Below are 72,089 nucleotides of genomic sequence, written 5' to 3'. Positions count from 1 at the left end.
ATTGATTTTACAATATCCTCGTCCAACTGGAGATACGTCATCTACAGATCCATTCACTTTCATCAAAATTGCAAAATTATCGGAAAACGGCACGGGAATAGTCATAAAATCAAGTATCTTTTGTAATTCGAAGTGGTGCAAAAACGATCTGATCTTGATGAGCTGTTATTTCTAATAAACGTAAACGTATTTTTTTTTAATTATATTCCTACATCTTTAAGATGAAACATTTCAGTAAGTTGCTTCAAACCCGTGCTAAAGTTTTCAACGGAGCTATTTGAGTCACAATTGTTTAAAATGCAGTTAAAATCGCCACCAATAACATCGATCTTCTTTCCCCCTTTACTAAGATGTACGGATAAATCATTAACGAACATCTGATCTCTTTCTTTCTTCCTATTACTTCCCGAAAATGCATAGATGTTGATGTAATTCCCACCATTTACAACAACAGATGATATTCTCCCATTTGGATCCAATAAGGGTTGAGAAAACTCAAATGAATTACGTATCAATATGGCGGTACCTGAACCATTCTCACCAATATTAACTAGAGGAGAGTGAGACCGAATAAAAGAAAAGTTTGCATAACAAACTTCTTGCAAAAAAAGTATATCTATATCAAGATTCACCATGAATTCTCTCAACAAACTTTTGTTGATAGCAGTTGACGAACTATTTAGATTCACTGATCCAACCTTGAACACAAAATTCATTATAATACAGAATGATATTACAGTTAACTCTCCCTTACTCGATATTCCGTATCTCGATATCGAGTAAGAGAACCATAGTAAAAGTTGGTTTTCATGGCTAACTCGATGGTCCCTTGGATCGCAGTTGCATTGGTTTTGTGTTTTGTAACTCAATACCTCCCTAACTCGATGGTCCCTTCAATATCGAGTAAAGGAGAGATGACTGTATCACTAATACAATTAAAAATACAAATTCGATACTCACAAAAGCCTAGTTTAACGTACCGGCGGCTTGTCGCCGATCTACTTCTTCTCGCCTTCTGAGTAAGCTTCATCTGTTTGGTCCGGGCACCTGTCGACACTTTCTGCCATCCGCTTATGGTGGCACACTCTGCATTTTTCACCTTCTCCGCCATCGATGTGTCCGATAGTGAGCTATCGTCCGTCTCCACACTACCATCATTTTGAACAATATCTCTCACTCGCTTCAACGAACAACCTTCCTTCTCTATGGAGTCTCCGTCTCCAGCATCATCACACGTAGACGTCGTTGTGTGCGGTACACTAAGACCGTCTGTCTCGCCTGTGTGTGAAACACCATTCGTCTCCACCGCGTTGGTATGAATAAACTCCACAGGCGCAACTGGTACTGTTGACTGTGTTGTCTCGCTCGAATCCGTTGATAGAATTTCTCCATCGGTTTGCGTCGGCTGAGCGCCACATTCCGCAGTTTGCTCATGCGATGCACGGCCTTTAAACGTTGTTGAACTGGAACTTGCTGCAAATAACGATCCATCGATGTCATGACGGCTCGGGCCTGCTGTTGCTTTGACGTTATCCATACTCCTTTCAGAGCATCACTATATGAGTCGGTTCGGTCCGCTCTCAATCTCTCATTTACGGAACGCCTTTGTGGGCAATCCACCTTAATCTGCTCCGTACTACCACATTGGTAACATTTATTAGTCATGCCTTCGTAATACACTCTTCAACACATGTTTCGAACATTGACCGATGCTGGTATCTCTTCCCCCTCCTTAAGCTCCACGTAGAGGCCTCGAACAGAGTTCCATATAGGGTAACCGGTTTCAGGAACCATCCGCTGAATGTTCCCATACTTGGACATAAAGGCCCAAATCTCTTTGTCTTCAATTTCTGGAAGCAAATTGAAGATATACCGAACCACAGAATTGGCTGCCGATAACGTCACCTTGCTGCTTCAATACTTATCAATCACGAAATCCATCGATCCGGGTAGTCGTTCTAGTGTTTTCACCATTTCTTATTCCTTTTTGAACTTTATGATAACTGAAAACGATGGTTGTCCTTGTACATAGACAGCAGGTCGTCAGACCGCAGCATCATTTTATCACGCATGAACGCAAAAATGTCCGCATATGTGGGCTCCGCACTTACACGTTCGAAACGCACACGCAAAGAGTTGACCTTGAGCTCAGCCATCTGAGTTACTTTCTGTCCTATTGTTTCGAGGACTCCGTTCGAAAAATAAAATGGAACAAGGAGACTTATAGAAAAATAGAGATCTGCTTGCTTGCTCTCGGAAAAAAACGTCTGCACTGCACAAGGGTAGACACGAACTGCGTGAGTTCAGACTGACGACTTGAAAGCTCAGTGGCTACCGGTTGACGAACGGGAACGGCCTACGACTGATTGATTTCGCCGCCTCAAAGCATGCGGCCATTCGTAACACCTATTTTTATCATAGCATCTCATACCAATACGCATGGAGATCACCACAGCAAACAGAATCGCAAATCGACCACGTTTCGATTGATGGACGGCACTTCTTCGACATTATCGATGTCAGGACCTATCGTGGCTCTAACATCGACTCCGACCACTATCTGGTAATGATAAAACTGCGCCCAAAGCTCTCCGCGGCTATCAACGTTGCAAACGATAACATTGTTGGGTACGCTGAACGGAGTCGACGGAATGACTGGTTCGACGAGAAGTGTAGATTGATTCTGGCGGAGAAGAACGCAGTGCGGGCAGTAATGCTGCAGCAAGGTATTCGACAAAACGTGGAACGTTATAGACAGAAGTGGAAGCAGCAGACCCGTCGGTTCTCCCGCGCTGCCTGAAGGAGACGCAATGCGAAGATGCTGTTGCACCGCACCCGAAGAAGCTTCGTGCCATGAGCTAAAATATGCAGGGATAAAGATGGTAGCATTTTGTCGCACGGACGCGAGGAAGTACAAAGGTGGACATGGCACTACGACGAACACTTGAATGACGCTGAGAGCACAGGCACGGAGGTTCAAGGCAGCTGGAGAAATGACTACGTCGGAATGTGGACAACAGAAACCAACCAGCTTCTACCTTGAGGGTAGTTAAGGATGCCGTTCAACAGCTCAAGAATAACAAGGTAGCTGGGAAGGATGATATCGATGCGGGACTTATTTAAATGGGCTGGGAGAAGTTTGTTGCTTGTCAACATCGGCTGATAGTCAGTATTGCTGTGTGCGTTTGAAATGCAAATATCAAATGCGGGAACACCAAACGCGGTAAGATTTTTCACAAGGAAGGCGATGTAAAAGATAGCTTTTCTATGCTAGTTTGGCGATGATATGGATCACGGTTGCTAGGTGTCCTTTGATCAGTTTGTATAACCGCATTTGGAACGCATTTGACCAAGATTTGCACGTCAAACGCAAACAGCAACATCTTTGAGACAAAACATCTACCGGAGGTGTGGAAGCAAGGCGTTATATGCCCCATCTACAAAAACGGTGACAAACTGGAGTGTGGGAGCTATTGTGCAATCACTTCCTAAACGCCGCATACAAAATGCTATCCCGATTATCTTCCGTCGTCTGTCACCACGAGGCTAGTCCCTTATAACATTGTTTAAGTCGGAAAGGAGAAGCATTTTGGATAGGAAACACAAATTTCATAACGATGGAGGTGGTGGGTGGGTGCTCTTGGAATGTTACAGCACATACAACATTTGTATAAGACGGATTTCACGCCAACTCGACAAAGGGATTGGCAGCACCCCTTCAGAATTCAATGAAACTTTCTGGGTGTGAAGACTATGTGAAACTAAGATACTTACATACTTATTTTTTTCAGAATCGATATAGACTACCATTTGGAAAGGGTCAAAGTTTTTTTTACTTTTTTTATAAACCCGTATAACTAAGACCTAAAAAAAGTGTTGTATGGGGGACTGTCGTGAAATTTCCTGAAGTTTTAGAGAAAAAATATTGAAAAAATAAAATACATATTCTACACTGAAAAACAAAAACGATTCAAAACTTTAAAGTCGATTTAAAAAAAACGGTCACTTCAGATTTTGATCATCCTTAAGCAAAAAGTTTCGTTACTAAATTTACTAAAAGTCGTCCATACATTGCAAATTGGGCATATTTTAGAGAAAAAAGTTTTTCTAACATCGAATTTTTTAAGTCCAAAATGAACTTTTTGTTTTATTTTTATTTCGCTTTTAATAGTCTAGTATGATCATATTTTGAAGTAATAAATGAGTTTTAATCACAAAATAGATTATATCCGTTTTATTGTGAGTAGTTAAAAGAAATAAAACGGAATTATACAGAGATTTTTTTTTATTAAATTCAAATGATCTCGCACCATACCGCTTATGAAAAAATCAACTCCGTATAGCAATCCAACAGATTTTTATGGTTTGAAAGATATCACAACAGTATTGCAAACATTGAAAAGTTACAACCTTATCCATACCCCATTAAATTCTCTTCTAGAAAAAGTTTTGCGAAAAAAAAACTTACGAAACGTACCTGCGTTGCACGCCAGATGAATAAGAAATAATGAATATGTTCGTATTGTTATCTACCTTAAATGTACGTAAACGACCTGAGTTACTCAACAACCACCGCGTGAGGTATAGAAAGATAGGTATTTAACTTACAATTGTCGTTCTACCTATGCAGATAACTATTTAAGCTTGATGTCAATGAAACTCTTTTCATTTTATCTAAGTCATTTGTGAAAAGAAGTTGAAGATGGATCAACAAGATTAATCGATAGATTAGTTTAGAAACGATAATAAAGCCTGTTGAAAAATGTGTTACTTATTTCGTGGAGAAAGTTGATAAGCTCATGATTTTATTTGCAAAGAACTGTCTTCTTTTCTACGAAACGAAAAAGACTCCTTAAAACAAGGTAAAATACTGGTAATTAGCGACTTTTCTGAAAATTATAGTTTTATCATATAAAACGCAGCTCAAGGGTATCACTGGAATAAATGGGAAAACGTTAGTTTTATTATAATATCAGAAGTATTGACACAGTAGCAGTTCAGCTATCTATTTTAAAATTGAAATTAAATTTGTTAAACAAAATATAAATTTCTCAAAAGTTATTTTATGTCAGATGGAGCTGCAGTTCATTATTAAAATAAAAAAAAATATCTTATGCCATAAATCCATAGCCATACCATAAACGCCATCTTATGTAATTTCAAGCAAACACATGGATTGGAAGCGGAGTGGCACTTTTTTGCCACATCCCACAGCAAAGGCCCCTGTGACGCTATTGGTGGCACTCTCAAGCGAATGTCAAAAAGAGCAAGTCTTGCAAAAGACTATGGAAACACAATCGCAACTCCGCGAGAACTTTTCGACTGGGCAGTGAAACAAACTGATACATGTATCACCAAATTAAATTTCTGTTATATTTCTAATGCACAATATGTTAAAATGTCAGAGGAATTGGTGGAATTGTTTGATAAGGTTAAAACTATCCCTGGTACCCAAAAATATCATTGTTTTATGCCTATTAGTGATACACAAATTGCAGCCAAACGGTATACCAATTCAGAGGATGAACCAAAAATACTCAATTTATTCAGTAAAGCCCAAAAACAATGTAAATATTCATGTGCAGATACTACGTTTTAGGATATATAGCAATAATAAAAATAAAAACAAACCACGACTTTTTTTTTTCATAAGCATAATATTGACCCTTTCCAGACACCTGTTAAGATTGGCTTTGACCAAATAAGAAATGAGATATTATTGTGATATCTTTTCAACCATAAAACCCATCGGATTGTTAGACGGAGTTGATTTTCTCATAAGCGGTATGGTGTGAGATCAATTGAATTAGATTAAAAAAAAAAGTGTATAATTCCGTTTTATTTTTTTTAACTACTCCCAATAAAACAAATATAATATATTTTTGATTAAAACTCATTTATCACTTGAAAATATGATCATACTAGACTACCGTTTTGATTCATATTACGGACACTTAAGGCTTCAGTGAACTTCAACTAACAGAAACATATATAAATTGAATCGTTCCCTATACAACTTTAGCGTAATCATGCCTTGCAAACACTTAAATTTCGAATGCTGGGTGAAGATTTGGATTCCACAGCTTTAATTCACTTTAATCAACAAAAATGTTTGGCCTCTTCATGATTTTTATTCCGGACACAACCACACTTTTGCTTCATATTCCGGACACATTGATTCGAATTCCGGACAGCTCATTAAAAACACAATTAGAATAGTCGAATCATTAACTAAATTCACTAATCCGTTAGAAAGACGTCAAAACTAGTTGAACATTGTAAATTTTCATGGATTGCTATGTAAAATGTTTATAAAAATCATCTTTCAAATTGAGAACTTTTTGACGGCCCATTATGAAACATTTCGAGTGAAATCTTTCCCATACAAAGTAGAGTGTCCGGAATTTGAGGCTGTCCGGGATTCGAATCAAAACGGTACTAGAGCGAAATAAAAATAAAATAAAAAGTTCATTTTGGACTTAAAAATTCGATGTTAGAAAAACTTTTTTCTTTTTTTTTCTATCTTTATTAACGAGATTTTTAGCCCTGGGCTAGTTCATCTCAGGACCAATGGCTTTACTTCCCTTCCGAAGGAAATCGTCACTACTGAAATTTTTAGTGACAATCTCGGGGATGGGATTCGATCCCAGGTCCTCGGCGTGAGAGGCGTGTGTTCTAACCCCTACACCAAGTCCGTCCCCGGAATTTCCTTTAAAATATGCCCAATTTGCAATGTATGGACGACTTTTAGTAAATGTAATTACGATACTTTTTGCTTAAGGATGATCAAACTCTAGGCCGTTTTTTTGAACCGACTTTAAAGTTTTGAATCATTTTTTTCCAGTGTAGAGAATGTTTTTTATGTTTTCAATATTTTTTTTCTAAAACTTCAGGAAATTTCATGACAGTCCCCCATACAACACTTTTTGTAGATCTTACCGTTTTTGAGTTATACGGGTTTATAAAAAAAGTAAAAAAAAACTTTGACCCTTTCCAAATGTTAGTCTAGATCGATTTTGAAAAAAAAAATATGCAAAGTATCTTAGTTTCACATACTTGTGACATGCAGAAAGCTTCATTGAATTCTGAAGGGATGCTGCAAATCGCGTATCGAGTTGGCGTGAAATCCGTCATAATATTCATACAAAATGCGTTACGAGGAGGTGGGTGCGTGTCAAAAATGGCCATTTTCAGCGTTATGAAATGTGTGAATTAACCCTGACACGCGAAGCAACAAAAGTTGAACTAGTGCTGAATGCGTTGAAAACAAAGTATATGTTGGTGGGCGGAGCCGAACGCGACTGGGTTCGCCTAGGAGCCAGTGTAACGATTGACGGGGTACCTTCGAGGTGGTAGATGAATTCACTTACCTCGGATCCATGCAAAAAAGTAAGCTGTGAAATACGGAGACGCATCATCTGTGAAAATTGTGCCTACTGGGCTCCAGAAGAACCTGCGGTCAAAAAAGTGTAACATGGGCGATGCTCATTCGGAGTCTTTGAACGTCGGGTGTTTAGGACGATCTTTAGCGGTGAATATTTCAACGAAGGATGAACCACAAGTTCACTGTACTCTACTGCGAACCTAGCATCCTGAAAATAGCAAAAGCTGGAAAAATGAGTTGGGCGGGGCATGTTGTAAGAATGCCGAACCACCCTGCAAAAATGATGTTCGCTTCCGATCCGGCAGGTACAAGAAGGCGAGGAGCACAGCGGGCACGATGGGCTGACCAGATACTCTTGATAACTATTTTTCAGGATATTTCAAAAATCTTCTTGTGCAACTCCATAACAAACTCAAAGAAACGCAACAAAGTGTGGAAAAATTTATTAATGACTTATATAAAAGTTACAGCCTTTCAAAGTGCTTTATGGTCATATTGACCCCAGAACATAGGCAAAGGGTTAACCATTTAATGCAACGTTTTTTTTTACTAATATTGAAATATTGAAATAACAGAACAATTCAAATTATAAAATAATTTCACTAAAATTCCGATTTACTTACAATTATTGCATTGCTTCACTAGCTAGATTCAAAGGTGACTCAAATAGACTCAACTCAGAGTAAGATGAGACTTAAGTTCTAACTAAGTGGAATAATACAAATTTTGAAATAGTCAACAGTACGGGAGTTTGTAGGTAAACACTGATATGATAGCTCCAACAATCGTACAATTATAATGTCGAAGCAGTATTATTTCTCAGATGGGATGTAATGCCATAAACAGGGAGAGAAACAATAACAAGTGCCGAAGCTCAATACGTGTGCGGAGTCTATTGAAGTGTGCTGGCTCAGATCGATTAATTAATGCATTAGACTGACGATCAAAGACGACATTGCGATTCGTTTGCTAGTTTATTGAGATTTTAATAACACATGATTGATATCCGTTAAAGTGGAATGATTAGTGAACTGAAACAACACTCACGCTTTGTGGCCAATATATTTTATGTCGGACTACGTGGAATCGACGTAAAAATGAAATCAAGAATTCACTGAAATATATAATTTGTTCATCAGTTACAGAAACGAACATTTGGTCATGTAGCTGCTGTTCAAATGAAGCCACTGGAAAAATGAGTAAATAGTACGGCTCATGAATTATTAATCGTAAAAGATGAAATAATTTTTCGATGGTGTGATTTTCATTGTGCGTAATTTCATATTCAATTATTCTTTTTCTGTTGGGCGGAAAATGCGATTACTGGATTTATGACTTTTATTGACTAAAATTTACGTCCAATTTAAGGAAACTAATTAAATTCCACGACAGGGGCAGATACCGGCAGCCTGGCATGCAATCAGAAAGGTCAGATAAGGTGGAAGCAAATTTTGTAAATTGAGTTCAAATGGAAAGCACATAATCTGTTATGCAATCAGAATTTTATTACAGAATGGTCGTTCGGAATTGATAACTTTATAGCTATCAATTGCTTACTGATCAATATTCGTAATAATCTTACATTTGCTTGATAATGTTAAACCATAATGGTAGGTAATCATATTTATTGTTTATTTCAATGACTCTCGGATCAGAGAAATTTCAGCGGCCCACATTGATACTTTAAGGTGAAACATCTCGGTGGTCAAAGATGGCCGTCACAATGGCCGACTTGTGACCCTACTCGCGTTTTCAAAGGCACAAAACTGGAGAAATAGTGAGCAAACGTTCCTGATCTTCTTATTTTAAGCTTTCTGCTAGTGCACAAAGCCAAAATAAAAAGTACGCTGTTGTTGGATGCTTCTTTCGCGAGATTAGTGCTCTCGAAGTTTCAGTGCAATCTTTGCAGTTAGATTCCAAACTGTTTCACCTTAAAAGCAATCCCCATTGAAAGAAGATTTTTTTTAGTTTTTGTAGTTTTTCGTAGCATAGAAAACAAAATGAATTTAAAATCGATTGACTTTCCTGGGTATATTGTATCGTTGTATTACTTGCCATACGATATACGAATGCAAAAATGGCAACTTTGACAAAGAAAGCTCTCAGTTGATAACTATGAATTGCTCATAGAACACTAAGCTGGCAAGCAGGCTCTGTCTCAGTAGGAAGGTATTGTGAAGAAGTAAAAAAAAACAACATTTCTCAACAGGCAGTTTTTGATTCACCTAACGATTATTCTAATGGTTTGTCCTAGTAAATGATTTATAAAAAGATTTATAAATCTTTATAAAATAAAAAAAAATAAAACTGAACTGCTAAAATAATATCAATTAAAGTAATGTTTTATATCTCTAATCTTCCTCAAAATTAATCATTGACAAAATATGAACATAACGTGATTTAGAGAAAGCATCTCTCTGTTTTTCATAGAATTTTTAACTGATTGACAATTCGTTTAGCTTCATTCCCTTTTTATCTGAGCAGGTTTATGGGATCTACAGCGTTTATAGTTTTCGCACCTGGCTATACATAAGAGGCCCTGACGCATCGTCGTAACTTGTTTATGCCCGGCACATAAAAATTTATACTCAAGAAAATGATTTACGCTCTGCAGAAAATTTCACTTTTACTCGTTTCGATCATGTTCGGTACCGTTTTAGGTAATGTTTGTATTTTACGTGCGTTGTTTTATTTCATGTATATGGTAGGCGTAATAAGTTCTCGTTATCTTAGAAGGAGGGGAAGATATTGCTATCGCTATATCTTTTGATGTAGGTTTTTACACAGTTTAGAATTAAATCAACCACATTATGATGTCAATGCTAAAGAATAGCAGTTCTCAAAACCAATCATTTTGGTGTATTGGAGAAAAAATCCCAACAATTGAGACAGGCAATTTCATGTGAATAAAAAATAAGGTGCCACCAACTGTGGACAGTATTTCCGAATGTGCTGAATTTAGGCAGGAGATCTTGAACTTCTTTAAGAAAATCAAGGCTGCCTTTCAAATGGCAAGACTGACACGTTTTGCCGGAGTCTTTTAAAGTTTGTGGACTATTTCTCAAACAAATTGAAGAGAAAAGACACATGGTTTAGACAATCAAACTGAGAGTTAAACTACCGTGAATCGCAAGTCAGTCCCATCTACATTTTCGACAAAATTGAGTTGAGTTCAGTTTTCAACAATGTTCTTTCAGCTGCACTAATGAGATAAAATATTAGTGCAGCTGAAAGAACATTGTTGAAAACTGAACTCAACTCAATTTTGTCGAAAATGTAGATGGGACTGACTTGTGATTCACGGTCACGGTCACGGGGGCCCAGATAGCCGTAGCGGTAAACGCGCAGCTATTCAGCAAAACCAAGCTGAGGGTCGTGGGTTCGAATCCCACCGGTCGAGGATCTTTTCGGATTGGAAATTTTCTGTACTTCCCAGGGCATAGAGTATCTTCGTACCTGCCACACGATGCCCCAATTGTGCTGGTGTAGAGGAAACAGCGGAGCATGTCGTGTTCGATTGCCCCCGTTTCATTGTTGTGAGAGGTCGCATGCTCACTACATGCGGAGGGGACACCTCCCCCGACAATATTGTAGAGAGAATGTGTGCGGATGCCGAGTGCTGGAATGCAGTAACTACGGCTGTCACTCACATTATGTTAGAATTGCAGCGTCTATGGCGCGCCGACCAAGAGTTGGCTGCAGAGGATTAGCCCTGCCGAGGCTGGTCCCTTGTAACATTGTTTAAGTCGGCTAGGAGAAGCAGTTTGCCTAGGCTACTTCTGCTACACGTGTTGTGCTATATGCACTGGTCCCTTCCCGAAGAAATACCGTAAGGTGGTTCCGGGGAGATGAGGGTCTGAGTCCAAGGGTCATGTCGATGCACTGTTCACCACGTGAGCAATTCTAAATGAATTGCTCATGCACAGTGCATAGGCTGGTTTTAGCGGGTCGTCGTTGGTGCGTCATCCCCGCATTCCCTGAGTTATCTTCTCAGGGGATCTGTTTGCAGATTTCCCCCTTGTAAAAAACAAAAAAAAAACACGATGCCTACGCATGCAAAAATGGTCATTGGCATAGTAAGCTCTCAGTTAATAACTGTGGAAGTGCTCATAAGAACACTAAGCTGAGAAGCAGGCTCTGTCCCAGTGGGGACGTATAACGCCAGAAAGAAGAAGAAGAAGAATGAGATAAAATGATTTGTTTGGAAAATTAAGAAAAAAGAGCAAGCCAAATTGCCCCATATTGAAAAGTAACCGCAAATCAATCCAACTTCAGATTTCCGCAAAGTGTAACACAAAAATGAACCGTGTTTTGATGATCTTTAAATTTTTCTCGGAAAGATATGGTAGTGAAAAGAAAATTGCGAAAATTCCAACCAGATTTGAACATGTTCCAATCCTATGGAAATTTTTGAATACTCGTAAGAAAAGCGATTTTGGAAACTTCACAGTCCATTTTCTCAATGCATACTATCTCAAGATGGGACTGACTGATTCACGGCAGTAAAGGTTTCTCAAGTGACGATAAATCTTTGATAGAGGTTTTAAACGAAATCGTTCGAAGAAATCTTTTCAAAGATTTTTATTTAGCGACTGGTAATCAGTCCAGTGACCAGTGAGTTTAATTTTCAGCATAAACGGTTGTCGGGTTCTCTAGATCTGTGCTATTGAAAGTTCAAAGTTTCGCTTCGATGCATCTTCACCTTAAACAAAAATTCTAAATCTAATAGATATGAAAGCTTTGAAAAGGGCAAAAGTGGGCTTCGTGGCCGTGCGGTTAGTGTTACCAAGCATTTAGCCGCATCGTGTCAAGGAGTGTGGGTTCGATTCTCGTCTCAGTCGGAAAATCTTTTCGACAGAAAACGTATTCCGACTGTGCCACTGGGCGTTGCATGCTAGTCCATTGTCTAGTGTGGTGATCCCTTCAAAGGTCCAATCGTCCACTGGAAGCATTAACTAATCTTTCCCGTGAAAATTTTGGGGACAACTATAAGTCCTACTCAGTGAGTACAAATGAGCGGGAAGGCTTCTATAGGGCTCTGCACTAAACTCATTCTCTCTCTTTCACTTTTCCGTAAATTGTGAAAACAACAAGGCCAGTAAACATCAAAATCCAATACAACATGAAAACAGTGCTATCACCCGGCAAAATTGGTGATGCCTACCGTGATGCTTTTTTGGACAAAAATCAAATTTATGGGAAATCTAATATTTTAAAACTCTCACAATTATCGTAAAATTTTTCATGTTTATAACCGCGGCGTGTCTAGTAGAACAATATTATCACAAAAAAGGCATAGTTAAATCTTTCACCATTCGAAAGTATAGGTTTTAAGCTTTTTAATGTACTCTAAGCAACAAAAATTAAAAAAAAAAAGTTCGTGATCCCTCGATGGATGTTTTTTGGGAAATACGTGAAATGAAAGTTTAAAACTTTTATTTTTAAATGCTGAAAGATTTGGAGATGCTTATTTTTTTGTGATAATCTTTTCCCGTATATATGCCGTGTAACCTCATAAACCTTTTTTGCGTTATAGCTAATCATAATAAATAGATACGGTACAAATCTGATAAGCCATTCTGAAGTTATATAATCACAAACGTTTGGCGTATATATATAAATGTGGGTCATTCCATACCAAGTGTCCACAAAATGTGGTAAAATATTCATTAACTTGAAACACAAAAGCCAATTTTTTATGCAAATTGGACCATTTCTCAGCCTACCACTGCTCGTAATAGCAATTTTCATTAACACATGGCTTTGCATATATTCTTCAATTTATATCAGGCCAGTCCAAATTGTTTGAACAGCGGGCCAAATCGCAAAAGCATAAGCATAAGCATAGATGACCGTACAATTCGTAGTTGCTACTCCGTGATTGACCAGAACAATCGAAGTTGCACAGGGAATTAATGAATGGGGCTTGGGATTAGCTTACCATTCATCAATGTGCGCAAATCGAGAGCTCAAATTTTAAAAGTCAATAACGGCGCCGGCCACGTCCTTACGGTCATCGGGGAAGGGAAGGAATGTTAGTGTGACTACCGTTGTTACTAGAGACCGAGATCACCTCTGCATCTCCACGGTTGTCATGGAAAGGATATTGGGTTAGTGGGTAAGGTATAGATCTGGGAGTCACCAATGGTAGGTGATGCGATCCATGATATAATTACGCCTAACCGAATTCGCGAAATAATTCGATAATCGCATTGTACGCCGGACAAGTGTTCATCGCTCGCCCTCGCAAGAGCAAGCGATGCGATCAATAGATCAAACACAACTAACGGATCACGCCACTTTTCACTTCACCCGACCGACGCGCGACATGTTTGATCCTGCCCTCATCACCCGCCCCCGCAGGAGCAAGCGTCAAGGTCGAAGGATCAAACACAACTAACGGATCACGCCACTTTTCACTTCACCCGACCGACGCGCGACATGTTTGATCCTGCTCTCATCACCCGCCCCCGCAGGAGCAAGCGTCAAGGTCGAAGGATCAAACACAACTAACGGATCACGCCACTTTTCACTTCACCCGACCGACGCGCGACATGTTTGATCCTGCTCTCATCACCCGCCCCCGCAGGAGCAAGCGTCAAGGTCGAAGGATCAAACACAACTAACGGATCACGTTACTTTTCACTTCACCCGACCGATGCGCGACATGTTTGATCCTGCCCTCATCACCCGCCCCCGCAGGAGCAAGCGTCAAGGTCGAAGGATCAAACACAACTCAACAGCGGGCCAAATCGCAAAACTAAGACTAAATCTTAAACAGAAAACGAAACACAGAACATCCTGCTGGATTTTGGGATAGTCCTTTTCGAAATCATGCAATAATCTTGCCATGGAAATTTTACACAATCTTCCCTATTTTTCAGATTCTGTGCGAATATTGCCTAGGATTTTATAAAAACCATACTCGGAATTCCTCCGGAATATCATCATTCCTATTATTCGAAATCCTACATAGTTTACTTTGAAATTCATGACCCAGAATGTGTGAAAATCCTGATCAAGAATATACAGAAATCTTGGTTAGAATCAAGTTAGATTTCTGTCCAGGGTTTTACCAGATTTGTGCCTAGAATTTCTTCAGAATGTTATCCAATATACATTTAAAAATCCTACCTTGAAATGTTTGAAAATGCTGTCCGAGATTTCAATAGAACCCTGCTCATAATACTATTATAACTTCAACTAAAATTTTATCAAAATCTTACCTATGGGTTGTATTGTAATTTCGCTCAGAATTTTTGAAAAATTTAACTTTGAATTAAATAAAAATCCTGGCTAGAAATGTATAGAATCCTAATGAAGATTCTGTTAGAATCCTGACAATATAAGTCGTGTCCACAATTCTTTGAGAATCCTGTCCAAGATTTCGTGACAAGTCTTTTTTTATAATCCTGCCGAAAAATCTGCATGATCACTCCTTTAAGTTGAAAAGTCCGAACATTCCATATTCAACTCAAATCAATCTTGGTTTTGGACGAAGAATTTGTTGCTCTATGCAAAGTTAAGCTATTTTAGGATGATTCTGGAAGAAATAAACAATATAAATTGAAAAAAAGGTTCACAACAGTGTTGCCAGATCATCACTTTTTACAATTATTTTTTTCTTATGTTGTTTTTTTTTTTCAAATCAGTCGTTTTATTGATGAGCGAAACATCCCTGCATACCTAGCATGTCGTCACAGTGTTGTCAGATTTGATTATTTTTCATTAATAAACAGGCGTGTTATCTTGTTGGTCCACAATTGAATTAGACATTCAAATAATGACAAAATTTCGTTTTGTATGATATATTTCACAGTTTTAGCAACTCTGAAATTTAAAGCTGATCTTCATATATTTAAATATATTTTGAAATCACAAAATCTTCAATTTATTTCATACTACCTTGGTTTAATATTATACTTAACAATTCATATTGAAATAGCGAATCTGGTAACATTGTTGCGGAATTTTATTTGTATTATTGTCTATCATTTGCCTTGTTCTGAATCAGCCCAAAATACTATTTTTGCACTGAGCAATAACTTTTCCGTCGAAATCCAAAATTGCTTGAAATTATATATAAAAAATTTGGACTTTTTAACTTAAAAACGCAAGTTTTCAAGATTGGTTTTGAGAATATCGGGGAGTTAAGTGTTTCCGACTGTTAAATGTCTGATTAACACGATGATATCTTTATTTTTAAAATAAAAATTATTCATTGGAGTGTATCCGAAAAAAGTTTTTTTTTAGACTTCTTAGAAAATTTCCTAAAAATATGCTGAAGGTCATTTTTTTTAATGATAAAACCTATAAACACATCTTTTATATCCAACATGTTTACCAAAATTCTTGATATTGAACGCGAAACGTGTTCTCTCAAAGAATGTTGCATGCAAAACGGCTCGGTTTACGCTGAAAATTCAATAATAAATAATGCACATGACATGACAAGCCGTCGATCCATCCATGTGCATTATTTTTGACAGAATATTCAGCGTAGAATCATGTAAACCGAGCATTCTTGTATGCAATTTTACTTTCAAGATGCAAGAAAGCATGCAATATTGGCGAATGATGGATGTAAGATCATGAAATGTTTCAGTTTCACTCAAGATTGCAAGCATTTTCGAATGCAATGAGACAGTTTACATTAATTGTCGTTGAATGTTCAGTTGCAAGTCCTTCTACATGATTATCATAAAAAATACGTGCCATGTGCATTTGAGATTTGTTTGCTGTGTAGTTTCGAAGATATAAATTGAAGAAGATAAGCAAAATTATGAGTTTTTGTCAAATTTATAATCGCGGAAGATGGTACCATGGACCAAGGGGTAGTCTGACAGTATGAAAAGTTGGGTTTTTGCATGTTTTAAGTTAATGGACATTTTGGCAAATTTTTGTTGAAATTGCACACCATAAAAATCTTAGATTTACACGTCATGTAGTTAATAGAATCTCCGTTCTAAAGTTATTCAATTATAAAACCTATAAACACATCTATTATATCCAACATTTCTAGCAAAATCTTTAATATTGAACACGAAACGTCTTCTCTTTAAGAATGTTGAATGCAAAACGGCTCGGTTTACATGATTTTCACACTGAAAATTCAATAATAAATAATGCACATCAAATGACAAGCCGTCGTTTCATCCATGTGCATTATATATTACAGAATATTCAGCGTAGAACCATGTAAACCGAGCATTCTTGTATGCAATTTTACTTTCTAGATGCAAGAAAGCATGCAATATTGGCGAATGATGAATAGAAGATCAGAAATGTTTCAGGTTCACTCAAGATTGAAAGCATTTTCGAATGCAATGAGACAGTTTACATTATTTATCGTTGAATATTCTGTTATAACTAGTTTTTCATGATTATCATAAAATTTTACGTAACACGTAAATATAAGATATCTTTTGCTGTGCGGTGACGGTCGAGTATACGTGCTATGGACACTTGGTATGAAATGGCTCATATATATAGGAAATTTCGTTCTTTACACTTTTATTTGATAATATTAAAGTTCCACAAAATAATACAAAGTATTGTTTTTTGATTATGTTTATTCATGAGTGCTTTATTATTCGTTGCTCAATATATCTCGCGAAAAAATATTTCTTAACGTTCATAGACGCCGGAGTTACTATGACCTGTGATGATATTCTCTTCGCAATTATGAACTTTAACAATACAGTCAACTCTCCATAACTCGATATTCTATAACTCGATATATAACTCGATGGATTTTTCAATCCCTTCACACAGCAAAAAATTCTCAAATTTACATGCCACTTATTTTTTTATGATAATCATGAAAAACGAGTTGCAACTGAACATTCAACGATAATTAAAGTAAACTGTCTCATTGCATTCAAAAATGCTTGCAATCTTGAGTGAAACTGAAACATTTCATGATCTTTCATCCAACATTCTCCAATATTGCATGCTTTCTTGCATCTTGAAAGTGAAATTGCAAACAAGATCGCTCAGTTTACATGATTCTACGCTGAATATTCTGTCAAAAATAATGCACATGGATGGATCGACGGCTTGTCATTTCATGTGCATTATTTATGATTGAATTTTCAGCGTGGAAATCATGTAAACCGAGCCGTTTTGCATGCAACATTCTTCGAGAGAAGACGTTTCGCGTTCAATATTAAGGATTTTGGTAACAATGTTGTATATAATAGATGTGTTTATAGGTTTTATCATTGAATAATACATGAGAAATGGCTTTGCATGATTGAGGCAAAAATTACGTTACGTGTAAATCTAATATATTTTTGGTGTGCATATATTCATATGTACATCGTGCTCTCCATAAGTCGATATTTCTATAACTCGATATCTCCACTAGTCGATGTCATGGAAGAGGTAAATTTCTCTCCATAACTCGATGTTTGTCTTGAAATCTATCTTTTTCGGGAAAACTTGAACTTACTCTTGTTTGGAGGTAAATAAATACTAGCAAGTAGTAATGGTAGTTGAAAAGCATGAAAATAAAAAGGAATATTTTGTGTTAAAATAACGTGATTTTTCTAGCATTTAAAAAAAAGTTTTCAAATATTAGTTTGTTAACATCAACAAAATAAAATTGCTTTTTTACAGAAGTGATCATATATGTATTGGAAGTATAGGAATTTGTTTGGGTGTTGGTATATTCTATAACTCGATAATTGAATTGAATTGAATATCGAAATATGGAGAGTCCTCTTTAATTACTTTCAAGACTCCACAATGATCCATCATAACTGCAACAACAGTTTTTTTTTTTTTAATAGAAATGGTTTTGCACTTTCAGATCACAAACAAAACATCTCTATACGTTGGAATATTCATTTGAATAATTATTTCATTGTTTTCAATATTTTTGCTGCATTTTTTTTTTGAATTTAGTAAACTGTCAATGAGATAAAAATCTCGACTTGTCTTTAGCAAGACATGTTTGATTTTTTATTTGATACTAATTGTCCCGGCAAACTTTGTCTTTCCATCAAGTAGGCTGTTGAGTAGGGGCCCAGATAGCCGTAGCGGTAAACGCGCAGCTATTCAGCAAGACCATGCTGAGGGTCGTGGATTCGAATCCCACCGGTCGAGGATCTTTTCGGGTTGGAAATTTTCTCGACTTCCCAGGGCATAAAGTATCTTCGTACCTGCCACACGATATACGCATGCAAAAATGGTCATTGGCAAAGTAAGCTCTCAGTTAATAACTGTGGAAGTGCTCATAAGAACACTAAGCTGAGAAGCAGGCGCTGTCCCAGTGGGGACGTAACGCCAGAAAGAAGAAGAAGGCTGTTGAAAAATGGCATGCACTCTTCCATATAAAATGACATTTCAGATATCTCCCTTTTTCGACTATTCCGGAGATTTTTCTAATTTTTTTCACATCAACACGGTGGAACCCTAGATGAATACAACAGTGAAATAATTGTGTAAATTCGTTGATCCGTTCTGAAGTTTTTTTGTGACATACATACACCATCCCCTTTTTATTTATATAGATAGATTTACCCAACGAAAACTTCGATTAGTAATGGGAGTATATTAAAATATATGTCAATAAAAAAATTACGATATGTTCAGTGGAATACCTATAAGTAAATTAAAAACCGAATTAAGTACTGTACCATTTAATTCCACTAGAATTTGTATCCTTTGACAGATACGCGTATTTTGACCTAAAGTGAGGTCGTCTTCAGTCTCGTGTACTAGAGTCGACTTTAAGAAATCCATCGTATTCACACATTTTATACTTGACATGGCATGAAATCATAATCTGCTGCCCCCTTTTGAACCAAATTAAAATAAAAACAGCTCTTAAATTTTAATTTCTTACCATACAAGGCAGGTAATTATGACCAAAATTTATTGAAGGGAGGTTCAGCAATCTGAGCAGTCAGTGGGGGCGAAGTGAGGTCAGCAGCAGGGAAAGTGGAAGTGACAGCTGACGGGTTTGTGTACTCTGTTCTTCAATCTACCATTTCTATGGAATTGTTAGGGGTTGTTTACCAGTTCAGTGAAAACTTTCTCGCGTCCGTGAGCCTTTTTGTCACGGCTTGAACTTCAATTTGAAAATATGGGTAGGTATAAAATACAAACTTTACGGCCTCTGAAAATATGTGAAATATGAATCGAATTGGTGAAATGAAATATCAAACATCTTTTTGCCTGAAAAATGAACCGTTTCGTATATAGTGAATGCTTCTGGGGCGGCGATTTTTATGTATCGTGTAATCTCTTCAACCGAAACAAAGTCGCCAGCTGTCACTTGTTGTTTCAAAATGGCGGAATGAAGAATCTGGCAGATTAGATTACCTCCCTTCTAGGCACCTTGATTATGACATCATACCTAGTTAAAGTATAAAATTTGTGAATACGATGGATTTCTCACATTCGATTTAAGTATATGACACTGAAGATGGTCCTACAGTTGAGAGCGAAATACACGTATTTGTCAAATGATACAAACTCTAATGGAATTAAAATGTATAGAACTAATATTAGTTTCCATTTACTCATTATATATAGTTTAAAACTATCAAATCAGTCCAGCTGGTTGAATCGTATTGGGGAAGTGAACAAAAAAATGTATCAGAATATTGGATACGTTTCGATAGCAGATTTAGGTTTGTACTGAAAGATTTAGAGACAATAATAAAACGTTACCGCACGAATTTTTGCAATTTACTAAAAGCCGGAAGTGCTGAAGTGAGAATTCGCTATACCACTTATTATATGGCGCCGAGAAATTTATTACGCTGTTCCCAACCAAACCCAGTAAAAAATGGTTGAATTGCCTTATGGTCGGTCATGCCGCGCTGTAAGCCTCCTATGGGTGAATTTAGGTGCTCTTCCCAAAACGTTCTGCCAAAGCACTCACAAAATGTCTCTATATGACGCCTTTTCCCACCTGGCTTTGGTACTTTATGTGTATGTTATCCTTCCACATCGCTCGTTCGTCCTCGTCAACACCAGTGGGGAAGATGCTACAGAATGCGCTTTTGTGTTAACAAATTTTTGGTCTCTATCGAAGTACGATTATCTAATCGTACAGTTACTAGGACCTCTTCTTATGCGCTTAAAATCAGTACTTTGAAAGATCTTTAGCTTTTTATGTAAACAATTTTGCTCTTCACTTTTAAATTTTCACCTAGTTCTTCTATTTTACGCAATACAATGCGGAATTTCAGTAAAAATGGAATTTTAACTTTATCGATATCGAAAAGATTTCACAAAACTGAAATTATAAAACTTAAAATGTGATGGATTTTGTTAAAAAATGTAATAGTCTCACATCAAATTTACATTTTAGAAACAATAAAAATGATTCAACAATCATTTGCGCATTGTGATAAAAACTTAAAGTTAAACTTTTGAATTAAGTTAGATACTCCTCTTTTACGCTTTTATGTTAAAAAATGGTGTTAATTATATTGTGCTTTTTGCACTGCTATCCCCACATGCCTCCCACAACACAACCAGTGATGATGCGACCGGTGAACGATGAGTTAAATTCTTTCCTCTCCCCGTTTTTGGACCGTGTGGAAAAGGTGAGTGGATAACTCTGCGAAAGAAAATGAAGAAGCAAATTTCCGGCATCACATATATCCGCTGATGAGAATGGCGGTGGGTCTCTTACTTCGCGTGAACGTTGGAGTAGTACGTGGATGGAATTTTTAATGGCGCTGAAATAAAAGCTTAAGGTTGTTTAAACAGCGAGAAATAAAATGTAAACGAGCATTTTTCGTTTGCATTACTCATGAGCAGTGCGGAAGGCGTAGCAAGTACTCGTTGCATGCAGCCTGGTTGCACCACCAGGCGTGATAACAATGCCTTGAAGTCGCCATTACATATGCATTTTTTCTCGAACCTTGAGAAATCCTTAGTGGCTTTGCGAATAATATTGATCACATTAAATTCGAATGCAATCTATTACAGATGATTGGTAATAGCTTTTATATTTACTGATAATGTAGCCTTTAACAACCTAATTATAATCTATTGGACCATTGAACACCCCTTTGGTTGCAAACATAGCACAGAAAATAAAAAATATTCGCCTCTGTTTCTTAATCAAAATGAGTGTGGATCAGCGAATGTTACAAGTGTTGATACACAGTGATCGGCGTCAAACAGTGGGTGGTGTGTGTCTGTTGGTTTGGTTTGACTTTATTAACGAGATTTTTAGCCCTAGGCTAGTTCATCTCGGGACCAACGGCTTTACTTCCCTTCCGAAGGAAGTCGTCACTATAACTTTTTACGTCATAAGTGACTATGTCAGGGGATGGGATTCGATCCCAGGTCCTCGGCGTGAGAGGCAAGTGTTCTAACCACTACACAAGGTCCGTCTTGTTTTCGTTCATGATTCGTTATCTTCCACGAACGATAAATGTCATGCGTGTGGTATGAATGCAGGCGGATAAATTGGCTGGAATGATGGCTCGTGTGTCAATGATCGTTAAATTTTCCAAAGCCTGAAATCAGGACTAGTAAGTCCTAAATAAAAATTGAGCACGCTTTCAAACTGCATAGCCGGTTTTTGAGCTTTTTCGCAATTAGTTAATTAGGGCTCATTCATTTATTTCATAACGCTGAAAATGACCATTTTTGACACCAACCCTCCCCTTCGTAACGCTTTTTGTATGAATATTCTACAAATTTTGTATGAGCCGTAACATCGTGAGGACACCCACCCACCCCCTTCGGCGTTATGAAATTTGTGAATGGCTAAAATATTATCGTCCCATAAAAAATATAAAATTTCCATAAAAAATGCAAAATTTGCCAGTAAATAAACAAGGGTAAAATCAACAGAAAAGTTAAAAATTTACATACAAATATAAAGAAGTGCATAGAAAAAAAAATCCATAAATAAAAAAAATTTGAGCAATAAATAGATTTAAAAGAGCAGTAGAATCGACAATAATCTCACTAAAAATTATCGAATTATACATTTAAAAACCTCAAAATGTCCCTATTTTCTTCACAAAAAGCAAGAAATAATTATAATTTTTCCAAAAAAAAAAAAGCCAAAATTTGCAATAAATAAATAATAACTCGCCCACAATAATAATTCAAAGTTGCAATAAACAAACCCAACTGAGAAATTCAAAATGACAATTAATACATGAAAATGTTGTAGAAAATTCCAATGTTTAAGTAAAATTTTCCATAAAAATAACGTAACTTTCCAATAATGAGTGATAATGTATGTAATGGATTTCATAAATTTTCAGTCAAACTGAAGCATTGTTTTCACAATTGGAGCTAATTGGTCGTCGTATGTAGATGTAGTAATTGCATTTTAGAGTTCGATAATTAATTACGTAAGAATTTAGGGGAGGGAGAGCGGGGAGATTGGCCGGGTTTGAAAAAATATTTCTTGCCATTTAGAAAAAAATAATGTTTCATACAAAAAATCATGGAGGGGAGACGAGGTTTCGAAAAATCATAAAAAAATGTTTTTTAATACACCCCATCGTTAGGCGCTACAATTTTAATTATTTCGGCAAAGTTGAAATGAAACATGGAACATGGGATATCTAATCTTCCAATATTAGGAACACTTATGTCACTGCTTGGGTTATGTCCAACTACATTGATGGTAGAAGCTTATGCTCTCATGCCCCACCAGCCAGGGAACTGGTGTTTACAAACTAAGCATCATTTGTTGCAACACTTTATGCGGCATGATGGAACTTTGCCGAGCGCGCTGTGTTGTGTTGTTAGACCACTGACGTAGTTGCATGAAGTGGGTGATGAGGTACAAAAGTAGCGTTACAGCATGCTTAACCATATTTGTAGTACTGAGACAACCCATTAAATCTAAAAATGAACCTACTAGAAGATACTTTAAAAAGCGTTATGTTCGTATGCAAATAAAAAAAATATTTAGGAAAAAACTCATCTATCGAAGTATACACATTTCTGCAACTGCTGTGGGCAGTTACCTTCGATAGGTTTCTCTACTGAGCTAGTGGAGAGTGATTTTAAACATAATACGGACTCATAAAACGGAAATTCACTTTCATCTTTGGTGTTTCTTTACTGGCAAATTTTGCTTTTTTTATGGAAATTTTATATTTTTTTATGGAACGATTAATTGTCTGCCATTTGTAAATAAGCCCATTATAAATCGAAAAGTCATGTCTAGTACACGACATCAATTGTTCAGTTAAAAAAATCCAAATGATGACGAAGATAAAGTTGATTTTTACACGCAGCTACGACAGCTGCTCAATCCACGACGTCTAAATCATCATAGGAGATCCCAACGCTCAGGTTGGCAGAAGGAAGAGGTCAGACCGACGATTGGAAAGTTCAGTGCCCACTGCACTATGGTCCAGAAAGCAGTTTTACGCGGAAAGATGCATTTTGAGCTTTAGAACGAAACAATAGACAAAAACGGTCTTCTACAAAGTTGTTAGTATTAGTAAGGCCCTTTGTTTGGTGTTATTGAAAATTAGGGTGGACCACGTTTTCATAGAAATGGTGTAACTAACTTTCTTATTTGTAGAAATTATATTATACATGCTTCAGCAAAGTTGTAGACCATTCTATTTCAAGAAACTTTGCCAAAAAAAGTTTTTTTGTATCTCTTAAATTGGCCGATTTAGAGCTTTTTTCCTACGGTGACATAGGGTGGTCCGAATAAAACTGGTTTTCTGGCTCTAGCGTTTTCAATTCAAATATTTCATCAAAGCAGTATATGAAACACTTTTAGAGCTTTGAAAAATGCGTAACTTGATGACTGAAGAAACTCGCTATCTCCTTCCGTTTGGGAGATATTGTCGTTTATCTCACAAAAACATGACTACTTTGATTGTGAATATCTCTGATTGGGGCAAACATAAAACATATCTTTTGACGGCATTCAAAAGACAAAATGAAATTGTATTATTATATTATATCAAAAAATTACAGATGTGATATTTTTGAAACTCTAATAAAATGCATTGAAAAACAAATACTTTTTATCACAAAAACTTTAATAACTTTCAAACTAAAATAGATAACAATATTTTTGCATGTAAATTTGCTTTTTCCTTAGTGCACTGGCTGACGAACGAAAACGGCTTACGACTAATTGATTTTGCCGCCTCAAAGAATATGACCATTCGTAGCACTTATTTCCAGCACAGCCTCCCATATCGATACACCTGGATATCACCACAGCAGACAAAATCACAAATCGACCACGTTCTAATTGATGGACGGCACTTCTCCGAATTTATCGATGTCTGGACCTATCGTGGCGCAAACATGGACTCTGACCACTATCTGGCAATGGTTAACGGCGCCGAAAACTCTCCGTAGATAACAACGTACGGTACCGACGGTCGCCCTGGTGTGACCTAGAACGGCTTAAGCAACCGGATGTCGCAACTACGTACGCACAGCACCTCGAGGCTGCATAACCGGAAGAGGGTGAACTGGATCAAGCCCCTTTGAGGACTGATGGAGAACAGTGAAAGCAGCCATATCGTGGACGTTATAGGCGGAAACGACAACAGCAGATTCGCCTCTTTAGGGAGAAAAAACTCCGCCTGGAGGATACGGAGTGCGAGGAGATGGAACAGCTGTACTTCTTCTTTCTGGTGTTACGTCCCAACTGGGACAAAGACTGCTTCTCAGATTAGTGTTCTTTAAAGCACTTCCACAGTTATTAACTGAAAGCTTTCTTTGCCGATTGACCATTTTTGCATGTATATATCGTGTGGCAGGTACGAAAACAGCTGTGTTGGTCTCAAGAAACACGTAAGTTCTATCAGAAGCTCAACGCACCTCGCAGCGGATTCGTGCCGCGAGACGAGATGTGCAGGGATAAGGATAAGAGCATTTTGACGGACGAGCGTGAGGTGATCGAAAGGTGGAAGCAGAATTTCGACGCACACCTGAATGGCGCTGAGTGCACAGGTAATGAAGGACGGGACAACGGAGGAAATGCCTTCGTCATTACTGCGGGCGATGGAAACCAACCAGTCGCCACATTGAGGGAGGTTAAGGATGCCATTCACCAGCTCAAGAACAATAAAGCTTTTGGTAAGGATGGTATCGGAGCTGAACTCATACATAAGGGCCCGGAGAAGCTGGCAATTTGTCTGCACCGGATGATAGGCACAATCTGGGAAACAGAGCAGGTACCGGAGGAGTGGAGGGATGGGGTAATATGCCCCATCTACAAGAAAGGCAAGTTATATTGTGAGAACTTTCGAGCGATCACTATTCTAAATATGGCCTACAAAGTGTTATCCCAGATCATCTTCCGTCGTCTGTCACCTGTAGTAAACGAGTTCGTAGAAAGTTATCAAACCGGCTGCGTTGATGGCCGTTCGACAACGGACCAGATCTACAGTAAGGCAAATCCTTCAAACGTGTCGTAAAAACCAGGTTCCCGGAAAAACAGCTTTCCCGGAAAGCTCACGAGACTGAAAAGAGCAACGATGGAAAGTGTGCACAATTGTGTAAAGGTTTCAGGCGAACACTCAAGTTCGTTTGGATGCCGCCGGGGACTACGGCAAGGTGATGGACTTTCATGCCTGTTGTTCAATAGTGCGCTAGATGGTGTTAACCGGAGATTTTTACGAGATCTAGTCAATTTGTTTGCTTCGCGGATGATACGGACATTGTCGGCCGAACATTTGAAAAGGTGGCAGACCTGTACACTCGCCTGAAACGCAGGGCAGCAAAAGTTGGACTGGTGGTGAATGCGACCAAGACAAAGTACATGCTAGTTGGAAGTAGCAGTGTTACGATCAGAGTCGGATAATGTCAAATAAGAAAATTGATTTTTACATTTTCTATTGGAGTTTCAACTTCGAAAAGCATTGCCAACTACAGTAATTTACACAGTACGAACGAAACCTGTAAAATTATAGCGAGTCGAATGTAACAAAAGGACTCCATCATATATGATAGATATTAATGTGCGATCTTAAAATTACATTGCTGCTGGTTTGAAAATGAGCTATAATTAGCCACGAAACTAGATGAATATATAAAAAAAGTTCTAAACCGGAATTGAACTCGTGGCCTCTGGAGTGACAGTTACACGCCCGAGCTCTCTCGGCTGTCTCACCACCTTAGTAAGCGGTTGGCGAAAGTTGAACATGCTCTGCGTAAAATAAGTGTATCACAGAATTGCTTCGACGGTTGGCGGTTTCATCGAGAAGTGATTGTAAGAGCAGTAAACAATGCGGAGCGTTCTCTCGGTCGCGTGATTGATGAGCGTGGCTGGGTTTGTTTTGTGGCAGATTCATGTAAATTTCTAGCGGATTTAACCGAAATATAATTGGAAGGGCCCTGATTGGTTGACAGATGGTCTTTTTTGCTTCAGCTGTTGGCTAACGCTTGTAATTTTCAAATGCCTACCATAATTTTCCGTCGATGTTCAAATCGCGTGCTGCTTAATATTCACAAATTTTTGCTGTGTGGAAAAAAAACGAATGCAAACCTGATTCCCATAATGGCGATTCAATGGAAAATTTAAGTTCGAACATTGTTCACTAAAAATCTATTGTGGGCGGGCTTGGTGTAGTGGCGCCTTTCACGACTAGGACCTGGGATCGAATTCTATCTCCTAGATAGTAACTTATGATCTAAATGTTATAGTCACGAATATCTGCGGAAGAGATGTGTCGGAAAGTGCTTTCTCAAGAATATTATTTAGCTCAGTTTGACATAAGTCATCTAAATAATATTGAAGCTTTAGAATAAGCTAGACTTATGTTTGATGTCCGTGACATGGGAACATTTCTGAAAACCTGGAGGAAATTGCCAAAACCCCACTCAGTGCCGTCGGTGCAAAAATAGATCATGGTACTAAGCATTACCGCATGCATGGGTTTTCGGATGCTCTACTCATGCTAAGGACGTCTATCATGTGAAGGAAGATAGCAGTTAGTATGCGCAAATTGCGGGGGCAACCATAAATCTGTCTTTCGGGAATGCCCACCGCGCAATCGAATCTTCGAGATTCGTACCAGGCAGATGAAAGGTAACGTTTTTCGTTCCCGGAATTCCCCGGGCATATTGAAACATCCAACAATGCTCATTTTTCAGTTAATGATATTCATTCACAAGCTAATTTACTCCCGTAGCCGTTCGAATCTTTTATTTTCCGATTGGATTTACCGAAGAAAACTCCAATGCCAATATTGTAACAGACAGTTTCTGTTCCTCCCCTTCAAATTGTCTTCCTACGGATAACCGTTCTAATTGTTTCAAATCATATGGAAACACCCCTGCATGCAGCTCCTAATTTGCCTCTTCATTAACGGATAATCCCAACAAAAAATGATCACAAAATGAACCTACTTATAGTAAAATGTCCATTGATTCATTTATTTAGTTATTGTCTAAATAAATAACACTGAATCAACAATATCACGCCACAATACTCGGTTCGTGGCCGCATCGGTCCATCCTCGGTTCTGCTCAACGCTTGCCAAATCGATGCGCACTTGATCCGCTCACCTAGCTCGCTGCGCTCCACTCCACGCGATCATCATCTTTGTGGGATTACTGTCCGGCATTCTTGCAACATGCCCTGCTCATCGTATTCTTCCAGCTTTGGCCCCCTTCTGGATACTGGGTTCACCGTAGAGTTGGACGAGCTAGTGGTTCATCGTTCGCCGCCACACGCCGTTATCCTGCACACCACCAAAGATCGTGATAAGCACTCGACGTTCGAAGACTTGCAAGTCCTCCTCGAGCATCGTCCACGTTTCATACCCGTAGAGGACTTCCAACCTAATAAGCGTTTTGTACATGGTACATTTGGTGCGGATGTGAACCTTTTTGGACAGCAGCTTCTTGTGGAGCCCATAGAAGGCCTGACTTTAACTGATGATGTGCCTTCGTATATCACGGCGAACGTTATTATCAGCCGTCAGCAAGGATTCAAGGTAGACGAGCTCGTCGACCACCTCGAACGTATCCCCGTCTATCGTAACCAGAGCCTTAAAATGCCAGTGAATTTGAAATTTGTTGAATTTCATAGCCTCTGAAAAAAAAAAATTGGTGAGCCTGACTTTCTCATATTAAACTTTCTGATGTTATCACAGCAAAAATTTGTGAATATTAAGCAGCACGCGATTTGAACATCGACGGAAAATTATGGTAGGCATTTGAAAATTACAAGCGTTAGCCAACAGCTGAAGCAAAAAAGACCATCTGTCAACCAATCAGGGCCCTTCCAATTATATTTCGGTTAAATCCGCTAGAAATTTACATGAATCTGCCACAAAACAAACCCAGCCACGCTCATCAATCACGCGACCGAGAGAACGCTCCGCATTGTTTACTGCTCTTACAATCACTTCTCGATGAAACCGCCAACCGTCGAAGCAATTCTGTGATACACTTATTTTACGCAGAGCATGTTCAACTTTCGCCAACCGCTTACTAAGGTGGTGAGACAGCCGAGAGAGCTCGGGCGTGTAACTGTCACTCCAGAGGCCACGAGTTCAATTCCGGTTTAGAACTTTTTTTATATATTCATCTAGTTTCGTGGCTAATTATAGCTCATTTTCAAACCAGCAGCAATGTAATTTTAAGATCGCACATTAATATCTATCATATATGATGGAGTCCTTTTGTTACATTCGACTCGCTATAATTTTAAAGGTTTCGTTCGTACTGTGGCAGTACTTGAGCATGTGTAATAAAACAAACGATTTCGCAGAATCCTTTGATCATCGAGACCGGCTATACCCTCACTTTCACCCACAATCAGAGGGAATTAGCATTTCATCATTTCGTAATGACTGGCTAATGCGTAGGATGAGCGCCACTTTGATGTATGAAACATTGTTGGTGTACGACAGACTGCCTTCCATTGCACCACACAGTCACATTGCAGCGTGGTTGTATTGCAGCATATTCGTCATGGAAATGTCGGCTGTTTCGAGTAGATACTGCTAAACGATCACAGAGCTTTGCTTTGCAATCAGGGCAAAGTGATATTAATCATCACAGAGCATGGGAAAACAACATAATTAATTATCCTACAAAACATGCACGATTACAAATTCCTACTTAGTCAGGAGAATATGTAGCGACCATTCTGCTGATTTGCTGGCAGCCGTTTTACTGATACCATCGTATCGCTTCGTATTCTGAGAGAATCTACAATTGTGATGCCAATGAATACGTAGGTCGCAATTCCTATGGTGTCTCAGTGTCGCTTTCCGGCATCAACTCAAACCAAACGGTACATCACGCGGAATATGTCGTGAGGCGTATACATATAATAGTGTACATCGTCTAATGATTTTCAAAAGCGAGCAGAATTTACATACAAATGCTTAGGTAGCAATTCATCACTGATGAGATGAGAGGCATGCAATTTAACTTTTATGACATATCATTGATTATTTAGAATGCACGAACACTATTCATAGTCAGCAGACGAGAATAATGAAGGCAAGTACATAGAAAGCGAAGAGATTTCCAGCGCGTTGAAATATTAGGACAGCTATCAGCAAGTTTTACGAGACCAGTTAAAAGTTTATTGTACACGCTAAAATTTGGAAAACAGTGGCCGTATTTGTTTTACACAGAGCAGAGCTTTTCACAAAATGCAAAAAAATGGACATAGTAACTTATAAACTTTCCAATGATTTTTTACATTTATTTGGTTTGTAATTGCATCAGAATCGAATATTTAACTCAATTTATTTCATTAATTCTTTAATGTGACATACACGCGTATCTTTCAGCTCGGTACTTGCACTTTAGAACAAAAATTATACCTAAATGTTCTGTATTAGGTGACATTATTATCTTAATCCGTATAAAGCTGGATAATTTTGTCAGTTTTCTCGTTTTTTTTGTATCTTAAAGTAACCGAAGCATCTCTGAATGTGAACGGAGTTTTTCCGGTGGTTCACTGGGTCAAGTCGGGTGAAAAAGATGCTGTGCTTTTGTGCCCCTGGAGGTGGGCAAATTTCAAGTCACATAATTTTCGAAACCGGTTATAATGTGGCTAATATATCCAAGAATTTTAAGAAAAACGCATCAGTGCCAACCTTTTGAGATACGATTAAATTGGATAACCATGTTTCCTGCAATGAATATTTTTAGGTCCCCAGGATGCCACAAATTTATTATAAAGTGGCCAAATTGTATCTAAACTATCATGAACTATCATGTTTGATTTTAGACTATTGAAACGGTTAAGTATCCAATATATTGCTGTTTGCGTTTGACGTGCAAATCCAGTCTAATAGAGCTGCAAATGCGGTAACACAAAGTAACCATGGACGGATGCACGAGTTCACTATTTCACGTTTTAGCGGTGCCGTGTTATTTACGTGACCATGGAAACGAGTGAATTTGGCACCGCTAAAACGTCAAATAAGAGAACTCGTGCATCGGTCCATGGACCAGTGCACGAGTTCACTAATTTGAAGTTTGAGCGATGCCGAATTCACTCGTTGCCATGGTCACGTAAATAACACGGCACCGCTCAAACATCAAATAGTGAACTCGTGCATTGGTCCATAGGATACCCAGCAACCATGATCCATATCACCGCCAACCTAGCAAAGAAAACCCACCTTTGACTTCGCCTTCCTTGTTAAAAGTCTTACCGCGTTTGGTGTTCCCGCATTTGATATGATACCTACACGGGTAGAAATCAGAACCCAAAAACAAGATTATGACTCATGATATCATGATTATAGTGTGTTTTCATCTTATGAAAATACACCATGATTTGGACTCATGATATCACGAGTCAGATTGCCGTAACGCAATACACGCGTTAGGTTTTTGTTGCTGATTGCTCGGAATCATGATTCAAATGCCAAAAATGCTGAGTCGCGCATCCGTTTATGATCGACAAAATAAAAAAAAAAGTTAAAAATAGCATACATGAACCTTCCGATTGTAAGCCACATACTCTACCACTCAACCGCTTAGTCATCTTGAATTGAGAGTGATCAATACAAATAAGATGAAGCAAAGTGCGTCGCTTAGTGTTTTCACTCTGGATGTTACGCTAATGAGGAATCATGATTATGACTCCAGGAGCCATGATTTGTGATCCTGATATTATGACCCAACCAATTTATGAATTTCATGATTTGTAAATCATGCTGTGTAAATGGATAAAACCCCACCGCCACAGGTAACTCCTACTCCGCTTCTTCGTCTACCGAAAATTCTAATGGGAAATTATTAGATAATGTAGCCACTTCAAGTGATATGTCTGCCTCTGATTTTAATTTTCTAACTGAACAATTGAATCTTATGATTGATGCAATGTTCAAAGCCACCACTATGACTGAAGCAGTCCAAGTAGGTGTAAAATTTACAAATCAAATTGTTTTTGGATTACGTTTTTCTATTGGATCCAAATAATAATTTAAATATTTTAAATTGGAATGCTCGTTCTCTGAATGGTAAAGAGGACGAGCTGTTTAATTTTCTTACAGCCAATAAGGTGCATATAGCAGTTATTACCGAAACGTATTTAAAACCTGGATCTAAACTCAAAAGAGATCCTAACTTTTTTGTTTATCGTAATGATCGACTTGATGGGGCATGTAGGGGAGTTGTAATCATCATTCATAGGCGTACAAAGCATCAACTGTTTTCGTCATTTGAAACTAAAGTTTTTGAAACTTTGGATGTTTCAGTTGCAACACAGCTTGGTAAATATACTTTCATAGCTGCCTATTTGCCTTTTCAATGCTCTGGACAGCAAGTTAATTTGCTCCAAACTGACTTGCGAAAATTGACTCGCAATAAGTCAAAACATTTTTTGTCATTGGTGACTTTAATGCCAAACATCGGTCATGGAATAATTCTCAAAGTAATTCCAACGGCAGAATCTTATTTGATGAGTGCTCTTCAGGATATTTCTCAATCCAATACCCTGATAGCCCTACATGTTTTTCCTCTTCTAGAAATCCATCTACGATTGATTTGGTCTTAACCGACTCTAGTCATCTTTGTAGCCAACTGATTACTCATGCTGATTTTGATTCTGATCATGTCCCTGTTATATTTCAAATATCCAAAGAAGCGATTTTCAATCCTATCAGCTCCACTTTCAATTATTTACGAGCCGACTGGAATATATATGAAACATTTATTGACTCTAATCTTAATAATAATAATCCGTTACAAACAAAGCTTGATATTGACAATGCTCTCGAAACTTTAACAAATTCCATTGTTTAAGCCAGGAGCATATCAATTCCAAAATATGAAGTTAAAATGGAATCCGTGATTATAGACGATGATCTTAAACTCTTGATCCGTCTTAAAAACGTGAGGAGAAGGCAATTTCAACGCACTCGTGATCCTGCTATGAAAATTATATGGCAGGATTTGCGGAAAGAAATCAAGAAACGTTTTGCTCAATTAAGAAACAAAAATTTTGAAAATAAAATTTCCTAATTGGACCCTGGCTCTAAGCCCTTTTGGAAATTATCTAAAATTTTGAAAAAACCTCAGAAGTCAATACCGGCATTGAAAGAGGAAAACAAATTATTACTAACTTATTGCGAAAAAGCTCAAAACATGCTATGCAGTTTGAAAGCTCGCACAATTTTAATTTAGGACTCACTAATCCAATTGAAAATCAAGTTACTCAGGACTTCGAAAATATTCTCAATCAAGAGAACGTTTTTGAAAATGGCTGTGATAATGTTTTGGAAGAAGTGGGAACTATTTAAAAAAAAATCAAAAATATGAAAGCTCCTGGCGATCATGGAATTTTCTACATGCTCATCAAGAAACTTCCAGAAAGAAGCTTATCATTTTTAGTTGATATATTTAACAAATGTTTTGAATTAGAATATTTTCCTGACAAATGGAAAAATGCTAAGGTTGTTCCAATTTTAAAATCAGACAAAAATCCTACAGAAGCTTCTAGCTATCGTCCAATCAGTCTGCTTTCCTTCATCAGTAAACTTTTTGAAAAGGTCATTTTGAATAGAATAATGGCCCACATCAACGAAAATTCAATTTTTGCCAATGAACAGTTCGGATTCCGCCATGGACATTCGACCACTTATCAACTTTTACGTGTAACAAATTGGATCCGTTCCAACAAATCTGAAGGCAATTCTACTGGTCTTGCTCTTCTAGACATAGAAAAAGCATTCGACAGTGTTTGGCATTAAGGTTTGATCGTAAAATTAAAAACTATAATTTTCCAACCTACATCGTTAGAATAATTCAAAGTTATCTGTCAAATCGTACACATCAGGTTAATTATCAGAACTCCAGATCTGAAAGACTTCTTGGAAGAGCTGGTGTGCCTCAAGGCAGCATTTTGGGACCAATATTATACAATATTTTCACATCTGACTTACCTGAGTTACCTCAGGGATGGCAAAAATCTTTATTTGCGGATGACACAAGCCTCTCCGCCAAAGGACGAAGCCTGCGTGTCATCTGCAGTCGATTGCAAAAAAGTTTGGACTTTTTTTCTTCATACTTGCAAAAAATGGAAGATTTCTCCTAATACTTCCAAAACTCAACTAATAATATTCCCACATAAACCAAAAGCTCTTTATTTGAAACCTTCAAGTAAACATGTTGTCACGATGAGAGGGATTCCAATAAATTGGTCAGATGAAGTTAAGTATCTAGGGCTCATGCTAGATAAGAATTTAACTTTCAAAAATCACATTGAGGGCATTCAAGCCAAATGTAATAAATATGTAAAATTTCTCTATCTTTTTAGTAATAGAAAATCAAAACATTGTCTTAAGAACAAGCTTTTGATATTCAAAAAAAATTTCAGACCAGCCATGTGGTATGCTGTACCAATATGGACTAGCTGTTGTAATACCAGGAAAAAAGCTTTGCAGAGAATTCAGAATAAAATTTTGAAAATGATTCTGAGGCTTCCTCCCTGGTATTATACCAATGACTGACATAGAAAATCCAATGTTGAAACATTGGAACATATCTATATAAATAAAAATGGAGTGGTGTTTGTATGTCACGAAATGGCTTGAGAACGGGACTACCGATTTACACAATTCTTTCACTGTTATTTTCTTGAAGAGTTCCGACGTGTTCGTGTGACGAAAAAGTTTGGGAAAGTTTTCGGAAAATTTGGTAAAACAGGAGAGTACTAATATGTCATTTTGTATGGGAGGTTTCATGACATTTTTCAACAGCCTACTTGATGGCAAGACGAAGTTTGCCGGGACCACTAGTGTCAAATAAAATCATTAATAATTTCAGGCAAAAATCGTTACAATCTTCTATTGGCACGATTAATGCGTTATATGTTTAGGATAAGTTAGGTTAAGTAAATTGAAAACGTTATTTTCTTTTCTCTTATAAGCAGGTGAAATCAACTCACCTGTAAAAAATCTGAACTGCTACGGCAAATGAAATGTAATATGTTGTTAACAAAATGTTAATAAAATCTTAAATTTGTTTTACCAAATTAGGATGATAGTGTTGTCTAATAACACAGAACACCTAGATATAAGAAATGAATGTAATATTTGGAATGATACTTAAAAAGAAATTAAAAAAAGCGCACGCTTCTGTTCATCGCATGATACGCATTGAGAAATATCTCAAGAAAAACGAGGAACACCAACATAGATCTCAAAATGTACAGTGCACGGGTGAGCCTGAAACGAATGTTGCTCTTGCACATAAGGATTTAGCTCATGCACTACAACCTGAAATTTCACCCTGAAAAATATGTTGACCAGCTGAAATTGATCCTCCTTCAGCACGGTCTTTCCGAAAGTATGCGCGTATTCGTCACGTGTGTTTTAAGTGTAGCGCTTGTGCTTGGTTTAGTGACAACTTGCTTTTTTATCTAGAGAGTATAACCTTTGTTTTTCCGACCTTTTTTGACATTCGACCTTTTGTTCATTCGACTTTTTGTCATTCGACCTTTTGTCCTTCGACATTTTGTCATAGATTCCATTTTCTCAATGCCTACTTTTTACAGATGGGACTGACTTGCGATTCACGGTAGTATACTGCTCATAAAAGCACAACCGTCCAATATGGATTTTCGAAGCATCACTATTTTCATCAAAACATTTATTTTTTATTTTTTGATTACGTATATAAAAATTACCACGATTTGTTTGGAAATGGTGTGAAAAAATATAAAGATGACGTAGTCTCATATTGAAAACTAAAGGCATAGCAGCTTCTATATGAACTTTGCGGATTGTGTTTTAATTTGTAGTTTTTGTTGATCAATAGAGGCGGTGGTGCTAAATGAATATAACATACAAAAGTTTACAACAAAATCATGAACTTCTAAATTTGAACGCTATTTTATCGATATCGTCTCTTCTCTTATGGGACAGTTAGCTCTTATGGACAGTAGAGATCAGTGATAAGATAACGAACTGGTAAAATTTTTTAAACATTTGCAAATTCCTATTCCCATATTGAAATATATATATATATATCAAGTCAAATTAGGAGAGTTATTAAACAATCAACTTAGACATATAATTTTTGGACCCATTTACAACCACGATGACGCTACATCTGTTTCTTAGTATTTTTCAACAAAACTCGAATGACAACACATCATGAATGCCCCCCCCATCATCTCGCCGTCTTCCAAATGCTCCACGATTCTTCTTTGTCAGCTTTGTTTGCCGACGTAATTTAATTTACTTCTACAACTTGCCCCGCATTACTCACAGCTTGCGCTAATTATCAGCGCGTTCTCTGTTCTGGGTCATTTGTCAGTTTAAATCTAACCTTGATCGTGAGTTGAACGTCCACACGGTTCATCTGGAAGTTGTGACAAGTTGCTGATCGGTGTTTATGATGCTGAAATATTTGGTTCTAACGTTAGTTTATGTTTCGGTTGTTTCTGGAGGTATAAATGTTTTCTCATTGAAATTAAAATATGTGACTATGATAAGAAGTCCTCTCAATCACAATGATAGTTATCACACAGGAATAATTTTTATGAATATTCTGATTTAGTTTGCAGGATACAACTTCAAAGCAATGCAACGCATGACAAAGCACCACTATTTCTGCAATCGAAGGGTTCAATATACACTTTATTGGAGCCGCATGGATCTAGTTTTCAGCTTAAAAATGGTGAAAAGGTAGCCCTCGGTTGCGCAAGTGCCAAAAACAAAATTGCTGAAAGTATGTGTCATTAATTTATATGTATTTTGTGTACATGAACAAGTTTTTTAAACTTTTGCAGTCAATGAAGCTCTCGCCGATGTGTCATGCATTGACAATCAGCAATTTCAATTTAAAGGTCGGAGCTTGCAATACACTGATCTTAACTGTTCGACGTCAATTTCAAGCTCAATTAAGGCCCAGAATCGTCCTTGTGCAGCCGGTTTGGGAAGATGGTACGATCTAGGATTCGAAGTACTCGGAGCCCCATTCATCAAGTATTTTCAATCATGTTATAATGTGGATAAATCATCAGTTATTTACAGCGAGCATGACATTCTCGGTGCTTCGATCGAAAGTTAGTTTGAATTTTGATAATTGTGTTATAAGACCAGTTAATCCATATGTCTTACATTTTCAGAGGCCCAAATTAATAACGATAGGCCTTCATTCAAGATTGGAGGCTTGAAAGTGAAGGCTCGATTGTCTACGGTGTACACTCAGAACTCACAGCGCACCAGACTAGCAAACTTGCTAGGTTCCGAAGAGCTTGCCAAGCAGTACATTTCTTCGTCATCATTTTTCGCCAAAGGTCATCTTACACCTGATGGTGACGCTGTGTTGAACAGCTGGGCTGGAGCGACATACTTCTACATCAATGTGGCTCCCGAGTGGCAGGTATTGTATTTTTGATTCACACTATTCGAAACATTCGTTTATGGGCGATAAAGGTTGATAATGCCATTGCAGTTTTACCAATTATTGCAGTTATACATAAACCAATTTAAAAAATATGCTCAATATGGATTACCGACTTAGGTAAAATGTTGATGAGATTGGAACAACAGAAGCTAAGCTAAAACGTATTGTTTACCTCTTCTAAGGAAGTTTGACAGTTGTATTACACATTACGACAAATACTGAACTCATAAATAACGTAAATTTTATGTTAATCAAAATATTTGATGTAAAAAATGAAATGGCCGCTAAATTGTTGCAAATATTCTAAGTTTTTTTTTTACAAGCGTAAAGTTTGATCCCAGAGGCTCATAGAAATAAGCTCTACCAAGTTTTGAGTTCAATGAAAATTTAAGATTATTCGACTACAAGTTTGTAGACCTACAAGCATAACTACTCACGCTGGATTTTGTTTGAGCTTGCGTAAGTTTCAATTGCAGTAGTAAAGCTTCCGATGACCATTGACTACACAGCAAAAATTTGTGAATATTAAGCAGCACGCGATTTGAACATCGACGGAAAATTATGGTAGGCATTTGAAAATTACAAGCGTTAGCCAACAGCTGAAGCAAAAAAGACCATCTGTCAACCAATCAGGGCCCTTCCAATTATATTTCGGTTAAATCCGCTAGAAATTTACATGAATCTGCCACAAAACAAACCCAGCCACGCTCATCAATCACGCGACCGAGAGAACGCTCCGCATTGTTTACTGCTCTTTCAATCACTTCTCGATGAAACCGCCAACCGTCGAAGCAATTCTGTGATACACTTATTTTACGCAGAGCATGTTCAACTTTCGCCAACCGCTTACTAAGGTGGTGAGACAGCCGAGAGAGCTCGGGCGTGTAACTGTCACTCCAGAGGCCACGAGTTCAATTCCGGTTTAGAACTTTTTTTATATATTCATCTAGTTTCGTGGCTAATTATAGCTCATTTTCAAACCAGCAGCAATGTAATTTTAAGATCGCACATTAATATCTGTCATATATGATGGAGTCCTTTTGTTACATTCGACTCGCTATAATTTTACAGGTTTCGTTCGTACTGTGTGGGCGTAAAGAGGGTTAAAGCGTCTTCTCGGAGAAATGACTGTATATTTTTCATTACGATCTATGATAGATCTTTTGAACTTTCAAACTCTTTGGAGTCTAGGACTTTAGAGTTATAAAGATACCGCAATTTCTCAAGTTCAAATGGTGAAAGAGAAAATCCAACCTCCGCATATGAAGAGCTCTCGCAAACACTATAGTTTTATTATCGTGTTGTGGAGGTTTTTGCATTTTTATGGTGAAACTGGCAACACTGCTGGGACTGAATATTGTAGCAGTATTAAATTAAATAATGAGAAGTGTAGAATTTAGAAAAAAGCACTGATACAGTAAAACCTCCATGAGTCGATATTGAAGGGACCATCGACTCATGGAAATATCGAGTCATGGAACAGCAATCCTTTGGAAAGCTGTTTCAAGGGACCATCATAGTAACCATGAAATTTTGTTTCTAGTATGGTTCCATGAGTCGATATCGCGTCATGGAACATCGATTCATGAAGGTTTCACTGTAGTTGGAAAGTGAACTTTGGAATGTTAGAAGATACCCTGATGTATGTAGTATATAAGATTTGACTAATAGAGAACAGATAATATGTGAAATGAATTTCCAGCATTTAAGCTGGCCAAACAGAATTTGCTACCAATCAGTATTTAAACGTTGCCGTGCTGACTACCCAACAAACTTTAATGTTTATTATCATTATTGTCAAAAAAGATGTCCGCTATAGAGGGTTTTAAACGAGAAGCCTTGCCCTGTTGGAGGAGCAGAATAAATCATGGAGAGTTCATTACGAGGAGGAAGAGAGGCGTATAGAACAGGAGTACAAACTAAGGTTGATCGAAATAAAGGAAGCTTTCAAAAGGTCTGCAAAGAAGATCAAGTTGGATTTCTGTTAAAAAAGAAAGGCAGTTATAAGAAAGTATGGCACGGCTAATGCGTTGAGCCAACCAGAGTCTGATTGCTGTAGTGACTCAAAAACAAATGGAGTGGTAATGGTTTAACCATCTACAAAAATACGTACAAATAGTGCACCGAATAAAATTAGAATTAGCTCTGCATCTACTTCTCATGGTGTCTTGGAAACTGTAGATGTTGAAAATACTTATGCAACTCAGACCGTAATGGAAACTAACACTTCTGTTATTTACGTGGTCAGAAACAATGTTTACGGTACAAATTAACCCGTATAGGCCTAAGTGAAAGCAAAAATACTACAATCCTCACCACTCAGCGAGTACTTAACGGATTCAAATATTTTTTTGTCATTACTGGCCCACATATCTAGTTTCTAGAAATGGCCAGAAGAACTCGGAGATACTCCTGTAGCTGGAGTTATTGTGGTGGGTTACTGGGTCAAGTCGGGTAAAAAAAAGGCGATTTTTGGGACATGCCAAGTTACTTTTATTTATTTCCAATGGCAATCATTTTAATTTGCATGAATCATTAAGATTTGATATTCAACATTATAAATTATTAGTTTTGCACCGTTTAGAGTGCACCAGATGCGGCCACTCGGACTTCATATAGATGCCCTTAATACAACAGAATGTTTGATTTTAAATAGCTGTTTTAACTCACGTATTGTGCGGACACATAAGAATCGATTAGTCATATTACAGTCGCCTCTCCACATCTCGATATCGAAGGGATCATCGAGATAGGGAGAGTTCGAGACTTAGAACAAATTTTATAGAATACTAGATTCAAAATCACTCCGTTATCAGAGAAATCCAAAACAAACAGACGTCATTTTGTCTTCGCAAATTGTTTTGAATCCCTAAAATCCAGTCTAGTTATCTTGGATAATGGGCATATCGACATATGGAGATAAAATCGGGTACGAAAATCACATCGTGATAGGGAGATATCGAGATAAGGAGGAAATCGAGATATGGAGAGTGAAAATATATGTAGAACGAAGGGACCGAAGCAATCATCGACGTAGGGAGAGATATCGAGATGTAGAACATCGAGAAGTGGAGAGTCGACTGTATATCTTTATTTCCTTTTAATTATTTTTAGTAAATTTAGTAGTTTGATTTAGTAGTGGTAATTTAGTAGTATAATTTATTTCTATATAAGGTCTCGTCCACAATATTTAACCAATTTACTTGGATCATGACTGCCATCTTTCATCTTCGGTCACAAGGCACGTTCTTCAGATTCTGTTGCTCCTTGTTAATCTTCAAATTCCACTAGGAGGCTTCTTGACAACTTGACTCGAACGTCGTTTTTATATCATTGTTATTTGAAATTCTTACTATATGCTATGTACACTTCCAACTATCTACTTTAAGAGGCGAATGAATTCAATAATTTAAAGCCTCTATAATAAACGCAAAAAAAAAAAAAAACTTCCAACTTCAGTCATTTTCAGTATACCAAAGTCGGCTTATTATATAATGTAATGTTATGTTTTATTTCATTACATATATCCATATTATATTATATTATATTATATTATATTATATTATATTATATTATATTATATTATATTCTATTATATTATATTCTATTATATTATATTATATTATATTATATTATATTATATTATATTATATTATATTATATTATATTATATTATATTATATTATATTATATTATATTATATTATATTATATTATATTATATTACAGGCATCACTCTCTTACTCGATATTGAAGGGACCATCGAGTTAGGGAGGTATTGATTTACAGAACACACCAACTTTTACTATGGTTCTCTAACTCGATATCGAGATACGGAATATCGAGTAAGGGAGAGTTAACTGTATATTATATTATATTATATTATTTTATATTATATTATATTATATTATATTATATTATATTATATTATATTATATTATATTATATTATATTATATTATATTATATTATATTATATTATATTATATTATATTATATTATATTATATTATATTATATTATATTATATTATATTATATTATATTATATTATATTATATTATATTATATTATATTATATTGTTCTACATTATTTTATATTATGCTATATACTACATAACATAATGACTATATTGACAATATACTGGGAAAAGAAGGAGCATCAAGGGAGTTCCTGAACGAGACGCGAAGTTCGTTTTTCAGGATTGTTATTTGGAATTATTACGGCCATGTCTAGCGTACACTTCAAGCTTTAATATTTTTCAGGATGCTAGGATTGGCGTATTGTATACAATTGTTTTAAATTATTTCATATTTTTATATTTTATACCACATAATATATGTACTATATTGACAATATACTGGTAAGCAAACGGAGCATCAGAGCATCATTGAAGGTGCAACTGGACAATGAAATGGAGTTACTAAACGTGACGCGAACTTGGTTTTTACAGGATTGTTACATGTAAATTTTACTATATGCCATGTACAGCGTTCATTTACCTCTTTAGCCATTTTCAAGGTACTGAGTCGTGAGTTTATGAATACTATATTATATTACATTATATTATGTGTCATTAGAGTGGTTAAAAAAATCGTTTTTGCACCGCTCATTTGATTCAAGATCAAATTCTGAGTGTCCTTCCAAAATTTGAGCTCATTTGGATGAAAACTGAGACTGCACAAGCCCTTCAAAGTTTATATGGGAATTACTATGGGAAAATTAAGCAAATCATTCAATCAGTCATAGTGTTTGCCCATGTGCTCTTGGGGATTAGCGCTACGTTAACATAATGCAGTTGACATAATTATTCAATTTAATCGATTATCAGAAAGTTCACGCTGATGCGTTTTTCTTAAAATTCCTTGATATAGTGGCCACATTATAGTCGATTCTGGAAATTATCTGTAACTTGAAATTTGCCTACCCTAAGGGACACAGAAGCACAGAACTCTTGTCACACGACCTGACCCAGTGATCCACCGCAATGACTCCGGCCACATGAATATTCCAGAGATTTTTTGACCACTTTTAGAAACAAGATATGTGTACGAATATACTGTCAAAAAATCATTGAAATCCGATAAGTATTCACTGAGCGGTTTGAGTTTTAGTAATGGTTTATTCACTCAGGCCTATACGGGTTAACTCATTGAATTGTTTATAGACTTTGTATTGCGCGATACTAAAACAGTTGTGCGAAAACTACGAGTAAACAAGACTGTAAACTACTACCATCAAGAACGAAAGCGAAACAATACTCTATACTGGGAGGTTCACTGTACAGTATGGATTCAATGGAGTGTTGTTGATTTTTGTTCCCGGTGGTGCTAAACAAGAGCAACGGATAAGAGCTAACATCGATGTGATGCGACCGATTAGGGCTGGGGGCTGGGGGCAAGAAGGACACCTTAAGATATATAGGTTCAAATCATGGTTGAATAGCACAATTTTTGAAGATTATTCCAGTGTAGGGGCAACCTCACCTCTTGTTCTAAATGACGTTATCGATAGATTTCAAAAATATAAGAATTACATGATGATTTGAGATTTTTGAAGATGTCCCTTCTTATGAGGTTTTTTAACGAGGCACGGGGCAAGAGTGCCACTCGTATGGGGCAAGAAGACCACCAGAGCAAAATGCCACAAATTTTGTATATTATTATTTCCCCACCTAAACGATAAATTCTATAGAGTAAGTAAAGATTAAAACTGAGGGATAAAAGTTGACTTATAGTTAAAAAGTAATTTTACGAAATTAATTTAGTTCTCATCTTATTTGACTGTAACAATAATAGTAAAAAATTTCAGAAACCATTTTGAATGTCCAAGATGGTTTATTTTGATTTAATTTAGTAGGAAGCATTGATTTAATGCAATATTAAACAAGAAAAATAAAAGTTCATGTGATTTTATATGAGAAAACTGCGGTGTCCTTCTTGCCCCATAAGACATACTGTTTTTATATATGTAAAACTTAATGTCAAAAGAACTTTTTCGAAAAAAATTCCTCACAGCTATATTAAACAATTGAAAATCATCAATACTGAGCGGAAAAACAAATATGTTTTGTATTTATTGGGAGTCAAACCTTATTTTCCAGTCTTACATTCTTATAATATTTCGCATTTTTTGCGTTGATGAGTTAAATACATTTTTCTAATTTTTTGTACTAAACATTTTTAACTGTAATATTTACACAACCTTCAATTAGTACTCAATTTATTCTTATCGTGCGTTAAACATCAAATAATTGATTTGAACTACGTGAAATTAGAGGTGGCACTCTTGCCCCGGGTGTCCTTCTTGCCCCATGTCCCCCTACCTATAGCGATGGTTGGCTTCCTACTACATTTAGATATTGCTTTGTTAGAAGAAGAGGAGCAATTCCACGGGAAATAAGTTGATAAACCAATTCGATTTGTTACCAGTTTCACGAGGGGAGACTGAGGGTTTTGAATTTTTATGGCAAAACTGGCAACACTGCTGGGACTGAATATTGTAGCAGTGTTTAATTGAATAATTAACAGTGTTGAATTACGAAAAAATAGCAATGATAGTTGGAAAGTGAACTTCGGAATGTTAGAAGATACCCTAATGTAAGTTGCATATTAAATTTGACTAAAAGAGAACAGATAAAATGTGAATTAAATTTCCAACATTGAAGCTGATGAATCAGAATCTGCTATCAATCAATAAGTATTTCAACGTTTCGGAGCTGACTACCCAAGAATTGTATTGTTAATCTTAATTGTTTATTGTAAGTGAAAACAATATGATTTTGGCTCTACCATGCCTTACGGCGCTCAAGACTGCCAAATAAAAAAGAAACATGTTTAATCATTTAAATTCCTGAACTTTAAGAATTACAAGCGTAACTAATGAAATCTTTAAAGTTGATGAGTGTGCTACCCACACAGGCCAAATAAAATATGTCTTGGTCATATTTGGGAACCCACGATTGTGTTATATAATTTAAAAATTCTATTGAGTTCAGGACTTCGTGTATAAATTCCATACTTAAACAGGCTCAAATAACTATAGGCTACCCAGTTTTGAGTTCAATGGTTCTTTATGACCACCCAAAAACACCTTTGAGTTTGGGCCTTCTAATCTGCAGGCGTAACCAGGGATCTCTCGGTAATTTGGTAATGTCTAACCAAGAATCATTAAGAAGTAAATCAACAAATATTATATTCGTGTAGGGATAGTATAAATAACCTTAATAAGAGGTAAACACGCAGATATTTTTTAAGTCCATGTTTTTGTTCGTGGGTTGGTCGAGTTCTTTTTGAGTTGAAATTTTTATCGATTTTCTTAGGCATAGAGTATTATCGCGTTTACCACACTATGTACATATGCACAAATGGTCAATTGGCTAGTAAAGTTCTTAGTTAATAACTGTGGAGGTGCTCATAAGAATACTAAATAGAGAACAAGTTCTGTCGACTCACGTTTGAACTGACATGTCTTTTCAACAGAGTATTGCGATTACAAAACGCTTTCTTTATCGAATGCTTGCAGGAATTTCTTATGCATCAAGATAGGCCAAGACTTTTTAGCACCAAATAAGGCTTATCCATGAACAAATAATATTTACCGAGTGCAATCATTAATTTATTGGAGCATAACTTGAAGGAACGTAATACTATGAATCTGCGTGAATATAAACTTAAATATCAAATCTTAGTGTTAGCCTCTCATTGAAACAACATGTTTCTACGGGTAGTAACAGTGGAATGACAAATTTATTATCATTTTATTTACAGGAAGCTCACTAGTCGTGGCTCGATGGCATATTCTTCGATGGGCAGTAGATTACGGTTAGCACACCTTGTTGAACTAAGTCCTTGATGAACTGGAACTTTGAATATTTGGATCGTCGTTATAGCCGTTCCGACTCTAGCTGTTGGATTGCACTTTTATTGTTTTCGTAGAATTTTCATCACGGGTTCACGCACGTCGTACATCAGTTTCCGGATCCAAAGCAGTTCCTGACCAATTTTGGCTGCAGCAATAAACTCGGCTTTTGTCGACGACAATGCAACACAGGCTTGCGTTCTTGCTGCATAACTAATTGCACCATCGCCCAAAAGGGAATTTTGAATTTGAATTTTCGGTCACGATGGTCTCCGGCCCAATCCGCATCCACGAAAGCCATTAGATCAATAGTGTTGCCACCCAAGTTTAACTGGAAATGTTTCGTTACTCACATGAAACGCAGTATGCGCTTTACTTCAGTCCAATCGACGGCATCCGGAACGCTCAGCTTCCATCCAAGCAACGACACACTGATTGGTACATCTGGCCTCATGTTGATAGCTGTGTAGAGTAAACCACCAACTAAGCTGGAAAACGAAACGTTGTTTGGTAACTCATTAACTCCTACATTGCTTGCAGATAGCCCAGGTCCATCGAAATGACTGATCGTCATGTGAAGGCCGAAATGCGACGCAAGTCGCTGGATGTAGCTTTGTTGATTTAGAGAAAATCGTCCGTCGTTTGAACGGTCCACTTGTATGCCAAGATACTGTCGCACGTCACCAAGGGGCATCATGTTGAACCGAAAGATTGCAGTACAGCTTCACATTTTTCTGAGCTTCCACTTCTTTAATCTGCTATCGATCTTTTTTTCTTTTCAAATTCGTCCAGACTGCTTCAATCCATAGTTGCTCTTCTTCAGATGGCACACCTTAGCGGATGCACCCGTCTCGTATCCTTTAGGATGATGCATGTACACAGTCTCACTTAGAGTTCCGTACAAATAGGCCGTTTTTATGTCATCGTGCTTCACTAGAGGATGACGACAAGTGGCAATAGTTAACAGTGTTCGAAATGTTACCTTTTTTGTCACCTGGGCGAATATTTGGTCGTAGTCAGTGCCAAACTTGTAACGCGTGACTCGTCCATTCTCGTCTAGCTTTCGCTTGTACAGCCATTTGGAAGCAACGGCCTTTTGCCCTTCCGAGAGAGCTCCAGCGGTCCAGGTCGAATTTGAATGATGTGGTTTCATCTCCTCCTCCATGAATGCTATCAATGATGCGCTTTTCGGACTATTCACCGTCTCATCGTAGGTGGTTGGTTCAGCAACAATGGGCATCCTACTCGTTTCACGGTATTGCTGCTCGGGCACACCCTTATTGGACCGCTCGAATCTCCGTACGATGGTCTCATTCAGGTCTTCCTGAACAGACTGATGGCAAGAATCGATATCGTTATCGGTCGCACCAGACATTTGTGCTTATTCTACGCGGCGTGTAAGGTGACACGAGTCGAATAAGGTGACAATTGTCATTAGCATTAGTCGTCTCACGTCATCCGAGCTGAGAGCGACTCGTCTCGACTCACACGCCGCGCAAAATAAGTACAAATAAACACAATTGCGTCCTCACCGTCTTCATCTTTAGGATCACTTGTTGTTGCTTCTACGGACACTTGATGCACTGTTGTTGATGGTAACAAGTGTAGGATGTCTTCATATAATTCCTCCTGAAGATTTGAAACGTCAGTACCTGGTTGGATTAACTTCTCCTCAACGAATCTGACGTTTCGACTTATAACCAACTTGTTATTGGTCATATCGATGAACCGGTATACCTTGTGTTTATTGGAATAGCCGACAAACGCAATTTGCTTTGCTTTGTCCTGGAGTTTGCTTCGCTTTTCTTCTGGCACATGGATGAACCAAAGACAAATTATAGACCTCCATGAAATCTGAAAGACTTCTTGTAAGAGCTTGTAACGAAAAATATGTCCCACCCTAGTGGTTTCCTAAATTTCATTCATTATTTCACAACGTGAGCTTTCGGTAAACTTGTGCTGCCACCTAACGGACATTAGGAGAACTTCTGATAGCTTAATTTTCGCGCACTTGTTTTGAGTTTCACCCATGTGTTCACTGCGACTACTCGAGCGTACGATTGCAACCGATTTAACGTTCATTCGATTGTACTCGAGCAATATGGATTGTGTAGAGTGATCGAATGCGCTTATTTGAATTTGCATGGAAACTCTTTGACGCCTGGGAAACAGCCGAGTAGTTTTCCATTGCTTTTTCTTGTATTAGAAATTCTATACCCAAATGGGTATAATAGCCTATTCAATTGAACAAATGCGCCATTTGAGCAGAGTTCTTAGTAAAAGCCAGACGTGTTAAGTACTACTAGATAGTATCGGAAAGTCATTAAATTGTTAAATCACGTGCAAAAGCTTATATTACTGTGAAGAGTGAAGCAATGTAAGTAGTGAGCTAAAGTGAACAATCCAAACTTCTATAAGGCAGCGTCCATTTATTACGTAACGCTAAAATTGGCAAATTTTCGACCCCCTCCCCCCCCTCCGTAACGCTTTTTGTATGAAAAATTTATAATTTTTGTATGAGCCGTAACGTTCGAGCCTACTCCCCCCCTCCCCCTAGAGCGTTACGTAATTTGTGGATGCCGCCTAACGTGTAATAATCTTATATCTACATCTTGAGTTAATTTGACGTTGAAGCACATTTTTGTTGCCTAGTAAACCGGTTAGCTGTGACCAAGTTTAAACAGGCTTAGGTAAGCATTTGAAATCGCTTGTTAGGCGTATATTTAGCTTTTAACATCCCGTTGAACAGGACACTCTACTCAACGTGGGGTGCTGGTGCGGACTCAACGTCTAAGAACAGTACCACGTGCTACCTCGCCCGAACGTGTCTGTGGCTTCCAATTAGTTTCAAGCACCACTGCTTAAGCTGATCAGCTGAAACCTTCGTTAGAAACCACGTGCTCGACGCCCAAATTCCGTGACTGTTAAGTGCTCGATTCCAACGTTTCGGTTGCCGCCTGTGCGTTCATTCCAAGCGCAACGCTTACACCAATCCGACACTCAAGAAAATCTGCTCGAACGGAAGGCTCTGCTATTCGGCCTTATCTCAGCGTTCATCGGCCAACCGTTGAATCTTTCGAGTACGGAGTGAGCACTAGACAAGCTAACAGTCGTGGTTTTGGGAGCCACTGTCCAGACACCTTCGAACAGATCATCCAGCTGGAAATAGATTTATGCGATCGCCAACGAGAAACATCGGCCGAACGATTGACGCGTCGTGGGAGTTCACCATCCTCAGCCAGGTTTAGCGAAGAAGCTGAGGTAGGATAGAATTAGGAAATCTGCCCCTCAATAAATGTATGCCCCTAAAATATAAGAGAGATTAATATAAGCGACCGTTTGGGCTAATATTATATAATTTCTTTGGTCAAATGGTAACATTTTCTGATTTTATTCTGAATCTTTGATCGGTTTGTTTGATGATTGATTTCCATTTGGGTTCAATGGGTTTCCTATAGTATTGTTGCTTTATGTTTGGGTGGTTCCAGTGAACGAGAGTGTTTGAACTACTTTTACCCGCCTTCAGATAAGAGTCTCAGCCGGACTCAGACGCACGTCAGCAGTCTCCCTAGTCCAGGGAGTGGCGCTTAAGCTGCTGGACGGTTGTGAGTAACATTTCGCTTCGTTACAAGCTGGTGTTCCTCAAGGCAGCATTTTGGGACCAATATTATACAATATTTTCACATCTGACTTACCCGAGTTACCTCAGGGATGTCAAAAATCTTTGTTTGCGGATGACACAGGCCTCTCCGCCAAAGGACGAAGCTTTCGTGTCATCTGTAGTCGATTGCAAAAAAGTTTAGATATTTTTTCTTCATACTTGCAAAAATGGAAATTTTCTCCTAATGCTTCCAAAACTCAACTAATAATATTCCCACATAAACCAAAAACTCTTTATTTGAAACCTTCAAGTATACATGTTGTCACGATGAGAGGGGTTCCAATAAATTGGTAAGATGAAATTAAGTATCTAGGGCTCATGCTGGATAAGAATTTAACTTTCAAAAATCACATTGAGGGCATTCAAGCCAAATGTAATAAATATGTATAATGTCTCTATCCCCTTATTAATAGAAAATCAAAACTTTGTCTTACGAACAAGCTTTTGCTATTCAAACAAATTTTCAGGCCAGCCATGTTGTATGCTGTACCAATATGGACCAACATTGGACCAAATTTCAAATAAAATAGTTAATAATTTCAGGCAAAAATCGTTGCAATCTTCTATTGGCACGATCAATGCGTTATATGTTTAAGTTAAGTTAGGTTGAGTAAATTGAAAACGTTATTTTTATTCTCTTATAAGCAGGTGAAATCAACTCACCTGTAAAAAATCTGAACTGCTACGGCAAATGAAATGTAATATGTTGTTAACAAAATGTTAATAAAATCTTAAATTTGTTTTATCAAATGAGTATGATAGTGTTTTCTAATAAAACAGAACACCTAGATATGAGAAATGGATGTAATGTTTGAAATAATACTCATAAAGAAATAAAAAAAGACCTCCATGTCCCTTGTAGTTGCCCAAAATTTTATGGCTCATAAGGTTATCTAGAATGCCGTAAAAAGTGTACTGAGATATGTCAAACTTGGGTAACTTTTGCACTACCAAGGGACCAAATGCAGTACTAGAAGTGGTACCCAATCTGAGCCCGAGTGGGACGGACCTGGATGAACCCTTTTCACCCAAACACCTTCAGATGCGACACGTTCGATTTACGTCCCCACCAGAGCTCATACGGTGTCGTACGCAACCGGGCTTTTGGGCTTCGACCCAAACGGTATCCTGGCATCCATCAGCATACACCGACACATTTCAATAATGTATCGATTTCGACACTCCGTCACTCCATTTTGCTGTGGCGAATATCCAGCAGTGAATCCGGGATGAATTCCATGATTGCAGTACAACTTCATCAGCGCTTCGCTCGAATACTCCACTATCAGACCTGTTGCGCTTGGGAAATTTTCCAAAACTGCGTGTAGACATAGTTGCAGTACTCCTTGATGCGATCGATTTCTGTGGTCTGTCAAAAATGTGGTCATCTTCAAAAGTCACAAATTAACCATATCCACTTACGGAGGGTGTTTTCAGGGGTCAGTGGATGTTAGCCCTCATGCTGGTCTTCTTTTCATGGGTCTTAGGCGAACTCCCGAACTTGCTTTCCTCTCAGGCAGCATTTGCAGCATTCACGTATCCCGCAGTCGGCCACCGCCATACTATTGACCAGCTTCTTCTTCATCAGTACAGCTCGGACTCGATTATCCGGAGAATTGATTATCCAGCGACTCGATTCTCCGGGATTCAATTATCCGGAATTGTTTTTTTTTTGTTATATTTCTGTTTTTCAGTTTTTATGCATAAATTTGAAATAATTAGGTATTGCAATATACAATATTAATGGTTTTGCAGTTTTGAACGTAGGTAAGAGAAGTGGGGTTTGGAAAATGTTTTTTTGTGTATGCTGGTTAATTTGTTTTCTTTTTAAGACCCCAAATATTCTTAGAATTAATTTCTGGCTACGCCACTGCATCATAAAAATAAAACATCAAAAAAAAAAAAAAGATCATATTTTAATTCTTTTATTGCAAATTTGGATTTTTCTTTTAGTGAATCGATTATCGGGAGGATTCGATTATCCGGAGTGGAAAAAATCGACACTCCGGATAATCAAATCCAACCTGTACATCCAAAGCTTCCGGATCGCGATGTCCAAACCGACGATGTTACGTGTGTACCCGAGCAGAAGAAAATAACTACTGAATACCAAATTGAGGTATTCCATACCAGATAATTTCCAATACTACATACCTGATTGAGGTATGAATTAGCCCTGCATTAGAGGTAAAATACCTCAAATAATATCTCAAGCATATTCTACGAACACCAAACTGATAACTAGATCAGGTATTGTAATACCTCAATAATACTTGATGGATTTTCACATAAAAATGTTTTTTTTTCAATTGTAGTTCAATACCTCCAGCAGACCTCAATAGCTGTTTAATACCCCAATGAAGTATTTTTAATTGTTTTAAAGATATTTTTCAATACCATTATAATACCAAATTGAGGTATTGACATCTGAACAATACCTAATTTTGGTATGATACCAAAAAATGGTATGCATAAGTTATTGGGGAGTTATTTGTTCCTCCTCGGGTAGGCACCTCGCTTGTTAGATGTAGTTACTTCCGACGCTATCGCTTGCTTCGGTTTGTTGAGTCGATGTAGGCCATTGCTCTTCGTTGCTTTGGCGACCTCGTTGCCGTTGACAATGATTCTGCAATTTACATTTATACTTTTCGGGTGGTCATAAGCACTGATAAAAAACTTGCTGACAGTTGCGGAACAAACATTACGAGGTACAACCGAATTTTATTCGTTCTTCCAGAACCGTCCACGCATTCGATCACGCTGGTTCCATTACCAACTCCCTGGGCTTATTCTGCGCGGCGAGTGAGGCAAGACGAGTCGCTCTCACCTCGAGTGACGTGAGACAACTAATGTTAATCAAATGGGAGCGAGTCGACAAATGTGACCTCGTTTGACTCGCATAACCTCACACGCCGCGCAGAATAAGCACATCCACCTCACCTGATGCTGCTTCCAATTCGTCGAAGAATCCTAATTCGAATGACAAAAATGCAAAGAAACCCATTTCGAGTAGTAACACAAAACTTGTATCAAGCTTAACAGACTTCCTTCAGCGTGGTAAGATGACCGAGAGGTATCATACGCAGCTTTTACTCGCTTGACCAGGATTCAAATCCCGCTCAAATTTTTACATCTTTGATGTCAACTTGTCAAACCGGTTCTATCGATTGTTAGACTTCGATTTTCTACAGTAGCTGGCTAGTTTTATACGTTTTAATGATGTAATAGTACACCATATTAGCGACGGGACTGATGAGCAGCTAAAGTGGCGTGATATAACAATTTATTTTATGCTGTGTGACTAAGCTAGTAGAATAGAAAAATATTTGTATTTGGACATTATACTAAGCAATTTTTCTAAACCGCTATTTTCAGGTTCCACTTGCTCCGGGGTTTATGAGCTAATATGGGTATACATGTTGTTCATGAACACTTGTTACCAAGGCTTCTAACATTTTTAATGAAATTTTGTTTTTATTTAACAATACGAAAAAGCATGTTCTTGCAACTACTTCAGCAAACCGCTCAAATAACTGCTAGAGTAAGGTGACCAGACGTCCCGCGTTTCGCAGGACAACGTAATTTTAAACATTATATTACTGCGTCAAATCTAATTGTTTGACTAAACTGAGAACCCAGACAACCAAAATGTACGTATAACGAAATCACCTGGAGGCTTTATATGTGCAAAATTTCACTTACAAGATGTCGCAAAAAGGCCTTCTACGTACAAAAGTGGAGGCGATATGCGATATATTATGTGATGAATAGTAACATACAACGCGAGTGTATACATGTTCTACCGAACCAACCTGCGATCTTATGCGACTTAACTAATGATATCAAATGTTGATTTGACAGCTGCTACGGATTGATGCGACTTACTTTGTACGAGTGTACGAGACGAAACAAAATGTATAAATGAACTCAGAAAAGAAGTGTTTTATGCGAGGAAACTCATCAAACTGACGAGTTTATCCACGGTGTTTTGCGGGTATGATGTAATTAGTATGAATAAACGAGTTATAGCGTGAACTTTCATGCGATTTCTGGTTGTCTGGGAAGTTAGATCATGATTTAGACCTAAAATGTTTGTAGAGTACACATCCAATACGAATAATGTTTAATTGGGAACGAGATCTGACAGGGTGTCCCGCGTTTATATATCTCGCGGAACATTACTAAAGGACCTATGTACAAATGAGAGATTCTCTCCTCTCTCGTTCTCTTTCGATTATAACAGTGGAATACTAAAGATTTTGGGAAGTTTTTCACTATAGATCGAAAGTCAATTTCCTTTTCTAGCGTTTCATACAAAAAAAGCAACAGAAGAGGTTAATGTGACTCAGTTATTAATGAAAGAGAAAGTAAACAAAGAGAGCCTCTCAATGTTAGATAGGTCCATTAGTAATGTTCTGCGAGATATATGGTCGCTTTATGCTAGAGGGGCTCAACACTGATTCAACGTATTTTGACAGCTACTAAAGGTACGCTGCATTTTTGTGTATCTTACACAAAAATACGCACACAGATAAAATAGTTATGAAAATCAGTCAGATTTGTACTGAAATCGGAATAATAATTTAATTTATTCCATTATTGGAACTTTTCAGGACGCGTTAGCGACATGCTGAACGATTTCCGCAGTACCAGTTTTTATCGGTTTGAAACTGGAAAAGTGCTCGAAATTCACCATCAAAAAGTCGAAGTTCCATGTTCCGAAATGCAGGAGCAAATTATATTCGAAGAAACCCTAAAACAGAAGTTTGTGAAGCGATCACGTTCCATAAATCTTCAACTAACGTTGTGCAGAGAAAGCAATGGCTAATATGTTTCAGTCAAAACTTAAAAGCAAATACCTCGAATCTCTTAGTCTGGCTTGGAAAGCACTTCCAAGAAAGATAGCAGAACCAAAGCAAAAGAAAATGAAGAAAATCCTGATACAAGTTTGAGCAACTATTGAAAGTTCAATTATACTGAATAATAAACAACATTCAAAACACCTTGTGCTATTTTTATACCTATCTAAAATATTGAAAGGTTTTTCACTGAGAATAGGTCTGTAGACATTTATTCATTAAATTGGAACCAAAAAACAAGCCAATATTTTACAAATTATATTACTCTTCTTATTAGATGGAGAAATTTCTCGAAAACATTATTGTAAAGCTTGAGATGTTTCAGTATACAACTAGGCCAAGCTATTTACATATAGCAAATATATTATTGTATATAAAATAAAAAAAAACATCTACCGCGGCTAGTTTTTTCTGAGGTAGGTAAAGGGTCGTGATGAGAAACACATAAATACTACTCACGAATAAAAGAAATCCATTTAATTACCTCTTTTTCAGATAAGTAACATATTTTTCTGAGAAGCTATCTTTTTTTTATTCTTTGCAACTAAATTCAATTAAATTGCGTTAAAATATTACAAATGCTATACAAATCCGGAAAAAAGCTCATAACTATTTACTAAAACTAATGCACAGTCATGAATAGCATACCTTTTATAGTTGTCAATATACTTAGGCTGTGAACCGTTTCACCTATTTATTTAACTTTTAGTTAAAATTTGACAGATCGATAGATATTTGGTTAGAAATAACCCTTCTCTGGAGCATGGTTAAACTTGACAGTTCGAAAGTTATTTTCTGCTCCCGTGAATTTGAGAATAACTAACCATGTGTTAACTTTGTTCTGAAATAACTACTTGACTGTCAAAGCTCAAATGGGTCGACCGCGAAGTTCAATTTAACCATTTGAAGGGAAAATAACTATCGAAATGTCAAATTTTAACTAATAATTAAACGAATTGGTGAAACGATTCACAGCCTTAGAACACTGATTAACACTGGGGTTCTTCCTTTCTGACATTTCGGAAGGGACCCGGAAAACAAAATACACACACAATTTGAGTTTGGGCCAAGGGGTGTGACAAAATCTGTTTTTGCCCTAAACCAACAGAAAACGTTTAAAAATTGGGTAAACATGTGTTTCTGGCGTTTGGTACTAAAATTGGGACCTGGCTTTACGACCCTATTTGCGAATAGCTTATAAAGCGTTAAGCAAGCTTGGTCGCAGAAATCTCATGATTCCATTCACGTTTTTTAAGGAATCCTGATCCATTAGTTGAGCATTGAAATGCGGTCTAACTTATAAATTAACTGAATTATTGCTACTTGCACATTCTTCGACAGAAACATTTTACAGCCTAACATGCATATATAACGATATATCGAATAATATAGATTACATATTTCCCTTCCAACCAGATCATAAACACCGGCAATTGGATTCGCATCGAAAATGCCGCCCGCAAGATGGCGGCTCAGCTGAACGACACGGTGAAGGTGTTCACAGGAGTCTACGACGTTCTGACCCTCCCAGATGTCAACGGCCGACCGGTTCCAATAACTCTCGCCGAAGACGACCAGGTGGAGGCTCCGAAATGGCTTTGGAAGATTTTACATCACTCCGCTTCGAACTCGGCAATTGCATTCGCCACACTGAACAATCCTTTCGCCACAAGTGGGGACCAGCTGTGCAACAACATCTGCAATCGATATGGGTGGGCCCAGCAGGAGTTCCAGGATTTACGACGGGGATACACCATCTGTTGCACCGTACGGGATCTTCGCAAAGTGATTCCGTTCATTCCGACAAAGGCAGACGCTGCCAACATTCTTCGATTTAATTAAATTGTTCTCTTGTCTGGTTTGGAGTATTGGAAGGTGTTGTGTTTTTCGGATGTGGAATCGAAATATTGGTAGATTAAATGAATAAACGGGTGGATCCATGTGCAGTGAAAAACAAACCCTGTCCCGCATTGAACATATGTGTACGTACATCTGACGATTCGGGAAAATCATACAGAGGCGATGTTAAGTGAGCAAAGGTGCAAACATGCGAAAATAAAATTCTATGAATATTTATGCCAACATATCCTGCGTCGGTTTCTGGACCTTTTCCATAGAACCTATTTAGATTGGTCAGCAGGTTTTGACTGCACTTGCTGAAAATTGGATTGGCTCCTTTGAATATCATCTTTTCCTTCTTAACATTACGTCCCCACTGTTACAAAGACTGCTTCTGAAATCGTATTTGTGCACTCCTATATCGCTTCAATATTTTATGGCACAGCTTAAATTAATATTCGTGAATCAAAGGGTAAAAATTTTATCGAAAAATATGAAAATTATTAAAGATTTCATTAAATATCTCGAAAAGTATACTTTCAAGCAAAATATACAATCTTTGTGTTTCACAAAGTTAGTCAACACGGGCATCCTGGTATAAATAAACTTAATTAAGTTATTCTTAAGGTACCGAAGGAGGCAACGCTATTTTTTGTGTCATGGAATGTTTTTACTATAGGGCTAGTAATTTATTACCAATACAAAGCATTTGCAACATTTATACGAGTAATTTGAGGTCCACTGAGCCTGCAAGATGCCCATAAAAAACATCTTCTAATAGGGTGGGTGCACCAGTATTCACCACCCTAAAAATAACATGAATCAATCAAAAGGGTTTTGAATAATGTCATACCTTTGAACGAATGCTTTCAATCCATGTCTAGCAGGAAAAATATTTAAACTCGTCAGAAACATTTTTTTGTATTTAAAATTTGGGCGAATACTGGATTACCTGCACAAGTATTCGCCATGTTCAGTGCGCATCATACCTTCGTGCTGTGCGTACACGATTTTTCTTTGCTTTTGAAAGCTTGTAAAAACTATCTAAAGCAATGAAATAGTACTTTTAAGTGCCAATATACAAAATGGTACTTTTCAATGCAACAAAACCCATACTTTTCAGAACCATTTTTCCAATATTCATTCCTATATGATCTTTGTTTGGACCCGTGGCTTCGATGGACTCGTTTGTCAAATCTAGCGGCGATAATCCTTCTTGGACACCGTCTTGGGAAAAAACCTCTTATCTTCTTTCGTTTATTCACTAAACATGGTCGCATCCACAATCAAAAGAAAGGGTGAATCTCTGAATTCACAACTTTCTTCCTAAAAAGTGGGTTTGAGATGCAAAAATAGAAGAAAGGACGTTTCTCCAGAATGCGCGCTTTCTTCCAAGGGTGAAATGGTTAATGATGATGATTGGATCGAAATGAGCAATCAATCAGATCGATGCTGTAGTAGACAAATTTTTCGAACACCAAAACGGAGCAGCTTCTAGTCGAGGCTTTTTGGTTTAATGGAGGAAACAAAGAGTGCTACCTATCGTGATCAGTTGTTCCGAATCTGGAGAATTAAGGTAGGAGATCTTGAACTCCATTAGGGGAATTAAGGCTTTTTCTAAATCTCTAAGAAAGGAGACTGTCGCGTTTTGCCGAAAGTCGTTCGAAGGTTCTTCTCACCCAAAGACGTATGTCCTGTGAAAGATGATACCGAAAAGTTTGTATGCGCATATTTCGGGGGCAACCATAAGTCTAACTTTTGGGATTGTCCTTTGCGTAAGTGAATCGTCGAGGCAGATAAACAGTAGTTTTTTCATACCCGGAATTTCCCTTGCAGAATTTCAAACAATGCTCAATTCTCAGTTAACGATCGCTTGTTTGAAAATCATACCCATCAAGTAAATTATTATCGTGCTCATTCACAATCTAATTTTCTTCCCTCGGATAACCGTTCGAATCTTTTGATTTCGAATGGATCTACCCATGCAAACTCGTATGCCGATATTGTAGCAGGCAGTTACAACTTCTCCGCTTCAAAATGTCAACTACGGATAACCGATCTAACTGTTTCAATTTGACTTTGACAATTTAATTTCAATTTCAAACTTTCAAATCATATGGTGCTTCAATTCAGCAGACTCACCAACCACGTTTTCAATCGATCACGTGGTCGCCATCAGGACGGAGACTCAGCCGAAGACAATAGCACTCTGAAAACCCATTGTCATTATCGGTGGTGGGATTACATCAGTTGCACAAAGGCCGGTAAGTTCGCTTCGCTGTTGAAATTGAGACAAGCAAACTCACACGCTCTCAATTCGGGAATGATTTGGCATTGCTTGTACATACATAAGCACCACGTCTGTATTGAGCCGAATCTTTGGAAAGCAAGTGTATACGATGGAATGCCCCCTTTCAGGGTAAGTTATCAAGCTGGTTTCATCGATCGTGTTCGAAGGAGTTCGTGGGAAGTTATTAAACCATTACCCGAGCAGAAGAAAATAACTACTGAATACCAAATTGAGGTGTTCCATACCAGATAATTTCCAATACTTACAACCTGAATAAGGTATGAATGAGCATTGCATAAGAGGTAAAATACCTCAAATAATACCTTATGCATATTCTACAAATACCAAGCTAATAACTAGATCAGGTATAGTAATACCTAAATAATAATACTTCATGGATTTTCATATAAAAGTGAAAATTTTCAATAGTAGTTCAATACCTCCAGCAGTCCTCAATAGCTATCGAATACCAAAATAAAGTATTTTATTTGTTCCAAACGTGCACGTGCCAGGCAGATGAAATATAATATCCGTTGCGATATCGGTCGTTTCCAGAATTTCCCTGGTAGAGTATCGAACAATGCTCATTTTCAGGTAACGATCACTTGATCATGAATTATGAATGAAAATAATAAAAATGCTCATTTACAAACTAATTTTAATCCGGCGGGTAGCCGTTTGAATCTTTTAATTTCGAATGTATCTACCCAAGGAAAATCCTTTGCCGATATCCTCCCCTATTCGTACTATGAGTACTTATTCTACTTGTTTCAAATCACATGGAAAGAACCCTGCCGCCACAGGTAACATCTACTATGCCTCTTCGTCTACCGAAAGTTCTAACGGAAAATCATCAGATAATGTACTCACTTCGAGTGATATGTCCTCTGATTTTAATTTTGTGGGGGCATGTGGGGAAGTTGCAATCATCATTCATAGGTGTATAAAACATCAACTGTTTTCGTCATTTGAAACTAAAGTTTTTGAAACTTTAGGTGTTTCTGTTGAAACACAGCTTGGTAAATATGCTTTCATAGCTGCCTATTTGCCTTTTCAATGCTCTGAGCAGCAAGGTTATTTGCTCCAAACTGACTTGCGAAAAGTGACTCGGAATAAGTCAATTTTTTTGTCATTGGTGACTTTAATGCCAAACATCGGTCATGGAATAATTCTCAAAGTAATTCCAACGGCAGAATTTTATTTGATTAGTGCTCTTCAGGGTATTTCTCAATTCAATACCCTGATAGCCCTACATGTTTTTCCTTTTCTAGAAACCCATCTACGATTGATTTGGTCTTAACCGACTCTAGTCACCTTTGTAGCCAACTGGTCACTCATGCTGATTTTGATTCTGATCATGTCCCTGTTATATTTCAAATATCCCATGAATCCTACCAGCTCCACTTTGTATTATTTTCGAGCCGACTGGAATATATATGAAACATATATCGACTCTAATTTTGATGTTAACATTCCTTTACAAACAAAGCTTGATATTGACAATGCTCTTGAAACTTTAACAAATTCCATTGTTGAAGCCATGAGCATTGCAATTCCAAAATGTGAATTAAAATTTAAATCCGTGATTTTAGACGATTATCTTAAACTCTTGGTCCGTCTTAAACACGTGAGGAGAAGACAATTTTAATTCACTCGCGATCGTGCTATGAAAATTTTTTGGAAGGATTTGCAGAAAGAAATCAAGAAACGTTTTTCACAATTAAGAAACAAAAATTTTGAAAATAAAATTTCTCAATTGGACCCTGGCTCTAAGCCCTTTTGGAAATTATCTTAAATGTTGAAAAAAAAACTTAGAAGCCAATACCGGCATTGAAAGAGGAAAACAAATTATAACTAACTAAGTGCGAAAAGCTCAAAAACTTGCTATGCAGTTTGAAAGCGCGCACAATTTTAATTTAGGACTTATTAGTCCAATCGAAAATCAAGTTACTCAGGACTTCGAAAATATTCTCTATCAAGAGAACGTTTTTGAAAATTCTTGGGAGACTGATTTGGAAGAAGTGAGAACTATTTTTAAAAAAATCAAAAATATGAAAGCTCCTGGCGATTATGGAATTTTCTACATCCTCATCAAGAAACTTCTAGAAAGTAGCTTATCATTCTTAGGTGATATATTCAACATATTTTTTCTATAAGCATATTTTCCTGACAAATGGAAAAATGCTAAGGTTGTTCCAATTTCATAACCAGGCAATGAAAAGCTTCTAGCTGTCGTCCAATCAGTTTGCTTTTCTCCATCAGCAAACTTTTTGAAAAGGTTATTTTGAGCAGGATGTTGGTCCACATCAACGAAAATCCAATTTTTGCCAATGAACAGTTCGGATTCCGCCATGGACATTCGACCACTCATCAACTTTTACGTGTAACAAATTTACGTGTCCGTTCCATCAAATCTGAAGGCTATTCTACTGGTCTTGCTCTTCTAGACATAGAAAAAGCATTCGACAATGTTTGGCATGGAGGTTCGATCGTAAAATTAAAAAACTTTAATACATTGATAGAATATTTCAAAGTTATCTGTCAAATCGTACACTTCAGGTTAATTATCAGAACTCCAGGTCTGAAAGACTTCCTGTAAGATCTGGTGTTCCCCAAGGCAGCATTTTGGGACCAATATTATACAATATTTTCACATCTGCCTTACCGTTTTCGGGTGAAATTGACCATTTTTCACGGTTTTTCTAGTCTGTTTTCTATGGTTTAGGGACAAAATGTCGAAAGCCAAAACGTCGAATGCCAAAATGTCGAATGCCAAAACGTCGAATCCCAAAACGTCGAAGGGACAAAACGTCGAAAGCAGTCATTTTGGATAACTAGTGTTGCTAAGGAAAAAACGGTTGCGATGCGGACGGCGTTGGAAACAGCAAAATTTACAATTTTCATCGCAGTATGCATGGAATTTTTTTCAGAAAAATGTCACTCTTACATCCATTTCAGACGAAGACAGAAGAACTTTGTGAAGCAAATTGAATTTGAAGTACAGAAATGACCAAATCAACCAAGTCAACCATGATGTTGAGGATATAGGTTCGTGGGTTAAGTTTTATTTTCAGCAACGGATTCTGCAGATCCCCCCGTTATGTGAATAATCATGATCCTTTTCTTTCCCTGTGAACATCCTTTTTCAACTCTTCTTCTAGTCTTTTCCTTCCGATAAAGCGTTCAACGGTTACATTCAATAAAACTTCTTTATTTTAGTGAAACAAGGCGCGCGAATTGCATGTCTATCGATTGGATTCTTACTGACTAATCTATTGCTGTTGTTCAAACTGATCAGTTTCGTCTATCTTAGAGTTCCGTAAATGTGACATCATGCTATTGTTACTTTAGTGTTTGTAGTTCATGTTGTTTAGTATATAAATTAATATATAACATTTTGTGTAAAGTGGGATGATATTACCAAACATGATAATTTCAATAACTTAATTTCATTTGAATGTTTAACATTTCCAATGTGTTGTAAACTAATTACTAACAAATAACACATAATTTTAAACAATTAGTAAATTCTTTATTCTTTAAAAACTGACTCATTCTTTTGTCGAATACGTACAACTGAATTGATTATCTGTTCAGAAACGTTAGACGTTGTTTTTTTGGTGTAGAGAATTTATACAGTTTTATAATTTAAGCGATAGGGAGACAGTACCAAAATAGAAAGAACAATACAAGTATTAATTGAAAAAATTATGAAAACCGAATACGAAACAATTAATTTAATTAGAGTTAATTGATATTTTTATTTCAAAACACGTTAAATGTTTGACTAATATTAACACTTTGATGAGACACTCTAACACATGTTTTGTAACTTGATGATTTAAACTTAGATATTGTTTAAATCATCAATTTCAACAATTTCGCCAAGTCTTGGTAATTTTCAATTTGACTTTTTAATATACCATCAAATACCAACTAAAAATTACGGTACCACGGTAATAACAATGGAAAAAAAATTTCACTGCCTTAACTGTTCAAAACACTGTTTAATTTTTGAATCTTACGATACATTTTTATCGATTTTCTTGATATTCGTTCATATCCTTGAATAGATAGATGTTTTGTCAGACATTCGGTTTTTTGTCTGTTCCATGTTTTATCCCTCCGACGTTTTTTTCTTTCGACGTTTTGGCATTCGACGTTTTGGCATTCGACGTTTTGTCCCTTCGACGTTTTGTCCTTTCGACGTTTTGGCATTCGACGTTTTGGCATTCGACATTTTGTCTTTCGACGTTTTGTCACCCAACCGTTTTCTATAATGTTAACAATGCCAAACAACTAAATGCAGGAAAACAAGTACGAAGGTGAACCTCATCGACTCATGTACCGAAATTTTCTAACAAATGTCATTTTAGTGTTAACAAATACCTCTAAAATAAAAAAAATCAGAGGATCTCATGTCGGGGTATAATTGATCACTTTTTTTTTTTTAAGGCACTCCGTACTCGTGGCCACTATTGTGCCGGAATCAGTTCATCTGTATCTACTATACCGATACAGATCTATTTCTAACTAGTCTATATTTACATCTTCTTTCACTCTCTTCTACTCTCTTACTCTCACACCGAGCAGGTAGGAGAAAGCTCTGCTGTTCAAGTCCAATCGATTTCCATTATCCATGTCCTTTGCTCTTGCGGTGGTTCATTTTGCCGTGTTCCTAAGTCATTTGAGGCTAGCTGCCTACGAAGAGGGTCAGTTTGTCTCAGTCACCATCTGATACTGACGGAGGATGGATGTGCTCCCCTAAGCACGGTCCTCCGTGCGGCGTCTTCTGGTGGCTGGACGGTTTTTTTTGTGGAGGGGCTGGGAATTGAATCCATGACCTTCCGCTTATGAAGCGAAAGCGTAACCTCAAGGCGACGGACCCCCCTTAATTGATCACTTATCAATGCCATTATTGTTAGTTTCCAAAACAACTCTATATGATAAATTTGAGCTCCCTGAGTCCGAATATGCTTGTAAAATTCTTTACAATGCAATATTTATATATATCTGGAAATCTGGTTTGGGGATATATCTCAAGCATCCTCACAAACTTTCAGGTTTATACCATGTTCAAATCCTTGCTTATAAATAGAAGTTCATAGGTGTTTGTCTATACTGCACCGCGCATGATTTTGAAATTTTACGTTATTTTTATACTAGTAAACATTCTTTAACGCAAAAAACTTCACAACACACAATTCGACATTAGTTACGACAAGGAACGTTCATTTACTGCAGCTTACATTGATATTTGTGCTCCATTACGAATAAATAAAATCGTGTGATAAGATGATCAATTTCACCCTTCTGATCAATTACATCCGATTTTACGGTACCTGAGATACCTCAGGGATGTCAAAAATCTTTGTATGCGGATGACACAGGCCTCACCACCAAAGGAAGAAGCCTGCGTGTCTTCTGTAGTCGATTGCAAAAAAGTTTGGATATTTTTTCTTCATACTTGCAAAAATGGAAGATTTCTCCTAATGCTTCCAAAACTCAACTAATAATATCCCCACATAAACCAAAAGCTCTTTGAAACCTTCAAATAGACATGTTGTCACGATGAGAGGGGTTTCCATAAATTGGTCAGATAAAGTTAAGTATCTAGGGCACGTGCTAGATAAAAATTTACCTTTCAAAAATCACATTGAGGGCATCCAAGCCAAATGTAACAAATCTACGATAGTCATGAAATACGAAGGCGCATCATATGTGGAAGTCGTGCCTACTTTTAGCTCCAGGTGAAACTACGGTAAAGCAAAATTCACGCCCGCGCCAAATGTACGTACAAAACGCTAATTGGACCGGTAGTTCTTTATGGACATGAAACGTGGACTATACTCGAGGAGGACCTGCAAGATCTTGGGGTTTTCGAACGCCGGGTGCTAAGGACGATTTTCGGCGGCGTGCAGGAGAATGGTGTGTGGCGGCGAAGGATGAACTACAAGCTCGCCCAACTTCTCGGCGAACCCAGTATCCAGAAGGTGGTCAAAGCTGACAGGATACGCTGGGCAGGGCATGTTGCAAGAATGCCGGACAACAGTCTTATAAAGTTGGTGTTCGTAATGAATCTGGTCGGAACAAGAAGGCGTGGGGCGCAGCGAGCTAGGTGGATTGAGCTGATGCACCAGGAACTGGAAAGCATGGGTCGAAGTCGAGGATGTAGGCGGCCATGATGATGTAGGATCATCATCATGATCCAAAAAAAATAAATAAATAACATCAAATAAGACCCAAAATCATATGGCAAGGGTTTTTTTTTCAAAATAGTTTTTTTTATTCTCATGGAATACCACAATAGAGAAACGACGAAATCGAAGAAAAAAATCTTGCTCCCCTCCTATACGTGAAATAATAGTCATGAAATCTTTGGCTTGTTTCGATAAGGCTGATTAAGCCATATTGAAATTTTCCATATATATGTGCGAAGACGAGACTCATAATTTTTACCCACTATGAAATGTATTTTATCCATCGAACTTATCTCCAGTTCCCCAGCGAACTAAAGCTGTGGAATGATACTGTGGCATCGAGGGGTATGGAATGTGTGCACGTTCTTCGACTGTTCGTTTCGTAAAAATTCCGCAAGTCAAATTAAAATACACCTAGGACCAAGATATTCCCCTCCCCTATGTTCTCACTCATTCCCCATCCACGTGGTGAGAACTCGAGTCGGCTTTTCAATTCTCGAAACCATTTCTCATCAGCAAGATTTTCCATCCGAAGCCTGGGAGTATGTATTCAGAGTCAGCATTCCACAGCGCATACCCACACATACGAGAATAGGAGCATTTCATTCACGAGAGCTTTCTTTCCAATTTAAAATATTTAGTTCAGAAGACATGAATGGGCATAATTTCAATTGCACACTTGATGTTAGTGCAGATTTTTCGCGAGGATTCACAAAATTAATAAGCGCCCTGGTGGAGAAGACTTTATAACTTCGTTGTGGCATTCTATGAGGCTGGCGTGAACATCATCACATAACACCGAAGTCAGCCGTGGTGAATAGCAGCAAAGACTTTGTATTCAAAGCATTTGTCAGGAATGTGATTCAATGCTTTGCAATACCATCGGCAGGGCAGACACATTCATTGCCGCTTCGGGACTATATCGTTATGTTAATGAATGAATAAACAACGGGGATAAAAGCTCACTAGTATTGTTGACGAGCAATTATGTCGAAGTTTACATAAAGCCACGTTGGCTTGGCGTGTTTTGCAAAGAAAAGTTGTAATTGGATGTTTAATTTTCTGGAATCTCACCTTATGCTTGTTAAATGATTACGATGAATGAACAAAAATTGAAACAAATATCATAAAACAGAGTCGCTAGAACACCACGAAGGACACACTTCAAATTGTTCTTTCATTTGTAGGTTATGACCATTTTAAAATTTATTTGCAAAATATCGGAGTATGCTTTAGAACTTAACAATATCGTCTTAGACCCAAACCTTTATTGATTTTCTCTATGTTTTTTTTCCAAAATAAATTTAAATTTGTGAAATTAACATTAAATTAATACATCACCATAATTTTCAATTGAATGTGTCATCGGGGCGAAAAAGCGTTAGTCTGTAAGCAACGCAAATAAAAAAATCTTTGACACCGCAATTATTGTGGAAATGCTTCCAACGTTTGGCTTTTGATATTTGCGTTTCAAACGCAATCATAGCAATAATATATTACGATGATGGAGCAAACTTTGTTTAACAGTGTGTTTTCATTGATTTTTTAAATTATCTTCCAATTCTTACTATCACCAAAACTAGAAAGGTTTTCGTTTAGATGAAAAAGAGTGTATTGAACAATTGTGAATGAATGGTGCACAAATATTGAGAAACATAAAAGTTATCACCGTTTGAATATATTTATTGTGGAAAAAATTAAGCAGCTAGTAAGGGGATAAACTTATTTTGCCTGTGGCGTTCGATCAAATTGCCTTCTCTATTAATAGCTTGGTACAATGCCATAATTTCTTACGGTCTTTTCTGCCTGTGGAATTACCGTCAAACGTCCTTTTCGATTTGATAATTCTTTTACAGTGCTTCCCTAACCGTTATAATCAGAAAAAAATCTCCATCAAATCTGTGCTCACCAGTCGTTTGTTATAGGTAAGTTGCATGTCAGGGCAAAATTAAAAAAAAATCGTAGGGCCCGTTTGGAAGTTACGCCCTTTTGATTGAATAAGTCTACTAATTCAAAGGAAATCTGAGAAATTTAAACGGATTATCAGAAAATATATCCCATCAAAATTTGGTTCAAAGTTGGTTTGGTTAGTTATTTGTAACTTGGTGGAGTTTTGAAAGAAAGAATAAACGAAATTCGGGGTTATGCTTTTTTTCAGACGTAACTGTTGAAAACACTAATTTTAAATAGACCAATTGAACAATCTAGAAAATAATGCAGAGTTTATAACATCCGTTATTGTTCAAATTCAAATTCGTAGCATTTGCATAGCTTAATTTTAATTGTTTGTGTTTGAAAAATTTTGTGTAGCCTCCAAAGTATGATTTTTTTTTTCGTTTGGTTAGGGTCATAGCAGCTTGTTTGTCTTAATTAACAAGCACAGTTTGCCATTTTAAAGAAAAGTTGCATATAAATCTTCAGTTTATGTAGGATTCAATCCACATTATGGTAGGTAGACCAGCAGGTAATCAACAAGGCCACAAAAAAAATACCATTTTCCGGTAACTAAAACTTTAATTCACGTAGAATTCATGAACAACTCTATTTTTATCATGTTTAATATATCTTTTTAAAATTATACCCCTTAACTTTGAAATCCATTACCCGTAATAACTGAAGGACAACACCGCGAGTTCCAGTTCCAATAATGACATTACTTCGAATTCTATTATCACGGGAAAATGTCTTTCGAGGTAATGATATATTCGGGACAATAGCTTTTAGCGTAACAGTGCGTTCAGTGTGATGACACTAGGGTCAAAGAAATTCGGGCTTTTTGAATCGGTAGTTGTTAAACTTCCACTCGGCTGGTTAGCCATAAACCACGATCATAAATAGATAAACAAGTACTTCTCAAGAGAGTTTAGATACTTAAGAAAGACATGTAACATTAAGCTCTGCAAGTGTTATGATTTTAAAATCAATGCAACCAAATAATAACGCATTTTTCTTACTTCTCTTAAGCGTATTTCAAGTACTGAGACTTTCTTTTCACGAGTTAGCTTGAGAATGAGTTGATTGATTAATACAATTCGTTCACTATTGTATTTATCCAGGGCTCTTATGTGTTTGTGTAATCGAAAAAACCGGGAAACTCAAAGGAAAAATTGTAGATTTGTGCAAAATCTAAATGTAGTAATGTATGCTACAAATGATCACAAAAGTATTGACAGTAGTCTTAAGTTCTATAGTTTGGCCAATAGTCCATTACTTCCATTGAACTTGAAGTTCTTGGGCAGTGCAAAGTTAGCCGGAATAGCCGAAGGGGTAGCTAGTTGGGCTATAACAATATATTTTGAATAATAATAATGGCATATAAAATGGCTCTATAATGCCTGAAAGCGCTTGAGCCTTTGAAAAAATAATCAATTGTGCAAGACTTTGGCGACATGTTAGTGCAATGTGTCATTTTATTATTATTTTTAAATTATTTAAACATCCTTATCGGTAGTAGAATTCCTAAATAATCTATTTGAAATTAGTGTTTTCAATGGTTACACCTCAAAAAGGGCGTAACTCCTAATTTCGTCTATTATCTCATTCAAAACACCACAAGGTGGTTACAAATAACTAAATAAAACAACTTAGAACCAACCAAATTTGGTATATTTCTTCTGATAATCACTACCAATGAAAATCCGTTTAAATATCTCTCTATAAATATCTCTTTTTCCTTTGAATTAGTAGATTTATACAGTCAAAAGGGCGTTATTTTCAAAACGGGCCCTACGATTTTATTTTAAATTTTGCCCAGACATGCAACTAAGCTATAGGAAACGACTGGTGAGCACAGATTTAATGGAGATTTTTTTCTGATAATAACGGTCAGGGGAGCATCGTGCATTTATCATTTTCGGAATAACAATAACTTAAGTATTTTGAACCTAAAAATGATTAGTCTTTCGAAATTCAGCCTAATGACCTTATCCGATAAAATAATTTGAGTAAGTTAGAAAAATTGACGAATTGGATGGTTTAGTGAACATGAAGCTCAGATAGCCGTGGTGGAAAACTCGCAGCTATTCATCATGCTGAGGGTCGTGAGTTCGAATCGCATTAGTCGAAGGCATTTTGTTGCATACTTATGCTAGTCGCATTACGTTGGAACATTTTTATATTAAAAAAATATATATATGGCGGCATCCACAAATTACGTAACGCTCTAGGGGGAGGGGGGGAGTAGGCTCAAGCGTTACGGTCCATACAAAAATTTGAAATTTTTCATACAAAAAGCGTTACGGGGGGGGGGGGGGGGGGTCAAAAATTTCAAATTTTAGCGTTACGTAATAAATGGATGCCGCCTATTAAAAGAAAATAAAAATAATAATAATAATTACATTCCCCATTTTTGTTCATTTGGATTTTCATAAGTTACTGTAAAAATTTGATCGGAATCCATTCTGTTTTTAAACAAAAAAAATTACCTAGAAAAACTGTAGAGCAGTGATTCCCAGAGTGGACAAATCCACCCCTTGGGGGCGATTTTCAGGCTCAAGGGACGAAAATTTGTAAAACAGAGTTTGGGGGACGAAAAATTCAAAAAGGGGGTGAAAAAAGCTAAAATGGGAGCATTTGAAAATAGTTATTCATAACCATTGCAGGACACACACGCTCATACTAATGCATGAAGGAAAATATATTGACAACACTTGATGATTGTCAAGCACTAAATGTTTCAGGTTTTTTAACATCATGTGACAACTACCGAAAAGCTATACATTACATATATTTTGCAATTGGATTAAATGGACAAGTTGATGTGAAGTTTTGCGAAAAATTTACACGTCTTCTCAAAGAGAATCGAACTCACGACTCCCTGATCTCTAGTTAGGGCGCGTTACCCCTACGCCATGAGAGGACTCATGGACGCAGAAGTTAAACTGAATTCGATTTGGTAAAGTATTGATCTGTATAACGCCCAACTAAAAAAAATCAGGGGGCGATTCCACATAAATATTGGGCTCAAGGGGGCGAAAGTTAAAAAAGTTTGGGAAGCACTGCTGTAGAGTAATGCGGGAAAAACGTTCGCTCTTAATATTGCGTAGAAGATAACAATTGAATTAAAAGTATATGTGCTTCAGCATGTGAGACAAGTTATATTTTAACATCTTACCTTTAGAACGTAGTGCAAGATTTATTCCACTTTCATTTATATTTCAAGAAATATAATATATAATGCGACAACTCAAATGCAAACTTTTGCTCCATAGTGGGGACAAAAGCTAGCATTGTGCGGACATTCGCACTGAATTAACAACAAGGCTATGACATGCAAATTGCTTGTGAGGAACGTTAAGAAGATTTTTTGGCATTACGTCCAATATGAGACGCAGACTGTTTTTTGGCCCTTTTCCAAATTTTCTTACATCAATGGGTCAAATCGAAGCATTTGAAGGTTATTGGATCGTTTAATTTGGGAATCTAATGCGAACTTCTGCATCAAAAACGTCACCTACAAAAAGTACTTAAATGTTTACGTCAAATAAAATGCACCCCACAATCAATCACAATATATGACCTAAACAGTTACAAGAGATGATTTGATTTGTTTTAGACTTTTATCATCAAAAACTCTTATTGAACACTTTTTCAATATTAGAACAGAACGGCTCATAACACTACTTTATGTATAACTTCGAAGTACCTTATTTAAATTGTTCATGCTTATACTGTAAACTGCTGACCTAATACGATGTCGAAAAAAAAAACCACTGCGAACTTTTTCCCTGAATTACACCAATTTTCCCTCAAGATGTCTTTACAAGACGAGACTATTATCAATCGAATCATTGTAATTTTTACATAGAAAATGGTAGTGTATACCATTTTTACTTAGCAGCATCTGAAACTTACGGTTCAGGTACGGCTTTTGCCGACTTTACGCTGAGTGTCTCCCTTACCTCAACTACTTTTGATTTAAATAAAAGAAGCATATCACTCTAGCGAATCACATTTTTCTCACAGCACTTCAAGCATTATAATCCTTCCACTTGACAGTACTGAATTTGCGGACGATAGTGAAATTTCAACATGCGATGAATAATTGCAGTTCAACAAATTAAAACCCGGTCCAGATTAGCATTCATTATCCTTTCCATAATACATAACATAACAGCTATTATGAGCTCATAAAAATATCTCGCTCTGCTAGGCTGGCCTACCAACAAATCAGCGTTGGTTTGGTTTGGCTTAAAGGTCCTCACAGGATTGCTGTCATATAGCTATGGTGATACAGATACCGTTAAAGAACGACTTGTGCTTCGGTAGAATTCATGGGTTCTGAACTCTCGAGGGGCAAGAAGCTGAATCTGCAGCGCGCAGAGAGTGAAGTGGTTGTTGTAGAATTCACCAGGCGGAAGGTTATTTGGAAGCGAGGATTATTTCATTATTATTAGCATCGTACAACTGGTTTAGTGGAGAGAGCGAAACAGAACATTTAAGCATCATCCACGGTACGAAGGGTTTCCATGGAAGTTTGCTCCAATCTCCAAGCTACGAACTTGCACTGGGAAGAGCTGAGCGCTGGAAAGACAAATAATGAATTTTAACAAGAATGTTTGAGTTGTACTTCAGGCTTATTTTTAATTAAATCAAGATTGAACCTCCACGAACAGTGTAGTGCAGAGCAACGAATAGTTTTGGTTTTGGGGATTACGGAAACTGACTGAAACAGTGCAAACAATGTTCCTGTTCAGCAGATTGAGTACTATCTATTCCTAATGGTTTTATGGCATGTGCCAGAAAGTCGCTTGCCAGTATATTTTTGCATGGATCGTTTGTCAGAAAACCTTTCGCCAGAGTTCACAATTTAACAGAAAGACCATTCTCCAGAAAAAAAAATATAACCCCATTACTATGCTTTGCATAGAAATACTTAGGTGTGTGAGTTCTTGCAAAATATTATATATTTCAGCGTGCGATGTGGTATGATAAAATGATTATTGTTGTATAAGGTTCCAGATTTTCAGAAGAAAATTTTATTTTTTGCAATGCTATGATAATTTTCCAGATTGTCATATGCAATGTTATAAAATTAATTGTTCATTTAATTTTTAAATCTAATTTACTTCTTAGAAACGAATGATAAAGACGCAAAAAAAGCAAACAAAGACAAATCGTGATAGAAATACAAAGAGGATTTATATGAAAAAAATGAAAGCACTATTCATGTCATTTATCAATGAAACTATAGTCGACTCTCCACAACTCGATATTCTATAATATTCGGTCCCTTCAAATTTCCATACATCGTGCTCTCCATAAGTTGATATTTCTATAACTCGATATCTCCACTAGTCGATGTCACGTGAGTGGTAAATTGCTCTACATAACTCGATATTTATTTTAAAATAATTCTTATTTGAGGAAACTTGGTCCTTTTCATGTCTGTAGGTGAATGAATAATTGCAAGTTGTAATAAAAGTTGAAAAGCATGAAAGTAATGCTAGTAAAAATAAGGTGATTTTTCGAAAAAAGTCTTCAAATAATAATAATGTTGAATTCTATCCATAAAATAATATTGCTTTCTTTCAGAAGTGATCATATATGTATTGGAAATACAAAAATTTGTTCCTTCGATATTGTAATTTTTTTGTGTCGGTATATTCTATAACTCTATAATTCTATAAGTCGATGGTCCCTTGAATATCGAGTTATGGAGAGTCGACTGTGTATTCAAAGCAAATCATTTTTTTAATTTCTTTATAAGTATCATTCCAAATATTACATTCATTTCTTATATCTAGGTGTTCTGTGTTATTAGACAACACTATCATCCTTATTTGGTAAAACAAATTTAAGATTTTATTAACTACATATTACATTTCATTTGCCGTAACGGTTCAGATTTTTCACAGGTGAGTTGATTTCACCTGCTTATAAGAGAAAAAAAAATGTTTTCAATTTACTTAACCTAACTTAACCTACATATAACGCATTAATCGTGGCAATAGAAGATTGCAACGTTTTTTGCCTGAAATTATTAATGATTTTATTTGACATTTGTTCCAATGGTTCAACATTGGATATTTTATGTAATTCATTGGTACTATACCAGGAAGGAAGCCTCAGAATCATTTTCAAAATTTTAGTTTGAATTCTCTGCAGAGCTTTCTTCGTGGTATTACAACAGCTGGTCCATATTGGTACAGCATACAACATGGCTGGCCTGAAAATTTGTTTG

The 72,089-nt window shown here is 37.1% G+C and overlaps 1 protein-coding gene across 1 annotated transcript; it reads left to right on the top strand.

The window, feature by feature from the left end:
- The first annotated feature begins 36,089 nt into the window (after positions 1 to 36,089).
- On the top strand, positions 36,090 to 55,662 carry LOC5577131. The gene is made up of 5 exons (XM_021843730.1): positions 36,090 to 36,239; positions 36,350 to 36,520; positions 36,582 to 36,857; positions 36,921 to 37,177; positions 54,995 to 55,662. The coding sequence occupies exons 1-5, from the start codon at positions 36,185 to 36,187 to the stop codon at positions 55,418 to 55,420; spliced, it is 1,185 nt and encodes a 394-aa protein (XP_021699422.1). The 5' UTR covers positions 36,090 to 36,184; the 3' UTR covers positions 55,421 to 55,662.
- The last annotated feature ends 16,427 nt before the right edge of the window (positions 55,663 to 72,089 follow it).

This window comes from Aedes aegypti, chromosome 2 (assembly GCF_002204515.2).
Source record: "Aedes aegypti strain LVP_AGWG chromosome 2, AaegL5.0 Primary Assembly, whole genome shotgun sequence".
Taxonomy (NCBI): Eukaryota; Metazoa; Arthropoda; class Insecta; order Diptera; family Culicidae; genus Aedes; species Aedes aegypti.
The sequence above is the reverse complement of the archived record's forward strand: the minus strand, read 5'-3'. Positions and strand labels throughout refer to the sequence as shown.

Excerpts from the sequence above, each read along its gene's own strand:
- LOC5577131 (XM_021843730.1), top strand. The coding sequence starts at position 36,185 with ATGATGCTGAAATATTTGGTTCTAACGTTAGTTTATGTTTCGGTTGTT. Across the intron at positions 36,858-36,920 it reads TCTCGGTGCTTCGATCGAAA|AGGCCCAAATTAATAACGAT; the intron begins GTTAGTTTGAAT and ends TTACATTTTCAG. Across the intron at positions 37,178-54,994 it reads ATGTGGCTCCCGAGTGGCAG|ATCATAAACACCGGCAATTG; the intron begins GTATTGTATTTT and ends CCTTCCAACCAG.